Genomic DNA, 72089 nt, shown 5'->3' with positions numbered 1-72089 from the left:
CGCAGTCACGAAAAAAAATCGCTGATCGCCGCCATTAGTAGTAAAAAATAATTAATAAAAATACAATAAAACTATCCCCTATTTTGTAAACGCTATAAATTTTGCGCAAACCAAACGATAAACGCTTATTGCGATTTTTTTACCAAAAATAGGTAGAAGAATACGTATTGGCCTAAACTGAGGAAATTTTTTTTTTTTATATATTTTTGGAGGATATTTATTATAGCAAAAAATAAAAACTATTGCATTTTTTTCAAAATTGTCGCTCTATTTTTGTTTATAGCGCAAAAAATAAAAACCGCAGAGGTGATCAAATACCACCAAAAGAAAGCTCTAAAAAAAAGGACGCCAATTTTGTTTGGGAGCCATGTCGCACGACCGCATAATTGTCAGTTAAAGCGACGCAGTGCCGAATCGCAGAAAGGGGCAAGGTCCTTTAGCTGCATTTTGGTCCGGGTCTTAAGTGGTTAATGCCCCTTTAAGACCCTTCTACTGTTTGTGAAATCTGAACGGGGTCGTGGTTGAGTTCCTGCACCTATTTTCGGAGAGAAAAAGCTCTGCATACATGACTGCATTAGAATGAGTTTTTATTCCTGCGCCACATATCCTCTCTTTTCTTGCATATTGTTTTTATTCCTGCCTGGAGTTCTTCTTTAACCATTGTATTCTGGATCAATGTTTTTTAAAACCATGAACCCCCGTGAACAAGTCCCTGTTGAGACGAAACGTCGGGAGGAGGCGCTCTGACGTCACCGCGTTTGCACGTGTGAGGACCCGGAAGTTCGGGACGCACGCTTCTATACAGGCCGGCCGGCTGTGTGTTTTTATGCTCGATACATGCTCATTTTAATAGGATTGATGTAAGTACGCAATCTGCTGTTTTTTTTTACAATAAACCTACATACAGTATTACGCTATTGTGCTCTCCTTGGTTTCTTCATATGTTTTGGAGCTCTGCATCGGGCTACTACTAAGTGGGGATATTCACCATTGAGGCTTCAGTATGAGATGAAAGGATTGAATTTGGCCCTGCAGTGGAGATTGGATATCTGTGTTATGCTGATTTTAATTTGACTTGCGGTAAGAGTCAGTGTTACCCGTGGGTGGAGGTCTCCTGTCTGTACTGATCACTACGCCGTGGATGTAATTTGCACCTTGGGATCTACTGCTGTTTTCATCACTATATTTTGGGACTGTGTTCAAATCTTTTTGCTCTGCTTTTTTATTTTTTCATTTTTTTCCATTTTTTCTTCATTGCACTATGGTTAACCACTTGACACCCGCATGCCATCATATGACGTCCAAAACGGGGACCTGTTATCCTGGGTGGACGTCATATGACGTCCTGGGCTTTGCGGGGGGATATCTCAATGATGCCTGCACCCGGAGGCATCATTGAGATATAATTTTTTAGCGGCGGCGATCCTGCGCACCGTAAGAACGATCATAGCGGCGGTTCCGCCGCTAGATCGTTCTTACAGGCGGCGGGAGGGGACATCCCCCCCTCCCGCCGCCATCCGGTGCTTCTCCGGGCTCTCCTGTCCCACCGGGGGCCCGGAGAGATGATCGCCGTCCGCCGGATGTTTGCGATAGAGAAGACTGGTGACCAGATGGTCACCAGTCATCTCTATGACCGTCGGAGGCCCGGGCGCGATGTGATGACGTCACGCCCGGGTCCCCGTAAGTAAACAAACCGCAATTGCGGCTAGTTTGAATGAGATCTGTGAATTTTTTTTCACGATCTCATTCTTTCCAGCCTGGAGGAGAGATGTGAGGTCTTATTGACCCCGCATCTCTCCTTAAAGAGGACCTGTCACACACATTCCTATTACAAGGGATGTTTACATTCCTTGTAATAGGAATAAAAGCGATTGAAAAAAAAAAAGTGTAAAAAATAAAGAAATATGTAAAATAAAAAATAAAAAATAATAATAAAAAAATTAAAATGCCCCTGTCCCCGGTAGCTCGCGCTCAGAAGCGTACGCCCACGTAAGTCCCGCCCACGTATGTAAACGTCGTTCAAACCACACATGTGAGGTGTCGCCGCGTGCGTTAGAGCGTGTGCAACAATTCTAGCACTAGACCTCCTCTGTAACTCTAAACTGGCAACTTGTAAAAAATTTAAAGTGTAGCCTATGGAGATTTTTAAGTAACAAAGTTTGACGCCATTCCATGAGTGTACGCAATTTTAAAGCGTGACATGTTAGGTATCTAGTTACTCGGCGTAACATCATCTTTCATATTTTACCAAAAAATTGGGCTAACGTTACTGTTTTGTTATTTTTTAATTTATGAAACCATTTTTTTTACAAAAAAAAGCCGTTTGAAAAATGATTGCGCAAATACGGTGCAAGATAAAAAGTTGCAATGACCGCCATTTTATTCCCTAGGGTGTCTGCTAAAAAAACATATATAATGTTTGGGGGTTCTGAGTAATTTTCTAGCAAAAGAATGATGATTTGTACATGTAGGAAAGAAGTGCCAGAATAGGCCCGGGAAGGAGGTGGGTTTTAAAGCCCGGTATTGAAGTGGTTAATCATGTCGTATTGATATTGTCATGAACATTTATGTTATCACATAATCTCACTGAATAATTGCCATTTATTCTATTGACACCTATTTAGTGTCTTTTCACATTTTTAGAAGCGCGACTCCCTTTTGTTCTATTTTTAAAACCATGCCTAAAAAGTCAAATTATTATTGTCATTGCTATTTTTATTTTACTTTATTAAAAAGTATGTTTCGTTGGATCTGCAGAATCTGTGTATCAGGGGTACATGGAGCTGCTTCATGTAAATTTCTTCTGTAACAACCGAAGTGCTTGAGGCATTGGCTTTCAACTTCATGAAAGAAAAATTATCTGTGGCCTTGAGGTATAAACAGAAGCGATAAGTAGATTCAAAATGCTGGTAATGCTGAGCCTGAGGAGCTGTGCTATATAAGGAACTACATTATACATTTGTTCAAAGAACGCAGCCAAGGTCTCATTCCGCACGGTTTAATGGGACAAGTGTACTTTTGTTAGTGCACATTGACTCTTTACAGTCAATTGGTTCTTTTTCCAGTAAATATGGATTTTTTTTTTTTTTTTTCAAGGAAAGCTTAATGGATGATCAAGCCATTTCAGAAACAAATTACATATAACCAAATTCTTTGTTTCCCTCTTTTTTTCAGACCAGAAGATTTCTAGTGACGGATTCTTCCCTCTTTGCCTGAGGAAAAGCAATTATGATTGCTACACAATTTGCTCTTTTTTTCTGGCAACAACCACAGATTACTAATAAATAGACATGCGCATTCGTCTTCATCCAAATTCATCCACAGTACATAATAGGTTAGAGAAGAACTCTGATAAAGGCTCTTCTTTTTAACTGACTACATAACATCTGTCTGTGAAAAACACAATTTGAGTCTCCATACCTCATTGAGGGTGGTGACTTTAGAACCTCTTTAGCAGGTCATAGTATTTTATTTTAAAAAGGGCAGGAATATTTATCCTTTTGCTAACTCCCAATGATCAGGGGAGCAGTGAGCTATGTCATTGAGCAGGAGAGACCCTGACAACATATCCCAATAGACAGGTTCTCTGGATTAGGATATGGTCTTCTTTCCATGTATTGACCTTGCAGCTTCAGACAGGTGAAACAAAATTGTTACTGGGTTATATTTAGGTATTTTTATCTTAGGCTGGGTTCACACTACGGTTTTCCCGTCCGTCAGCCGCATACGATTTCAGTATTGAAAACGTACGGGCCCGGACGGGAAAACGTATAGATAGAGAATGCATTGCAAATCGTATGCACTCAGATGCATCCGGGTGCGTACGATTTGCTGGCAAAACGTTTTTTAAACGTCCGCAAAACCGTGTTCAACCACGGTTTTGCGGTCGTTTTTAAAACAGTATGGCAAACGCATACGTTTTCCTTTAACATTAATGTCAATGGAAAACGCACATGTGTGCGGTTCCATACGTTCCCGTCCGTTTCAGCCGCATACGGTTTTTCATATAAATCGTATGCGGCTGACGGACGGGAAAACCGTAGTGTGAACCCAGCCTTATCTGGTTCGCACGTGTGTGCATGCGTGTGGAGGTGTTATGGCTAAGGTCTATAAGATTATGAAATTTGCAAGGGCATGTCATCTGTAAAGATCTATGCAGTATGTTAGTGCTGTATAAATATAGGAAATGAATGTATAGTTACATGTTTAACCAGTTGTCGACCACCGCGCGACAAAATACGTCGACACAATGGCACGGGCAGGCACATGGGCGTACCTGTATGTCCCTGCCTCCCAGCGGGTGGGGGGCCCGATCAGTGATGAGGCGGTTGGAATCATTCAAGGAGCGATCCGTGATGAGTGGGCAGCCACCGATTCATGGCAAACCCCCTCACGATCGCTCCTGGCGAATTAGCTTCTTCCTCTGCCTGTGAATTGTAAACACAGGCAGAGGAAGTGATGTCATCTCTCCTCGTGTCGGTCTTTTGGTCCGGCGCCGAGGAGAGAATATATCTCACAGTGAGTTGCATTAACACTACACTGACACAGTACACATAGGCACACCCCCAATCACCCCCTGCTCCCCCAGTCACAGTGTCACCGATTGCAGTGTTCATTTATTTACTGTTCACTGCATTTGGTGTCATTTGTGACTGTAAAAAATGTCAGGGCAGTTAGTGGTAGGCCCCTTTATGTGTAGGGTAACCCCCCCTAATAAAGGTTTAACCCCTTGATCACCCCCCAGGTAACCCTTTTACACCCTGTCGCCAGTGTCACTAAGCAATCTTATTTCTGATCACCAAATTAGTTTCGCGGGTGACGCTAGTTAGCCATTTTTTTATAGCGTCAGGTTCCCCAATATAATACCTAATAAAGGACAAGAGAAAATGTGATACTGCGCTAACTAACTAAGTAAAACAGAAAATAAATGAGCTGCAACAAAAATTGTGATATACACACAATATACAATCAAAAACAAAACAAATAAGTTGCGCTAACCATAAGTGAGTATAAATTATCAATTTGATTAATATAGATATAAATAGTGTCCATAAGTGTCCAAAAAAACAAAAATAAGAAATAATGAAAGTTCAAATTAGGTGAATAAGTTGTTGAATAAAGTTGTAAACGTGACTGGCAAACAAAAATCCTCCACCGGTGCAATAGATGAATAAATGTCTATGCGCTTACCAGAAGGGCAAGCAAACAAGGCTTGCAGCTGGAATCCCCCAGCAAGGGTCTTTTAACAGAAACTGCCACTGATGATCCGGATGGTATTCCTCCAATTGTGTGGATAGATACGAGATCCAAGGAGCATGAAAATAAATATATATACAGCATACGGTGATGTACCGTAGATGAAACGAAAGTAAGCACACCGAGGGAAAGCCACCACCAATAGGAATCACCAAATAAGGGGGACTCTTACCAGATATAAAACATTATCTGGTAAGAGTCCCCCTTATTTGGTGATTCCTATTGGTGGTGGCTTTCCCTCGGTGTGCTTACTTTCGTTTCATCTACGGTACATCACCGTATGCTGTATATATATTTATTTTCATGCTCCTTGGATCTCGTATCTATCCACACAATTGGAGGAATACCATCCGGATCATCAGTGGCAGTTTCTGTTAAAAGACCCTTGCTGGGGGATTCCAGCTGCAAGCCTTGTTTGCTTGCCCTTCTGGTAAGCGCATAGACATTTATTCATCTATTGCACCGGTGGAGGATTTTTGTTTGCCAGTCACGTTTACAACTTTATTCAACAACTTATTCACCTAATTTGAACTTTCATTATTTCTTATTTTTGTTTTTTTGGACACTATTTATATCTATATTAATCAAATTGATAATTTATACTCACTTATGGTTAGCGCAACTTATTTGTTTTGTTTTTAATACCTAATAAAGGTTTTAACCCCCTGATTGCCCCCTAGTTAACCCTTCCACCAGTGATCACCGTATAATATGTATAATATGTCATTGGTGACGCTAGTTTGCCAGTTAGCTATTTAGGTTCACCATCAGGTTTTTACAGTGTCAGGAACCCCCATATACTACCTAATAAAGGTTTTAACCCCCTAATTGCCCCATAGTTAACCCTTTCACCAGTGATCACTGTATAAGTGTTACGGGTGACGCTGGTTAGTTTGTTTGCTTTTTATAGCGTCAGGGCACCTGCCATTTACTACCCAATAAATGTTTAACCCCCTGATTGCCCGGCGGGTGATATCAGTGTTAGTGTCAGATAGGGTCTGCATCGCCCCAGGCAGCATCAGATTAGTGCCAGTAGCGCTAACACCCGCGCACGCAGCATACACCTCCCTTAGTTGTATATAGTATCTGAACTGATCAATATCTGATCAGATCTATACTAGCCTCCCCAGCTGTTTAGGGTTCCCAAAAATGCAGTGTTAGCGGGATCAGCCCAGATACCTGCTAGCACCTGTGTTTTGCCCCTCCGCCCAGCCCAGACCAGCCCACCCAAGGGCAGTATCGATCACTGTCACTTCGAAAACACTAAACACACAACTGCAGCGTTTGCAGAGTCAGGCCTGATCCCTGCGATCGCTAACAGTTTTTTTGGTAGCGCTCGACTGCCTAGGTGCTTTTTGCCCTGTGAATCTTACTAGTGTACCAGTAAATTTAGAGCACAAAATGGCAAATCAAAGGTACACTAGTGAAGAGGCCTACACGTTTCTTAGCATGACAGATGGTGAAGAGGAAGTCACTCATCTGTCAGATTCAGGCTCAGAATACGATCCTATAGACAACAGCGGCTCCATGACAGATAGCAATGACGACAAAGTTGAGGTCCCTGCCAAGGTCAGGCGTACCGGACCCCATTCTGTTGTTGAGGTGCAAGAACCGCAGGGCTCTCATATGGAGCAGAGAAGTACTAGTGCCGCACATCCTTCTGGTGAACTGGCAAGCACCAGCACCTAGTACACCCTGTACATCCAGCATAGCAGTAACACTTGGTGACGTGGCGAGTCCCATAAGTGCAGTTTGAGGTGGCAAGCACAAGTAGTGTCCCGCTGCAACCAAGAAGAAGACAAAGACAGGCCCATCGTGCCCATGGTGTCCTTCCTGCAGAATTTGCCAATCCTTATTGGTAGCCCACCACTTCTGCAGCACCTGTACTTCACCCATTCACTGTCCAACACGGAATTTGCTGTTTTTCACAGAAGATCTCTATAGATCTATTGTGGACCAAAGTACTGGGATACCATATCTGTGAGACATTGTGGGAGCTTAGCCATGTACGGAACCCCGAAAACCAAGCACCGCCTTCAGGCTTTCTAAGGGTGTACATTTTTGATTTCACTCCTCACTGCCTATCACAGTTTTGGAGGCCATGGAATGCCCAGATGGCACAAACCCCCCACCCCCAAATTGCCTCATTTTGGAAAGTAGACACCCCAAGCTATTTGCTGAGAAGTATGGTGAGCATTTTGCAGATCTCGCTTTTTGTCACAAAGTTTTGAAAATTGAAAAAAGAAAAAAATAGATATTTTCTTTCTTCAGTTTCAAATATCTTTGGGTGTCTACTTTCCAAAATGGGGTCATTTGGGGGGGTTTGTGCTATGTTGGCATTTTATGGCCTTCGAAACTGTGATAGGTAGTGATAGATAGTGAGGAGTGAAATCAAAAATTTACGCTCTTAAAAATGCTGAAGGTGGTGCTTGGTTTTCAGGGCCCCGTACGCAGCTAGGCTCCCAAAAAGTCCCACACATGTGGTATCCCCATACTCAGGAGAAGCAGCATAATGTATTTGGGGTGTAATTCCACATATGCCCCATATATTGCTCATGTTTGAGCAATATATCATTCAGTGACAACTTTGTGCAAAAAAAAAGTTTGTAATTTTCCCACAACTTGTGGCAAAATATTAAATATTCCATGGACTCAAATGCCTCTCAGCAAAAAGCTTGGGGTGTCTACTTTCCAAAATGGGATCATTTGGGGGGGGGTTTGTGCCATCTTGGCATTTTTTTGGCCTTTAAAACTGTGATAGGTAGTAAGGAGTGAAATCAAAAATTTACACCCTTAGAAATGCTGAAGGTGGTGCTTGGTTTTCAGGGCCCCGTACACTGCTAGGCTCCAAAAAAGTCCCACACATGTGGTATCCCCGTACTCAGGAGAAGCAACAGAATGGACTCAACATGCCTCTCAGCAAATAGCTTTGGGTGTCTACTTTCCAAAATTGGGTCATTTGGGGGGGGGGGGGGGGTTGTACTGCCCTGCCATTTTAGCACCTCAAGAAATTAGATAGGCAGTCATAAAGCTGTGTAAATCCCAGAAAATGTACCCTAGTTTGTCGACGCTATAACTTTTGTACAAACCAATAACTTTACCCTTATTGACATTTTTTTTACCAAACAGATGTGGCTGAATACATTTTGGCCTAAATGTATGACTAAAATTGAGTTCATTCGATTTTTCGGTCTTTTTCTGTTTATATCTCAAACAATTTAAAGGCAATCAAATATCATCAAAAGAAAGCTCTATTTGTGGGTAAAAAAGGATGCAAATTTTGTTTGGGTACAACATTGCATGACCGCGCAATTACCAGTTAAAGCAGCACAGTGCCAAATTGTAAAAAAAACTCTGGTCTTTAGGCTGCCAAATGATCCAGGGTTTAAGTGGTTAATAAGTATTGCATAGGCAATTTTGATCCAGTTAAGAACTAAAAAAAACTTTGCCCAATTGCTACCAGTATTGCCCCATACACACATAAATTCTTCTTAGCTCCACACATAGTAGTAAAAGGAATTCCCTGGATCAATATAGCTACAATAATTATTACAGCTTTATATTATTTTACATTAGATATTCTATACTAGCTCAGCAATACATGTTTTTGTTTTATTGAGGGGATTGAACTTGGATAGGGTAAGGGAAATATGGGATGCCCAGTAGAATTGGTAGAACTTGCTTGGGACAACTATATACTTCCCTATATATTTCCCCTCCTGTACATCGCTTCCTGTCTAAGCTTCAGGTCTTTCTCCTCCAACACATCGCTTCCTCTCTAATTTTCAGACACAGAATGTAGTAAGAATGGGTGGAGGGAGTCTGGCTTTTTTAAGGCGGCAGAGAAAATATAGGCGCTGTTGTGCCTTCTTGGTTAGTGATGTGATGTTGGTTGTCCAGGTAAGATCCTCTGAGATGTGCACTCCCACGAATTTAATACTGCTTACTCTCTCCACAGTCAAGCTAAAGATGGTCAGTGGGGGGGTGATCAACAGAATTTCTCCTGAAATTCATCACAACCTCCTTTGTTTTTCTTACATTAAGGAACAGGTTTTTGTACTACACCATTTAACCAGTTGTGCCACCTCCTCTCTGTATAGTGTTTCATCATTGTTGCTGATGAGACCAACCAAAATTGTGTCATCCGCAAACTTGATGATATGGTTGGAGCTTAACTTGGCAGTTCCCCATCATCCTGGGAATCCCTTGGCTGCAGGCACATAACCCACAAATCCCTGGGAACTGGCCCACATGAAGGAGAACTCGTTTTATTCTGCATATTGCCTGCAACATTGCTTTGCCCCCTGCTCCAGTAGCCCTGCCAGTTGTTTGGCCGATTAATCAGTTCCCAGTACCCACCAGAACATTCCACCAGCTTATTAGGAGTTCATGGATGTCGGACAAGAAAAAGGCCGATGTCCTCCCACCTCACCAGCTTTATGATTGTCCAATAGAATTACTCCCTGGAGCCGAAATCCCATTTGGACAAATTTTCCCTCTATCTGAAGGCTAGCTGGAAAACTTACGTTTGTATATCAATGAAAATCTTGAAAAGGGGTTCATCCGTCCTTCCTCCTCTCCTGCTGAGGCCGGTAGATTCTTTGTTGAGAAGAACGATGGCACATTAAGGCCCTGTGTGGACTATAGGGAACTCAACAAAATCACCATAAAGAACCGGTACCCACTTCCTCTTGTTCCTGAACTTTTTCAAAGGTTCTGAACCACCCAGATCTTCACCAAATTAGATCTGAGGGGCTCCTATAACCTTGTCTGTATCTGCGAGGGTGACGAGTGGTAGACGACATTCAGAACTCGGTTTGGTCACTTTGAATATCTTGTTATGCTGTTCAGATTATGCAACAACCCAGCCATGTTCCAACACCTGGTAAACTACTGAAAATAGGCCTGGGTCTCATATTAATTTTGGCACCCAAAAACACACTAGGGATTATTTTTGGGGTAGGGCTAGGGCTTGCCATTTAATCTCCAGTGTGAACAGAGAGTAAAAGTGCTTGCAAACTGCTAGAATCCTCACCACCACAATAGAATATTATGTAAAAAGTATGGGCCAGATTCTCAAAAGAGATACGACGGCGTATCTCCAGATACGCCGTCGTATCTCTGAGTCTGGCCGGTCGTATCTATGCGCCTGAGTCTTAGAATCAGTTACGCATAGATTTCTATTAGATCCGACCGACGTAAGTCTCTTACGCCGTCGGATCGTAACTGCATATTTACGCTGGCCGCTAGGGGCGTGTACGCTGATTTACGTGTCGAAATATGTAAATCAGCTAGATACGCAAATTCACGAACGTACGCCCGGCCGACGCAGTACAGATACGCCGTTTACGTTAGGCTTTTTCCGGCGTAACGTTACCCCTGCTATATGAGGCGTACATGCGGCGTACCAATGTTAAGTATGGACATCGTTCCCGCGTCAAATTTTGAACATTTTACGTTGTTTGCGTAAGTCGTCTGTGAATGGGGCTGGACGTAATTTACGTTCACGTCAAAACCAATACGTCCTTGCGGCGTACTTTGGAGCAATGCACACTGGGATATGTCCACGGACGGCGCATGCGCCGTTCGTAAAAAGCGTCAATTACGTGGGGTCACATAACATTTACATAACACATGCCCACATATTCCACATTTGAATTAGGCGGGCTTACGCCGGCCTATTTACGCTACGCCGCCGCAACTTATGGAGCAAGTGCTTTGAGATAACTGCACTTGCCCGTCTAAGTTGCGGAGGCGTTACGTAAATAGGATACGTTACGCCCGCACAAAGATGCGCGCTCCTACGAGAATCTGGCCCTAATATTACAGTAGAAACATTTTAGACCAGGTCAGGTTCACTTTAAAGAATAAACCTGAATGCTGTAAGTAAAGTTGGTCATACATGGCCAGATAATGTTACATAATAAGGCTGCTTGTGCAATAATCACTGTGTGTATGGTGTACATATAACGCTATTGGATGACTGGTCTCTATAGTGATTGCCATTTGCTTCGCTAGTGATTGAAGGTCATTCTATTGCTTTTTATCTGTGCTAGTAAAACAGAGATAAATAATGAAAACCACTTTATAAACAATGACAGAGGGATGCACATATTAGAGAGACAAAGAATCAATCCAAGGTCTAATGATTGGGTTGCAGGAGATCAGAACCTTGTATATATAGTCACTTTAACTGCAAAACATTGATCTTTACATTATAATTACAGTATAGATTTTTAGTAGAGAAAACTCTCAGTCAACCATTGTTTCACCAATTTTAATACAAGGGATAGGGGGGTTACATAGATTTTCTGTAATAAATATTTCCAAACGAAATTATACATAAATTATACAACCATGACACATAAATATGATAAGCAGCAATATGAAAATGACATTCAATACTCCCAGCAATATTAATACATTTAAAGTGGAACTTAAGGTAAACATTTATTCTAGTATTAGATAAAATGGTCAAAAATTAGAACCTCAGACATACTAAAGCTTTTATAAATAAAAATAAAACTTTTGTGAATACAAACTATTGGCCTGCTTGTATTCCCATTGGCACTCTGCCCCTTCTGGTTAGAGTTAAAGTGGTATTTAACCAAAAATCAAACATTTATTATATTGCAGCTTACCATTTTATAGATGTGATGGTTTGCTGTAACTGCTTATAAAGTATTAGTTGGAGTTCAGCTTCAATTTGTTAGTGTATTTATATGTACTACTACATCCAGGCCTGCTTGTATTCCCATTGGCACTCTACGCCTCCCGCTCTCCCAAGGTGCCCCCTGTGCTCCTTCAATTAGAGTGTGGCACTCTAATACAGGAGGTGTGCTGCTGGCCAGATCACCAGATGAAAACAAAGGCAAAAAAGCACAAAAAAAATAATTTAGCCAATAAATGTAATGCCGCGTACACACCATCACTTTATGTGATGAAAAAAAATGACGTTTTTAAAAACGTCACTTTAATTGACCGTGTGTGGGGGAAAACGTCGTTTTATGTCTTCTAAAAAACGACCAAAAAAAATTGAAGCATGCTTCAATTTTATGTGTCGTTTTTCAAAAGTGCACTTTTTACTTCACAGAAATTGACCGTGTGTAGCAAAAAACGTCGTTTTCTAAGACGTTTTTTCATCCACGCATGCCCAGAAGCAAGCTTCAATGGTAAAACGTGGTGGAACGTAACCTCACTTTGCAAGATCATTGTGAGAAAAACGATGGTGTGTAGGCAACTTCGTCTTTGAAAATTGAAGTTTCAAAAATGTCGTTTTTTACTTCACAGAAAGTGTCGTTTTTTTTCATCACATAAAGTGATGGTGTGTACGCGGCATAAGGAGTGCTGAGCTGCAAATATGACATTTTGGGTTTTGGGTTTAATACCACTTTAAGGACACCAATGAAACTTTTTGTAACACTTGGTTTAATTGGATAGATAATAATAACCAATAAGGTTTAGAAATTTTGGCTAACGGTTTAATAAAGCTGTAAGTACCTAAAATCTACCTTCATTACTTTTTCCTTGTTTCTATTGCTTTTGAGGACAGAAAGTAAAGTAAGGTGTAACCCAAAATTTTGCACTGAGGGTGTCTTTTAATGCCGGTACCTCTAATAATGACATCTGTAAGAAATGATATCTTCCCTTACTTTGGGGAGATTTTTACTGACTTCCTGTAGTGTCTCCATGACAGAGAACTAAGGGAAGTCTTCCCAATGGGGATTCAGACAGCAATAAAAACCCAACAGAGGTTGTCATCCTTCCACTGTATTCAAAACTAAAAGAAAAACATTTAGGCAGAGTTCTACTTCAAAGTGACCATGTTACTATACAAATGTAACTGAGGCAAGGTTTACCTTTAAAGAAATATAGCCAGATTCAGAGAGACTTAGGCTGGCGTATCAGTAGATACGCCAGCCTAAGTCAGAATTTGCGTTGGCGCTAATTTAAGCGTATTCTGGTAACCAGATACGCTTAAATTAGGTTTAGATACGAGCGGCGTAAGTGTCTTACACCCTCGTATCCTAAAGTGTAATTTTTAGGCTGACCGCTAGGTGGCGCTTCCATTGCGGTCGGCGTAGAATATGTAAATCAGTAGATACGCCTATTCACGAACGTACACCCGGCCGACGCAGTACAGATATGCCGTTTACGTAACGCATTAGCAGGCCTAAAGTTATTCCATCAAATAGGTAGAATAGTAATGTTAAGTATGGCCGCCGTTCCCACGTCGAAATTCAAAAATTTTACGTCGTTTGCGTAAGTCGTCCGTGAATTGGGATTTACGTCGTTTATGTCCACGTCGAAATCAATAGGCCCGTGCGGCGGACTTAGCCGCAATGCACACTGGGAAATGTAGGCGTACGGCGCATGCGCAGTTAAAAAAAAACGTCAATCACGTCAGCCTCATTATCATAAAACACGCCCCCTCAGACAAATTTGAATTAGGCGCCCTTACGCCCGCCCGCTTTAGGCTACGCCGCCGTAACTTAGCAGGCAAGTACATTGTGAATCATGTACTTGCCTCGCTAACTTACGGCGGCGTAGCTTAAATAAGGAACAGAAAAGATGTTGCGCTATTAATAAAAATTAAACTAAACAAACAGTTGATATAAGAAAAATTGATGGAAATAATATGAATTTGCAAAGACCCCTAGTTTAAAGAGGAATGAAACAAATAGCTGACAAAAGAGTCTTTGTGTCAATCAAACATCATTGCAAGCAAGTTCTTCAGTGTTGAATAAATTGTTGATAACATATGTGATGACCGACACCACTAAATAGAAAGGTGGAGGGTTACCGGATGGCAAGCAATGACAAGCTTGCGGCTGCAAACCCCAGCCAGGGCCTTTTGATGATCCTCGCAGGGGGATGACAAGGGGATGGATGTTGAAGCTTCCCGCTCCCAGAGCCACAAGATCACAGCGTGTCACACAAAAAAAAAGGGAACTGAATGGTGAAGTACAGCAGGACCAGCGCATATAAGGTATTCGTGACTCAAGGGACCACCACCACCAAATCACCCTATATTTGAGAGGCTTACCAGAACGTAAGGCAGTATGAGCATGTGGCTAAACCCCTAGCCAGGGCCTTTAAGATCCCACGCGGTGATATATCTTACGGGTCCTCCGGTGTATTAAGGACAGTGGGTGCATAGAAAAAATGATAATGCCCACATGGTGAAGTATGTAAATTCAGAGGTTTAATAAAAAAAGTTATACACTTACAATTAAAAGTAGAAATAGATAGAAGCCGGCCGGCTCTAACAAACGCCCGTCCACACGGAACGAAGAAACGTCTTGCGTCAGCACGCTACCTTCCCGACGCACGTTTCGTCAAAAGTTGACGTCATCGGTGCCCCAGATGACGTCAACTTTTGACGAAACGTGCGTCGGGAAGGTAGCGTGCTGACGCAAGACGTTTCTTCGTTCCGTGTGGACGGGCGTTTGTTAGAGCCGGCCGGCTTCTATCTATTTCTACTTTTAATTGTAAGTGTATAACTTTTTTTATTAAACCTCTGAATTTACATACTTCACCATGTGGGCATTATCATTTTTTCTATGCACCCACTGTCCTTAATACACCGGAGGACCCGTAAGATATATCACCGCGTGGGATCTTAAAGGCCCTGGCTAGGGGTTTAGCCACATGCTCATACTGCCTTACGTTCTGGTAAGCCTCTCAAATATAGGGTGATTTGGTGGTGGTGGTCCCTTGAGTCACGAATACCTTATATGCGCTGGTCCTGCTGTACTTCACCATTCAGTTCCCTTTTTTTTTGTGTGACACGCTGTGATCTTGTGGCTCTGGGAGCGGGAAGCTTCAACATCCATCCCCTTGTCATCCCCCTGCGAGGATCATCAAAAGGCCCTGGCTGGGGTTTGCAGCCGCAAGCTTGTCATTGCTTGCCATCCGGTAAGCCTCCACCTTTCTATTTAGTGGTGTCGGTCATCACATATGTTATCAACAATTTATTCAACACTGAAGAACTTGCTTGCAATGATGTTTGATTGACACAAAGACTCTTTTGTCAGCTATTTGTTTCATTCCTCTTTAAACTAGGGGTCTTTGCAAATTCATATTATTTCCATCAATTTTTCTTATATCAACTGTTTGTTTAGTTTAATTTTTATTAATAGCGCAACATCTTTTCTGTTCCTTACTTGATTTGTGTTTGTATGACACTGCCGTGTTGCAGCTAAGTTAGTTATTTTAGTGTGTAAGCGCGGTATTTTCTCATTTTGGCGTAGCTTAAATGCCTTAAGCTACGCCGCCGCAAGTATGCGCTCGCCATCCTGAATCTGGCTATAAGTCTGTAGGGAAACCATCACTTCTGATGCCTCGTACACACGACCGTTTTTCTCGGCAGGAAAAACAACAAAGTTTTTCCTGACGTGATTCCTCTCCAGCCTAACTTGCATGCACACGTTCATGCAAAAAAACTTCTGACCAAAGTGCGGTGACGTACAACACGTACAACGGGACTATAAAGGGGAAATTCCTTTCCAATGGCGCCACCCTTTGGGCTGCATACTTAATTCTGAGCATGCATGTTTTTTTTCCCCTCGGAAAAGCATACACACAACTGTATTTCGCGACGAGGAAAAGACTGACGGGAAACACGACGAGAAAAAAAGAGAGCTGACTTAAATTTTTTTTTTTTTGCGGGCAGTTTTTTTGGCGAAAAAACTGCTAGGGAGCATACACACGACCGGTTTTCACGACCAATATAAAAAATGGCAGTTTTCTCTCGTCGTGAATACCGTGTACAAGGCATGAGAGTGCTGATCCGCTGGGACCATTGCAGCTCTCAATGGTTCCTCCTGCTGACTTCCACATCAGAACAAGACTTTGACGTGACGTGCAGGTCAGTAGGAAGAACCAGTGAGAGCTGCAGGGGAGCACTCTCTCACTCCCACAAGTGCTTGTATCCTTCTTTTCAGGTATTCATGTATAGTGACGTGGTCGCTTTAAACTTCATATATAATATATAATTGTGTAAGTAGTATGTGACACTTACAGGTTCATCCCGAAAATGATCTAAAGGGAGAACCCAAGCTCTATGACGCTATAGCTGCGAGTCAGGGAATCGGCAGTTACTTCTCATGTTCCTGGGAAGGTTCTTTCTGTGTGATGATCTGATAGATAGTTTCTCGGAAATGTTTATCCCTGCCTAAATTTCTGGCAGCCTCTTTTAGACTCTGGAAGTCATTCATCTCATCCGGAGACATCAAGAAGGAATGCGAGTGCCTCACTGAAAGAGAAAATGAGAATCCTAATAATAAAGATGCAATTGGGGTGCATCTAAATACTTGCGGCAATATATTAACAATGCAGCATCACTTCCATGCAATGATTGCTCTTTGACTGTACTGTGCCTTTACAGGGAATTGGTCTAATCAAATCTCTTTTTTGACTAAAGGCTTATAGTACATTTTAAATGTATGACTTGGTAGATAGCACTATACAGTACTGGCTACCTGGGTTCTATTCCCATCAGAGCAAGGATTGCATGGGCTTTGTGTACATGGTAATGAAAATAACACATGCATTATGTTTTGTGAGTTAAGCCATATGTGGTTTGTGCAAACAGTTGGGCATTCCTCCAGTTCATCTACTCATTATATTTTTTGTAATTTAGATGACTTGTTGGGCCTTCATTTCAGAGAAATATAATCCTGAAGATGATTTCCTTCTTTGACTTTTGGAACCTTATTTACATTCAACACCCATTTGCTTGACTAATCATGCAACGCAATGAACTAAAATAAAGGCTCATGCACAACAGAGAAAAGCTATATGAAGATATCTGAACTGTCCAGCTTGAAGTATCCAATAGTGCCAAAAAGAAAGAGAAAAGCTATATGAAGATATCTGAACTGTCCAGCTTGAAGTATCCAATAGTGCCAAAAAGAAACAAGGAACTGTTCAAATCAAAAAAATGTGTGTAATGCCGCGTACACACGACCGTTTTTTTTTTTTAATGTCATTAAAAACTATCATGTGTGGGCTCCAGAGCATTTTTCATGACATGAAAAATGGCCATTAAAATTTTTAGACTGCTTAACATCCTTTTGTTCTATGGACGGAAGGCCATTCTGTTAAAATGGCGCAAGCCGGAGGCACCTGATTTGCGCTTTTGGAACTTCCAACACTTCAGATAGTGGGTAGGGTCGGGTGATGTGGGGTGACATGTTTGAATCCTGGGGAGGAATGGGAGGCGGGGCATCTGGCGATTTTCCGGTGGTTTCATGGGAGGGAGAGTGGGAGCTGAGCAAAAGGGTGGGAGAGGAGGGAGGGTTAGGGTGTTTATTTTCATTACGGGTTGTATAATTAGGCCATGTTGGCCTCTCACCGGCCCAGTGTTTTGCTCGGTCGAGTGCCTTTTTCCTTTTTTTTGTTGTTGTTTTGTATATTGTCAAAATCAATAAAAATAATAAAAAAATTTTTTTTTAGAACATGTTCTATTTTTTCGCGTCGTTTTTCACGGTACCTTTTTTTCCTGTTCGCAAAAAATGGTCATGTGTAGGCTTTAACGACGTAAAAAAAACGTGCATGCTCAGAAGCAAGTTTTGAGACGGGAGCACTCGTTCTGGTAAAACTATCGTGATGGAGATAGCAAATTCATCACGCTGTAACAGACTGAAAAGCACGAAGACTAAAAAGCGCGAATCGTCTCTCACCAAACTTTTACTAACACAAAACCAGCAAAAGCAGCCCCAAGGGTGGCGCCATCCGAATGGAACTTTATAGTGCCGTTGTACGTGTTGTACATCACCGCGCTTTGCTCGAGCATTTTTTTTTTCACGATCATGTGTATGCAAGGCAGGCTTAGCAAGAATCGGGTTGAAAAAAATGTAGTGGCCGTGTGTACACGGCATAAGGCTCCAGAGAACTCCCTATAGACTGGTTAGGGTTCAGGATGCAAAGTCAAGTGCCAATTTCACTGCAAAGGACATCAAGGCAGGCTTAGCTGGTTTAAAAGTAGCGATGCACTGTTATATTGTTCAGCAATACTTCCCCAGACATGGTCTACAAGGAAGAATCATCACAAAGGAACATTGCTTGCAGTGTTTTAACAAAATTCCAACATCTGTAGTACGCAGCATAACACTCAGATAAGCCATAGGTGTTGTGGAACCAAAAGCTATGGTCTGTTGAAACTAAAAATGACTATTTTGGATAACAAGGTTCAAACTATAGTCACGGCAGACAATACAACTGCTGTTGGGCTTGAAAGCAGAGGGTGTCCGGAGCTGTCTGGCTGCATGGTGATTTATGATGACAGATTCATTTGGATGAATTGAATCTATATAAACTTTTGGGACATCTATAGTACATATACTTGCTATGTAAACTATTTGATTTTGTATCACTAGAAGAAATGTCTTTCAGATGGGATTGGGTGAGACTGAGGCCCCATACACACGGGAGGATTTATCCGCGGATACGGTCCAGTGGACCGTTTCCGCGGATAAATCCTCTCGAGGATTTCAGCAGATTTTAATGCGATGGAGTGTACTCACCATCGCATTGAAATCCGCGCCAAAATCCTCTGGCGATGACGTGTCGCGCCGTCGCCGCGATTATGACGCGACGACGGGCGCGACGCTGTCATATAAGGAATTCCACGCATGTGTTAAATCATTGCGAAGCAATGCGGGGGATCCCTTCGGACGGATGGATTCGGTGAGTCTGTACAGACCAGCGGATCCATCCGTTGGGATGGACTTCAGCAGATGGATATGTTGTGCATGTCAGCAAATATCCATCTGCTGGAAATCCATCCCAGGGGAGATTTATCCGCGGAAAAAGATCCGCTGGCGTGTACACACCATAGGATCTATCCGCTGAAACCCATTTGCTGAGATTTATCTGCGGATGGATTCTATGGTGTGTATGGGGCCTCAGGCTCCTTTCTTGGTTTACTATGGAGCCCCATCACACGTAGTTCAAGCTCTAACACCCAAATACCTATTTAGCATAGGGGGAACCTATTATTTTGTGAGGTTTTGAGACAGTCAGTGGTACACATAATAGTGCAAACGTAGAGGATAGTGTAGATTACCACCAATTATTAACAAATCCTACAGTTCACGAAGAAAGTGAACTTGAAATGAGGCTGGATGTTACCACAAGGCAATTAAATAGACACGTACCCCAAAATTAGTCAAGAACAACTTTGAAAATGAATAATTAAAGTGGACCTATGGTTAAAACCTCACATAAATAAAAATAGCACACGTCTGCATTACCAGATCACATCATTATTGATAAAAATAATTCCTTCTTACTTGCCACAAACAAAAAGTACCAATCAAGATCTCAAATATATGATCCAAAACCTTGGCAGTCTAGACCTAATGGCTTTTGGTCAGGAGTATATTATTGTTTCAAATCACAGAAGACTGACAAGACTCAGACAGACCATGTCAGATAGACTTAAAATATTATGAGGATTAGCAAAACCTGCATATGCAGCAAGCAACTATGGCTGCCCCTATGTACATACTGTATATGTTTACAAACTGTACATGGAAACAAGGTTTGCTTTACTACAATAGCACACATTGATAAAGAAATTTTTACATTGAAAAAAATGAAATAAAACACTACATTTCCTCCACAACTCCAACCAACAGAACAATAGGAAAGGGTTATTCTTGTTATTCTTTGTAGATTCGCTGGTGAGATTCTCCTCACTTTCTCTCTGGGTGACAACAGTGTCACTTGGATAGGAAGTGTCCAATAGGGACCCAGACAGCAATAAAATATGTTGGGGGCTCTAGCCTACCCTTATTCTACCTACAAATTGCTTTATTGCTGCCTATCTCTAAGGCCTCTTACACACAATAGGATAGCCAGAGGACAACGGTCTGAAGGACCGTTGTCTTAGGTTAACCGATGAAGGTGACTGATGGTCCGTCACGCCTACACACCATAGGTTAAATAACCGATCGCGTCAAAACGCGGTGACGTAAAACACAACGAGGTGCTTGAAAAAACGAAGTTCAATGCTTCCAAGCATACGTCGACTTGATTCTGAGCATGCGCTGGTTTTTAACCAATGCTTTTGCATACTAACAATCGGTTTTGACCTATCGGTTAGGCGTCCATCGGTTAAATTTTAAAGCAAGTTCCTATTTTTTTAACCAAAGTTGGGGCCCACACACGATCGGTTTTGACTGATGAAAACGGTCCTTCAGACCGTTGTCCTCTGGCTATCCTATCGTGTGTACGAGGCCTTACAGATTTTCTCTTACTTCTTTCCTGGTGACAAAAAAAAAAGATGAAAAGTGGCAAAATCTACAAATCTACAAATTTGATTTCCTTGGATTATTTCACATTCATTAACAAAAAAGCAAACTACTGATCTGATCATAAATAGAACCTCTAAACACCAACAAACAAAAAAAATAGAATTGATGTTTAAATTGTATGCTGTAATTCAATAATTATTCATCGAAGCTTTAATGCTAATGTTCTCCTTGCACTCTAACAATTTGTGCTGAATGAGTGTTTTTTTTTACTTGCTTAGCATACATATTAAGGAACGGCTGGGAAAGTAAAACAATAGAAGAGAAGGCATTTTGGTGACAAGTCTGACATGATATGTAGGTTGATACTATTGCTGATTTACATCACATATTCACTCTGTTCTACAAAAACAATCGATGACAGCAACGTTTTAAACTGAAGGATGGTACCAGTGGTGGAGTGAATGAAAGTACTGAAGCAAGCGCTGGCATGGAAAGGGTTACTCTTTCCTGCCTAAGGCCTGTTGTGCACCCACCTGTCAAGGTCACTGCCTGCTGCTGTCAAGCAAGAGAGAGAGAAGTCACAGCATATACTGTACCACGATTGAGCCCTGGTGCTCTAAATCCTATCAAATCTCCTAAAAGCCATGAATTCGTAAGGCTGCAAGCAGATATTATTGGAGGATAACCACCCTTTAATTCGCTTATCCTGTGCATGCATTGCTTCAAATCCCAGAACTGGTACAGTATTCACTGAAGGGGGGACTCATTGCTTCTGGCTAAATTGGGGTATGAGAATGTGAAGTTTAACTCCTGCTCGTAACCTGAAATCGAATTAGAATACATTGAGAGTAATACTGGTTATTTTTATTAGAATAATAAAAAACAGCCCATTACAGTGAGGGTAAGCTAATGGATATTGGAACTTAATAACTACATAATATAGTAATAGTTAAATATGTCCACGCTCAGGACGTGAATCAGCTGCTGCCTCCCCTCAAAGTCCCTGAGACCAGGGTCTAGGTATTTGTGGTATATAAAAGAATAAAAAAAAAGGGGGGTGAGTGGCGCTGCCAACCACTGGGATAGTGGTGTGGTACTCAAAGTGCTAGGTGCACTTTAAGTACCACACCACTATCCCAGTGGGCGGCAGCGCCACTCACCCCCTATTTTTTTCCTTTAAACTACATAATATAGTTAGGCAAAACGTGATCTATAACGTGCCATAGCTCTTTCTATTCCATCTAACAGAACCTATTCAAAAAACTGTTGTATAGTTTATTGAGCCCCCATATTGCACATGCATTTCCAGCAACATTATGCAGATGATGTGGCACAGATTCACCCCTCCCATCCTTCATTTATTAAATGTGTTACAGACTAAGGTGCCTTTCACACCTGCGGACCGTATGTCCGCTTTTTCATCCATCCGTTTGCGGATGAAAAAGGGACATACATTGGTCCCTATGAGATTGCGGGTGTCAGCAGATGAACATCCGTTGACACCCGATCTCGTCCGCCTCCGCAATGATCCGATTCTGCAGATGGAAGAAAACCCTATTTTTCCTTCCGTCTGCGGATCGGATGAACACTGACATATGGTCTGTGTTCATCCGATCCCCCCATAGGGGAGAGCGGAGAAAAGACAGGGTGGTCCTTGCACAGTGTGCGGGGACCTCCCTGTCATCTGCCGGCTCAGTGGGGATCAACGGAGCGATCCCCGCTAAGCATACGGAGGTGGATCATTACTGATCTGCCCCGTGTGAAAGGGGCCTAAGTGTATTGGCACATAAATAAGCCATCAGCTATGTCAGCAAATAAAACCCAATGATTGTCTACAGAAACTGCCAAGATTTATGTTTTGTAATGTACAGAGTCTATGAAGTTTTTCTGAATCAACTCCTGCAGTAATATTTTATCATGGAGGCACCTGAATCAGGGGTATTAAAGCTTTTTTGTTGATTACTGGCCAACAAATAAACCACTGTTGACACTTAAATTTCAGATAGATCTGCTTGAACATTAAACAGCCAGAATAGAAGGTGCAATTATCTACTAGTGGTATTGGAGTGTATTACATATATCTATCGGATTTGGCCTTACCACTGATAGTCACCTGCAGGGCCGATCCGCCCTATAGGCTCACTATGCAAGCCGCTTAGGGCCCCCCAAATTACTAGAAGCCCCCGCCTGGTGAGAAGTCATTTTATGCCCCTCACCCCGCTTCTCAACTCGCTTGCTGCATGGGAGAAGAGGTAAGAAGTCAGCACCCCCCGCTTCTCACTTTAATGTAAGATGTCATTTCCGACAGCGGAACACCCACTCCCCCCGCTTCTCAACTTTACAACTTTAATGTGACATGTCACTGTCGGCAGCCCCTCCCCAGCTTCTCAACTTTAATGTGACATGTAATTTTGCTTAGGGCCCCAGGGAGGTCAGGATCGGCACTGGTCACCTGAACTCTTAATGCATGGGCAGCTTTAAAATTGAATGTATGAACCAGTTCCAAATGATAACAACTAAAGTACAAGAAAACAATGGTTCTCAACCAGTTCTTTAGAAGCCACGCGTGCCTCTCAGCTTCCTTCGATGTGGCTCTCTGCATAATTTTAACAAGGATACAGTAATGTACATAACTGCTGTATTATATACTTATATATGCATACATCAAATGAAAGTATACTTGATTCAAATACATTTAACGAAATATTTAGATTATTAAAAAAAAATACAATATATAAGTGCTATATTCATACCTGGTGTGACCAGTATACTAGTTTGAAACTCTCTAATAAAGAGTCGAGGCACATTTACTATAAAAATCTAAATATAATGACAAGATCCAGAGCTGCATGATATAACATAACACATATTTTCTATAATAATTACAATTATTATTACCATCATCATCGTCTTGTTTGTAATATTATTTATTATTATTTTAGCAGTATTCCTCCTGTATTGAATTGTATACAGTCTGCCCTCATGTTGTAAAGCGCTGTGCAAACTGTTAGCACTATATAAATCCTGTATAATAATAATAAGGCCCCTTTCAGACGGACGGCTGTTTTGCCGAAGTAAAAAGCACTACCAATGTTTTGTGAAATTCAAGGCTCCAGGCACTGCGATTAGCTGCATTTGCACATTGCGATTACATGCGTTTACGTGCGTTTAGTTGCGGTCGCGTTTAGTTGCGGTCGCGTTTAGCTGCGGTATTCATTTCCATAGCAACCCTTTTTATTTTTTGGGATTATGATGTGCTTCCTGTTGTTCTTTTTTTTTCCAACGCTGCTATCCGCAGTTGACAAAAAAGACTGCGATTACCTGCGGTTATGTGCATATAGCTGCGCTACATTGCACCTGGACGCATTCAATTCTATTTTTTCTATTCGCACCAAACCGCATGTAACGAAATCGCACGCAAACGTTGTGTGTGAATGGGGCCATAGGAAAACATTGTGTGCTTTTAGCTGCGGTAGAAAAATAGAAAATCCGCAGCTAAAAGCACCATTCTATCCGTCCGTCTGAAAGGGGCCTAATAGTAATATCACCATTTTTTCCCTAAATATTTTGATGAACTATTTAAGAAACAAGGTTAAATTTTTCATGACATTTAAAAACTATAAGCGCCCATGCACACTATAGCACTGTGGTAATTTTTAGGCTAGCGAAATGTGCAGAAATGTGTGGTACATGCATTGGTGCGATTTGGTTCCATTCATTCTAAAAAGAACCCCAATGCTCTATGCATTGCAGTGAAATGCTACACGTGTCAATGTTCTAACTTGCATTGCGGTGTACTTGCCTTAATGCAATGCACATTACCATGAAGTATAAAACAAATAAGTTGACCCTGTAAAATAGTTATTGTTTATTTCAAATTCATTTCTGGGAGTGCTTACTAATAATCAAAGCAATCTGTTTTAGCAATTTAACTCTTGTTATTGAGTATAGTCATGAAATGTTAATAGGGCACCCTGGCTTGCAGAGCATGCTGAGATGTAATGTGTTTGCTCTGAATGGAAATATTGCTTTGGTTAGTTACACAGGACAGTCACTAGAGGGAAAACACATGTGACAAAGTTCTTAACTCACATCGAGAGAGACTGGGTCGTTGGTTGTGAAAACGACAACTTTTGATTCGCCTGGTGGCAGCTCGGGGCACATATACGGAGTTTTTCATAATCACAGGCTTCATTGCTTCAATCTCTGAATTTCTGATACAGTCTTCAAAGAATTCTAAAGGAAGGTTAAAAAAAACAGCAATTACATCAATTCCACCATCACCACCACCCCAATGCTTTATTCAGTAGACTGCCTATTAAAGATAAACTTGAGTCCAATCACAAGGCACCTTTAGCTGCATTACCTTATTAGTGGTCCTGCTGCATGCCCTCTAGTTCCCCACTTTAAAATTTGACACCTTCAGGTATGGAGGGAACGTGTGATGCCACGTACACAAGATCAGTCCATCCGATGAGAACGGACTGATGGACCGTTTTCATCGGTTAACCGATGAAGCTGACTGATGGTCCGTCGCGCCTACACACCATCGGTTAAAAAAACGATCGTGTCAGAACGCGGTGACGTAAAACACAACGACGTGCTGAAAAAAACGAAGTTCAATGCTTCCAAGCATGCGTTGACTTGATTCTGAGCATGCGTGGATTTTTAACTGATAGTTGTGTCTACTAACGATCGGTTTTGACCTATCGGTTAGGAATCCATCGGTTAAATTTAAAGCAAGTTTGCTTTTTTTAACTGATGGTTAAATAACCTATGGGGCCCACACACGATCGGTTTTGACCGATGAAAACGGTCCATCAGACCGTTGTCCTCTGTTTAACCGATCGTGTGTACGAGGCCTCACACTCCCCATGCAATCGCAAAATGCAGTACTCAGTATATGAGTAGCCAATCGCCATGTCTAAGTACACTGCACAGGGTGTGGGGTGTGCAATTATTGACTACACACTACAGGAAAGGTCAATAAAAGTAGGAAGAAGATGGTGAGATGTAAAGCTAGAGAGTGTGCATAATATAATATACTACAAAGTACAATAGTACCCTGTGCTGGTGGTGGGAGGAATTGGGATTTGTTCATTTTATTTCTATTTTTATTTTAACGTATTTGTATTATTCAAGGGTTGATCCACGTTTTTGCCACTCCCTGTTGCCGAGCTGCAAGTTGACACAGCCAGTAGCCTTGTTAGTACACATTGTCATGGTTTCAGCGTGGTAACATTAATACAAGTCTTTTTTGGCAGGCAAAAGCACCACCAAATAGGACCCATCCAAATAATGGGGACCACGCTGCAACCGTGTGTAATACGGGCTATCAACGGTTCAAACAGACACTCAGGACGCTACATACGTATCTCCTCCAAGCCGCACATCAACTACCTCTGAAAAATTATCCACTGCAGATTGTATTCAGAGGGAAAGTAAACTCTACCACACATGTAAATGAGGCTTGTCATTAACCACTTAAGGACCGTCTCCTGCACATATACGTTGGCAGAATGGCACGGCTGGGCACATGTACGTACAGGTACGTCCTGTACTAGTACTCAGCCGTGGGTCGCAAGCACGCGCCCGTGGCGCGCTCCCGCGACCCGGTCCGAAGCTCCGTGACCGGGACCGCGGGACGCGTGGACCCGATTGCCGCTGGAGTCCCGCGATCGGTCCCCGGAGCTGAAGAACGGGGAGAGCCGTGTGTAAACATGGCTTCCCCGTTCTTCAGTGTGGCGGCTGCATCGATCGTGTCATCCTTTTTATAGGGGGACACAATCGATGACATCACACCTACAGCCACACCCCCCTACAGTTGTAAACACACTTCAGGGAACACATGACCCCATCAGCGCCCCCTTGTGGTTAACTCCCAAACTGCAACTATCATTTTCACAATAAACAATGCAATTTAAATGCATTTTTTGCTGTGAAAATGACAATGGTCCCCAAAAATGTGTCAAAATTGTCCGAAGTGTCCGCCATAATGTCGCAGTCACGAAAAAAAAAGCTGATCGCCGCCATTAGTAGTAAAAAATAAATAATTAATAAAAATGCAATAAAACTATCCCCTATAAATTTTGCGCAAACCAACCGATAAACGCTTATTGAGATTTTTTTTTACCAAAAATAGGTAGAAGAATACGTATCGGCCTAAACTGAGTAAAAAAATGTTTTTGAATATATTTTTGGGGGATATTTATTATAGCAAAAAGTAAAAAATATTGAATTTTTTTCAAAATTGTCGCTCTATTTTTGTTTATAGCGCAAAAAATAAAAACCGCAGAGGTGATCAAATACCACCAAAAGAAAGCTCTATTTGTGGAAAAAAAAAGACCGACAACTTTGTTTGGGAGCCACGTTGCACGACCGCGCACTTGTCAGTTAAAGCGACGCAGTGCCGAATCGCAAAAAGGGGCAAGGTCCTTTAGCTGCATTTTGGTCCGGATCTTAAGTGGTCAATGGGATAAATAAAAAAATAAATGTAGTACTTTGTAGCCACAGTAACACGAGTTGTTTTAAAGTGACTATTGGTTCAACTAAATTAAAGTGTTTTTTTTTTTTTTTATGAAAATAGAAAATTAATTTTTGAATGACAATCCCATCAACAGAGTCTTGTTTGTCCCAAAGAAAAAGTAATATTTAAATGACTGTGGTATCATATGTCAGGAGAAATGTATTTCTGAATTATTATGCTAACAGATGAAATGTAAAAATAGCTGTAGACATTGCTAGAAGCTGCATTTTATTTCTTTAGCCAGTGTTTGATTTGTTCCTGTACTCTGGGGCTATCTTCTGGAAGATCGGGTGCATTACAGCTTATAGAATGACTACATCTCTGTACTGAATTCAGCAACCTCCCTAAATAATAATGTCATTTCTCAGATGATGGTGAATCCCAGCTGCCCACAGTATAACACAAGTTGGTCATTTACATTTGGCATACTTTCTCACTTTCTGAAATGATAAAGATGGACACCTTTTAGCACACAGGATATAGGCAAAAGACACATCCTTGCCATGGCCCCACAAATATCTAATATGCAGAAAATAATTGGCTAAACCACAGAAGTAAGTTTTTTACCAAAATGTTGCCTTTATATTGGTATTTCAAAACAGTAAATACGGTGATATAGAAGTTAGATAAAAAAGTTTAGAGTGGCATTATACTTTTGGTAGTAAAATAGTATATTCTGTATAGAGATGTACACATCACACCAAAAAGAGCGACAGAGGTTGCTCAAGGGACAGTGGACTCTGGTCTCAAATAAGGGACAGTGCCTCCGAATAGAGAGCATATGGGAGCTTTGTATTTGCTGCAAATATTGGGTCATATTCTCAAAGAATTTACGCCGGCGTATCAGCAGATACGCTGACGTAAGTCTGATTCTAAGGCCGTCCTATGTTTAAGTGTATTCTCAAACTGAGATACACTTAAACATGCCTAAGATACGACGGCCTGCGCCGTTGTATCTTAGGCTGCAATATCTACGCTGACCGATAGGTGGCGTTTCCTTTGCGGTCAGCGTAGAATATGCAAATGACTAGTCACGCCGATTCTCTAACGTACGCTTGCCCGTCGTAGTGATTTTACGTAGTTTCCGTAAGCGATACGCGGCGTAAAGATAAACATGCCCCCTAGGTGGCGTACTCAATGTTAAGTATGGCCGTCGTTCCCGCGTCAAAATTTGAAAATTTAACGTCGTTTGCGTAAGTCGTCCGTGAATGGCGATGGACGCCATTTACGTTACCGTCAAAACAAATGACGTCCGTGAGACGTCATTTAGCGCAATGCACGTCAGGTAATTTACCCGACGGAGCATGCGCATTACGATCGGCGCGGGAGCGCGCCTAATTTAAATGGTCCACGCCCCCTACCAGGATCATTTGAATTAGGAGTGCTTGCGCGGGTGGACTTTACGCTACGCCGCCGCAAGTTTACAGGTAAGTGGTTTGGGAATCAGGCACTTGCCACTTAAACTTGCGGCGGAGTAACGTAAAGGACATACGTTACGCCGCCGGAGATCTCTAAGAATATGGCCCATTATGTAGCACAGTGGTGCAGTGAGTAGCACTTTCGCCTAGCAGCAAAAGGTTCGCTGGTTCGAATCCCGACACCATCTGCCTGGAGTTTGCATGTTCTCCCTGTGTCTGCGTGGGTTTCCTCCGGGTACTCCGGTTTCCTCCCACACTCCAAAGACATGCTGGTAGGTAAATTGGATCTCGTCCAAATTGGCCCAGTATATATATGTATGACTGTGTGTCCCTGGCGTGTCATGATCCTACGGGGTAAAAATGACCGCACCAGCCAAGCATATACTGGCTGGAAAAAGCGCCCAGAGGCGATTCAGTTCGCATGCGTTGCGCTATACAAGTCATTCATTCATTTATTCATTCATGTAGCAAAAGTCACTTATTACAATAGACATAAATGAAGTGAAATTGGGCTGTGTTACTGTCCTCTGAAGAGTATTTGCTGCCACATAAGCCTGGAATCATTCTTTGTAGTTTTTCTTTAGGCACAACTCTGGTGGACAAATAAAACAGTGACCCTTATGCCTCGTACACACGACCGGCTTTCCTGTCAGGAAAAAAAACCAAAGTTTTTCCCAACGTGATTCCTCTCCAGCCTGCCTTGCATACAGACGTTCATGCCAAATCCCGCCCGACCAAAGCGCGGTGCCGTACAACATGTACGACAGGACTATAAAGGGGAAGTTCCATTCAAATTGTGCCACCCTTGGGGCTGCTTTTGCTGATCCTCGTTAATAAAAGTTTGGTGAGAGACAATTTGCGCTTTTCAGTCTTCGCGCTTTTCAGTCCGTTACAGTGTGACAAATGTGCCATCTCCATTATGAACGCTAGTTTTACCAGAAAGAGTGCTCCCTTCTAATTCTTGATTCTGAGCATGCACGTTTTTTTTTCCCCTCGTAAAAGCATACACATGAGCGGTTTTTGTGACGGGAAAAAGACCGACGGGAATCACAACGGGAAAAAAGAGAGCAGGTTCTAATTTTTTGCAACAGTTTTCTCATCTGCAAAACTGTTATGGAGCATACACACGCCCGGTTTTCCCGACAAAAAGCAAACATGGCAGTTTTCCCGTCGGGAAAACCGGTCGTGTGTACGAGACATTGCAGTGGAACTGTGCCTGCATTGCAAGGGTTATTTGCTCATTTATGCCTAGGGAATAAATAAAAAAGTCGTTTTATCGCTCCCCTAGACAAAATGCGCTATTAACCTTTGCAGTGTAGGGCAGCCCCACTGCAAGGGATAATTTTTCAGTTTAAAATATGCAAAGTAGATGCAGTGCTAATAAAAAATTATTTTCAAATTATCAAGTGAAAATAGAGAATAAAGAAAAATAACTAAAGCAGCATCTCATTGAAATTTAAGAGGATAACACCTATCTGTGTAGGTATAGATAATAGACCGCAGAGGAGGAAATCGTGAAAAAGTCCTTCATATAAAGTGCATCCAACTCCACACCCAGATAAGTAGCCTGCTTACCGGATAACGCTGACCACTAAATAGTAGTCTCACCCAGCTCAGGGAAATCGGTCTCCCCAGGATCCTTAGTATTGTCTGGAACTGCGGCTAAAACTGGTAGTACTCAAAGACATAAAAACAAATGCTCCCATAGTGCAGAATGTTGAACAGGATGAATTTAACCACTTAAGCCCTGGACCATTATGCAGCTTAAAGACCAGGCCACGTTTTACATATCGGCACTGCGTCGCTTTAGCTGACAGTTGTGCGACGTGGCTCCCAAACAAAATTGAAGACCTTTTTTTCCCACAAATAGAGCTTTCTTTTGGTGGTATTTGATCACCTCTGAGGTTTTTATTTTTTGCGCTATAAACAAAAATAGAGCGACAATTTTGAAAATATATCAATTTACTTTTTGCTATAATAAATATCCCCCCCAAAAAATATAAAAAAGACATATTTTTTTTCCCTCAGTTTAGGCCGATACGTATTCTTTTACATATTTTTGGTAAAAAAAATAGCAATAAGCGTTTATTAATTGGTTTGCGCCAAATTTATAGCGTCTACCAAATAGGGGATAGTTTTATTGCATTTTTTTATTAATAATTTTTTTTTTCTAGTAATGGCGGTGATCAGCGATTTTTATCGTGACTGCGACATTATGGTGGACACTTTTGACATTATTTTGGGACTATTGTCATTTTTACAGCGATCAGTGCTTTGAAAATGCACTGGTTACTGTAAAAATGACACTGGCAGTAAAGGGGTTAACCAGGAGGGGGCGCTGTAGGGGTTAAGTGTGCCCTAATGTGTGATTCTTACTGTGGGGGGCGTGGCTTTGCGTGTGACATCACTGATCGTCGTTCCCTATGACAGGGAACAGACGATCAGTGTCAGTTTCACTAGGAAGCACGGGGAGAGGTTCGTTTACACTTACCTCTCCCCATTCTTCCTCTCTGTGACCCGATTGCGGGACACCGGCGGCGATCGGGTCCGCTGTTCCCGCGGGGACAGTCACGGAGAAGAGGACCGGGTCGCGAGTGTGCCGGGGGCAGCGCGCTCGCGACCCATGGCTGGGATCTTAAAGGGGACATACATGTATGCCCTTGTGTCCAGCCGTGCCATTTTGTCGACGTATATCGTCATGCGGCGGTCCTCAAGCGGTTAATAAAAGCAAATAGATTGCACTTCTTACAAAATAGAAGCCGTTAGATAGCGATAAAGCAGCATGTCTTTAAAATCAAAACTGCGGCGTCTCCATCAGCTTCACTTCACATATTGTTTGCCCATCCACCTCCTGTTTATCTTCAGTCTTCTCTTCAACAGGAGGCGGATGGGCAAACAATATAGGAAGTGAAGTGATTCTTGAAGCTGATGAAGACGCCGTGGATTTCATTTTAAAGACTTGCTGCTTTATCGCCATCGAACGGCTTCTATTTTGTAAGTGCAATCTATTTGTTTTTATTAAATTCATCCTGTTCAACATACTGCACTATGGGAGCATTTCTTTTTATGTCTTTGAGTACTACCAGTTTTTACCGCAGTTGCAGACAATACTAAGGGTCCTGGGGAGACCGATTTTCCTGAGCTGGGTGAGACTACTGTTTAGTGGTCACCGTTACCCGGTAAGCAGGCTACTTACTCAGTGTGGAGTCGGACTCACTTTATATGAAAGACTTTTTCACTTTCTATTTCTGAAAGCATTCTTAATTTACAGCATGTTTCAATGTCTGCCTTAAACAGTGTGGCCCAGATCCATGAAGAAGTTACGTTGGCGTACCTATTGATACGCCGCGTAACTTCTAGGATGCTCCGGCGTATCTTTGTTTTGTATCCACAAAACAAGATACGCCTGAAGCTGGGCTAGATCCGACTGACGTACGTCTTAGTACGCCGTGCATATTTACGCTGGCCGCTAGGTGGCGCTTCCGTTGATTTCCGCGTCGAGTATGCAAATGAGCTAGATACGCCAATCCACCAACGTACGTCTGCCCGATGCATTTTTTTAAGTCGTTTACGTAAGGCTTTTTTCGGCGTAACGTTACCCCTGCTCTATGAGGCGTACGCAATGTTAAGTACCGTATTTATCGGCGTATACCGCGCACTTTTTTGCCCTAAAAATCAGGGCAAAATCGTGGGTGCGCGGTATACGCCGAAACCCGATTTCCCGCGCCGAGTTTTGAATACTGCGCCGACATATACCGAGCGCAGTACACGGGTATAGTCGGGCAGTCTCGGCTCCTTCCGCGGCTCACGTCCTGGATGTACAGGACGTCAGCGCGGGTAGCCGAGCATTGCCGACAATACACGAGTGTACTGCGCTCTGTATATGTCGGCGCAGTATTCAAACTCGGCGCGGGAAACGAGCGGGGAGGACGCGAGGACGCCGCAGAAGGACGCCGGACCCGACGAAGAGGACACCCGAAGCCGCAAACGGACGCCGGACCCGACGAAGAGAACATCCGAAGCCGCAGAAGGACACCGGACCCGACGAAGAGGACATCCGAAGCCGCGGAAGGACGCCAGACCCGACGATGGACGCCGCGCAAGACACCAAAACTGTAAGTACAAAAAAAAGTCAATTACGTGGGGTCAATAGGAATTACCATAAAACACACCCCCATCTTATCCATTTGAATTGCGCGCCCTTACGCCGACACAGTTACACTACGCCGCCGAAACTTACGGCGCAAATTCTTTGTGGATGCGTAAAATACGATGTAAGTTACGGCGGCGTAGTGTACCTGAGCTACGCTACGCCGGACTTACAGATGCGCCGAGGTACGTGGGTCTGGGCCTATTTTTACACAGTAGTGTAAATCTCACAAATAGGTTAACAGAATAGTAATCTGACCTCGGTATATTAATTAGAGATCTTAAATGACCACAATGAGCAATTAAGCAAATTCCTATACTAGCAACCCACATTTCCCAGAATGCTTCTTTGCATTACACTCATGTTTGCAGGCCTTTACACATCTTCCACTAGCTGTCAGCCACAGATCTTTACTTTTTATTCTGCTACTTAAACCAAAGCTTTCTCCACTTTTTTCAAATAGAATTGGTTATTGGATTCATGTATAATTAAGCCTGGTATGGGTGATGGAAGTTACATCTTCTCAGAAATTGATGTCTCCCTGAAGATTTCATGTTTTCTGATCTATATAAATCCTGTTTCTGAATCTTGTAAAAAAATATATATATATTTATTCAACAGAATTCCAGAGTAAAGGGCGAAACAGCAAAAGCCCATTTCCGGACCATATGACTATACTGTACTTACTTTTAAGATGACTGACATCTGCCCTCATTTTCTCCCCCTTGTCCTGGTTTAGGATAGTAGAATTCAGGCCTGCTTCCAGCCTTCGTAGAGCTTCCTCTGCCTCTCGCAGCCTTCTTTCCAGGTCTAACTGCACCTTTAACTGCACCTATGTACGACAAAGCAGTATGGGAAGTGTGAAACATCTTATTGTACTGAGATCACTAAAGACCTATACTGTGCTTGTACCGGTAATTCTATTATAGGAACCAGTGGCGGCTGGTGCTCAAAGTTTTTTGGGGGGACGCAAAAAAACTGAAAAATTCTGGAAAAAAAACCCTATCAATTGCAGCCTGTGCCCATCAAATGCAGCCACTTTGCCCATCAAATGCAGCCACTGTGCCCATCAAACGCAGCCACTGTGCCCATCAAACGCAGCCACTGTGCCCATCAAACGCAGCCACTGTGCCCATCAAACGCAGCCACTGGGACCATCAAACGCTGCCACTGGGACCATCAAACGCTGCCAGTGGGACCATCAAACGTTGCCACTGTGATCATCAAACGCTGCCACTGGGACCATCAAACGCTGCCACTGTGCCCATCAATTGCTGCCACTGTGCCATCAAACGCAACCACTGTGCCATCAAATGCAGCCACTGTGCCATCAAACGCAGCCACTTTGCCCATCAAACGCAGCCACTGTCATTAGGAGGAATTGTGCCCCATTGTTGGTGTAATTGGGAGAAATTATGTCCCATTGTTGGTGTCATTGGGAGAAAGTTTACCCATTCATTGGTATCAGTGTGAGGGCATTATACCCCATTGTTGGTAATGGTATATATATATATATATATATATATATATATATATATATATATATATATATATATATATATATATAAACAGGGCTTTTTTTCAGGGGGAACTTGGTGGAACTCAGTTCCACCACTTCTGGCTCAGACCCTTGGTGGGGGCCTGCTCACCACAATCACTTATAAACAGAGACGTCCGGTTTCTGTGATTACAAGTGACAGCTCTGCACTCTGTGTGTAACCCCCCTGAACTCTGCACTCTGTGAGTATGAACTCTCTCTTATATAGTATGTCATGATTTTTTTTTATAGTCCGTATTTAAAGCGGAGTTCCGGCCACAATTTCACTTTTTAAATATAAATACCCCTGTAATACACAAGCTTAATGTATTCTAGTAAAGTTAGTCTGTAAACTAAGGTCCCTTTTGTTAGGTTGTTACAGCATTTAGACACTTTATAAAATAGAAATTGACTGGGGCCATCTTAAGTGTGGGCATCATGAAGCCAGACTGTATGACTTCCTGGATTTCAGCCTTGCAAATCTCGCACATGCTCAGTGCTGCACAAGCAGTGTCAGATCAGGTTTCAGCACCTTTGCTGTCCAAGTCACATGATTCTTTGAGACTGGGGAGTGCACAGACTCCTGGAAAGTTACACCCACTACATTCCCAGGAGTCTGTGCGGTGTAGGTTAGGAAGCATTAAGCACCTAGGTGCAGGAAGTGGGAAGATTAACTATTCTGCCTAGCAACAACACTTTGAAGGCATCTAAAAAAAAAAAAAAAAAAAATTCGTAAAGGACTAATGACTTTTTTTTTTAAATACTGATGCAATGTTATATTTATGGGTGGAACTCCACTTTAATGCCATTCATTTAGTAATTTATGTATTGTATTATAAATATACAATGTACCAGCAGAGTTTTTACCTTAAGCTCTCGCTCTGTTTGCTCCTTTTCAGCAGAAAGTTCAACTAGAGAGGTCTGCAGGGCCTGAGACTCAGACACGTAGAACGCCCGTTCGTTTTCCAGAATTCTAAACCGCTCTTCATTTTCCTTCATCCTGGGGGTGGAAAAGAGGATCAAGATATATTTTACAGGCACATGTACATCTATCAATGTAAGGACTTTCTATGAGATTCGATTCTCATCGGGCAAAGAGATTGCAGGTTGGTATATTCCATCTTCGCCATGCACCTGACTAGCAGTATACAGTATAGCCCTGTACACACGATCGGATATCTGATGGAATCTAAGCCGATGGATTTTTTCGTCGGATATTCGATGAAGCTAACTTTCATCAGTCTTGCCTACACACCATCAGTCAAAAATTTGATCGTGTCCAAACGCGGTGACGTAAAACACAACGACGAGCGGAAAAAAAATGAGGTTCAATGCTTCCAAGCATGCGTCGACTTGATTCTGAGCATGCATGGATGCATCCATGCATGCTGAGCATGCATGGATGCATCCATGCATGCTCAGAATCAAGTCGACTGATGGAGTTCCATACAGACGATCGTATTTTTCTATAGGTTTTTTATCCATAGGAAAAATTTAAAACATGTTCTATTTTTTTACACCGATGGGGCCCACACAGGATCGGTTTGTCCGATGAAAACAGTCCATCGGTCGGGTTTTCAGCGGACAAATCGATCGTGTGTACAGGGCTTTAACGTTATAAGATTTTTTTCCCATGGGTAACGTGCCTGCTAACGCACAGATTTCATACATTTTTCTTTGGTAATCACCATGTAAACTGGATTACAGTGGCCAGGCTTCCCATAAAAGTTTATATGTTGGTGAATTTCCTCCAGTCAGATGATCTTATCAAGACAGGTGGATGAATGATGAAACATTTTTATGAATAAACAGCAAGAGTTTTCACCCAAGATTCACACAACTTTCACCCAAGATTCACACCTTTTTCAATTAGCTCCATTTCAGAAATGTTTGGATCTTGGGTAAATATGAGCATTTATTGATTTCCTTTTAATAAATATATAGCTGTGTTCATTGGTATTTTTTTAATGTGCATGTGATAATTCAGCTTTAATGATGAATGCGTTCAAATTATATGATGCACAGAATACTCTGCTGTTAAATTACATTGCGTATGCCAATAGTGATGTCAGTGTGTAATATCTCCATGGGTTTGTTTCTGCATGCATTCCACTTCATAACTGTGTTAATGCATGTATTAGAGGTTTTTGTATTTACACAGGCTTACATATGTAGCACCTACCCTACAATTCCAGGGGCTTGGTGGTGACCCCCAGAAGCAGGGAGAGCCGACATAACTCCTCAGGGTGCAGGTTACTAGGCATTGTGGTTGATGAACAATATAGAAATTGGGTGCCAGTCACTTTTATGTTTAAAGAAACAGAAGTTTATCTCTCACAATAGGAAAAATATGGGAGAGAGGGGATAGGGCACAGGACAGCCTTAGTCAAAAATAGTAACGATCAGCAGATAGGCAGACTCCTTAGACAAAAATTGTGAGAAAAAGTAGACAGTAGTACCGGAAAGGAGCCTTTAAGCTGAACCAGCACATCTGTACTTCGTAGAATAGGTTGTCTCCTAGGGTAACTGAGCGTAACTCATTGAAGGTGTAGGAATTCTATGGATGATTCCATCTTGATGCTTTCCCAGGCTCTCCATGGGTCCCCAGTCCATGCAAGAGTCACCTCTGGTACTTCATCTCAGGTCTCCATCCCTCTTAGAATTGTTTCCGAATGTTTAGCAGGCTTTTCTCAGCATAATCTCAAACACCCAGATAGGCTTAGCAGACAGGAGAGCACCTGGATAGGCTTTAGACTTCAGGTCTAGCAGCCAGAAGCTGTTTAACACACTGTCATGGATATGCAATAAAGTCAGGCCGTTTACCTGTCTCCATGTGTTCATTAGAGGCCTGACTCTGTTCTGGCTGCCTTTTTATCATCTCTCCTTTCTGTATGGTCCCACCCCAGGCCATCCCAGGAAGTCTATATTAACTGTTGCACTGCAGGTCTGCAGTGCTGTTCAACTTTGTTTGTAGCTTGAGTTTCTGTCTGCCGTGTGCTAAGTTAACCTTTCTGTGTACCGATTTTGGCTCGTCTCTGACTACTCCTGTTTGCTTGTTTCCCTGACTTTTGGCCTGTTCGTGGTTACCCTTGTCTGCCTGTTGTCCCGACCTCGGCTTACCCATCACTATCCCTTGTGTTCTCGGTGGCTGCTTCCCCTCTCTCCCTACGGAGTGTGACCTGGGGGACCCCAGGGGTCGCGACCTGGGTTCAGCTGCAGCGAAGGCCATCCTCACCACTAGAGGCTCTGGTGAAAACCTGCTGGACCTTAGACTCTGTGCTCTGGGGAATCTTGGGTTCACGTTTCCTGTCCATCTGCAGCAGTCGGCTATTAGGTTCACTACTTTGCGGTGCACTCCTGTCTCCAACGGGGTGCATTTGTCACCTGGCCACAGGTGACCTCACACACACATCCACCCAGACTGCAGCCTGGGCAGAAAGACCTTGATCACCTGGCCTCGATCACCTGACTCGCTCCAAATAAATACCTCTTCCCAGAATTCATAGCGGTGAATCTGATTGGCTGAGAAGGGGATGTTTATTCATAACCTGAATGAATGCACTGTAGCTCATCACACTAATGTCAAAGGCAACAGTGTCACATACTGACAAAAAGGGAGAAGCCACAGCTAAACAGGATTTGGAGAAAAGTAATTTGACCAACAAAACACTACAAATTAGCCAGGGTGGCTACCACCCAGCACAACTAAATTTACCCGTACCCCTACACATACATTCAGGGTCTATTTATAACAGATTTATTGTTGGAATGTCTTAAGCATTTGCACAGCTGTTACTGAGTAATTGCCGTATTGTATCTAATGTTTATTTCCTATAATCGTCAGCTCCATCTAGGGGCCATAATGAGATATTCAACCTCCATCAGAAAAATGCTTCATTATGGATACCAAATGGAGCTATCAATCATAAGAAATAAACATATTAAACACAATATGGCAATTATTCCTGATGCCTGTGCGAATGCTTGAGGTATTCGCACAGTGAATATTTTATACATAGACCTCATTTTAAATGACTCTATTTAATCCTGAATTAAAGGCACAAGACAAAAGCAATACACCAAACACAGAATATTGGATGTTTTTAATGTGGTTTAATATAAGCACACTTAGGTTTCTGTTCAAGGTTCACGCAAGGTCGGCATCCCAAGCCAATTCGTTCATTGGTTTCGGGTTCAGGCGCCGCCATTTCAAGTAAGGGGAAGCAGCAGTGAAGCCTTCGGGCTTCACAGCCGGTTTTCTACTGTGCATATGTGAGTCCCGTCGGCTTTATTGTTCAGGACCTATTTGGATTTTAGCCTAGAACTCTGCTTTAAAGCGGTAGTTCACCCCCCCCCCCGACACATTTTACCATCGAGACAGGCATTGTAGCGCGAGCTACAGTATGCCTGTCCCGATTTTTTTAACCCCGTACTCACCTTGTAGTCGTCCATCGTAGATTCCGGCTCCCGCGGGGAATGGGCGTGCCTATGGAGAGGGAGGATGATTGACGGCCGGCCCTGGCACGTCACTCTCCCCGAAGACAGCCGGAGTAGGTCTCGGCTCTTCACGGCGCCTGCGCACAGGCTATGCGCACGCGTCGTGAAGACCGAGCCTATTTCGGCTATTTCCGGAGAAGCGTGACGCGCCAGAGCCGGCCGTCAATCATCCTCCGTCTCCATAGGCACGCCCATTCCCCGGAATCTTCGATGGACGACTACAAGGTGAGTACGGCGGTAAAAAATTCGTGACAGGCATACTGTAGCTCGCGCTACAATGCCTGATTTTAAGGTAAAATAAAAAAAAAATATTTTTTCCCGTCGATAGGGTGAACCCCCGCTTTAAGCTGACTATAGAGTCAGGCAATGGTGTGGCAATTTCAACAGGAAATCAAGATAACCTTCTACCAACAGTTTATAACAACGCTATGAAACAATCAAAGCTGTTGATGGTAGAAAGTTGGTGGTTGTGTTAAAAGCATCAGGCACTCAAGTAAATAGGGCCATTCTGCTACCATGCCCCAGGCACCTCCTTACCAAGTTCAGATTACTTTTCAAAGGAGCTGTAGTCCTTGCAGCCAGTGTAAATGAGCCCTAAGAGCTGCATTTGACCTGCGGTTGACCACCTTCTGACCTGCATTTGACCTGCTTGAAGTGAGTTTTGCACCTCTACCGACTTGTATGAGAATGACAGGAAAAGGGGCAATTTTAGCACCCTTTTCCTCATGGAAGAGCGACGGGTGACAGTAGTTTTCTCCTGGGAAGGGGGGGGTTTCTTCCCCCCTTCTCCCCTGTGTGTAAAAAATGGATTAGTAGCCTTTGGGTGACCTTTCCTGGGCCTGAATAGAATGCCCGGGAAAGGTCAGTTCAAATTTAATCATTTGTCTTTTGGGGTTGCCCCCAGATCCAATTGTTTTGGACTGGGGTCACGGCCTGTATAGAAAGGGGTTTTGGGGGTACCTGTCCCACGGGAAATTAGTGTATGTTTACTTGGCCTGGTGGAGGAGGTGGTCCCATCTAGGGCTCACAGAACATTATTGAGTATCTTGTTGTTCTATGGGAAGAAAACTATTTTGCTTAAATGGAGGAGTCCAGGGGAGGAGGTTGCTTTTTGGAAAGGTTTGGTAAACGCAATGCTACCATATTATAAGGCAACGTACCTATCTTGGGGATGTGTTGGGAAATTCGAGAAGGTGTGGAGGGCCTGGTATGAATCTGACCAAACGGTTGGGTAAGGGGAAGGATAATTGAATCTGGTTGATACATGTGTAAGTTGTAGGGGGAACTCATTTCAGGTGCATCGGGGATAATGTTTGTGACGTACCACTGAGGGGAAGTGCTACTGCTAAATATGTCCTCAGTTATGGTTTGGTGGGGAAGGGGAACTGAGTAGGGGGGGACGGGGGGGGGTGGGATTGGTTTGTTGGGGAATATGCCATCTGCGATATATGTTCCCGGTCATGTTGACCGATAGGTAAGCTTGGCGGTGTGCCAAGGAATGTTTTTGTTGTATGTGTATAAAACCTTCAATAAACAGAAATTTTCAAAAAAAAAATAAATTTAGTCATTTGTCCCCCAGGTGACCTTTCTGGGGGAATTTTGGCGGGCTCTTTGAACTTTGGGTGACCCTTCCTGGGCTTCTGGACAGAAAGCCCGGGAAGGGTCAGTTCTAGTCAGAACCAGTGGGTTTTTAGCCCGTTTCTGGGCTATTTAAAGCGGGTTCCGTCCAGCCCAGGCTCATTCGCCTCAGAAGACTTGGAGCTGTGGTGTTCTTCGCCTCCCACCCTCCCCCCCCCCCCTATTTTCAGATGATACCTTGTCGCGGTTATTTTTTATGTGGTAGTGTCACCTTTGCTTTATATAAAAAAAAAAAAAGAGAAGAGAGAAAAGAAGGTTTTTTAACAGCAAAGGGGGACTAGCTATGCTCATATTTATTTGATTATTTATTATGAAAATGATCTGTTGTGAAGTTGGGTACTAGTGTGCTAGCTGGGTAATTGTGTTGGCAGCCTGAGCCGTAGTGTCTAGGTTAGCTTTAATGCTTTACATTTATGCTTATTTATTTTGAAACCAATATTAAATAACCGCGGCCTTTAAAATCCAACAGTGGTCTGTTGTCTTTTATTTATTTACTCATTTATTTATTAAAGTGTTAAGGTTATTCCCGTCTGCTATCCCATGCAAAACCTGTTTATAACAAACAAGTCAGTCAACACAAGCGCTTGAACTGCTTCATAATTTTTGTGATTGAACGTAATTATACGTGCCACAAACATTGCCTGGATATAGGGTTGCCACCTCATCCCTTTAAAACTGAACACATATTAATTACACAGGTTCTGTGGCTGATTAAGGTGGTAATTAAACTCACTGGGTGCCTTATTTGCATTAAATTAGCCTCAGAACCTGTGTAATTAAAATGTGTTTTGGTTTAAAGGGATGAGGTGGCAACCCTACCTGGATATGGCCAGCACTTGGGTTCGTTGGAACACGTGTCACAAGTCTTGAAGCACAGTATAGTTTCCCCACCTGGTTTCAGCCTGAAGCTTCTCCTCCAGTAACACTTGCATCTTGCTTTCAATCTGCTGCAGGCTGCTATGGAGACCTTTTCTAGGATGCTCACTGCAATTGGCTGAAGACTGGCGGGGATCCTGGCTGGCTTCCATGATGGCGAGGGTCCTCTGCTTTTCCACAGACAGCTCCTGTCAATGATTACATAGATGGGTCTCACCTTGCAATAAAAGCAGTCTTCATAAAGCAGCCATTTACATTGGCTTCACACATGTGAGATTTTTAGGACGAAAGGTAGAAATATTAAAATATCTTAGTAACAAAGCGCAAGAAAAAAGAGTAATATAAGATATTATGGCTGGTGATATAACGGATGTTTAGTAAGTGCACGTTGTGATTTAGGATATTTAATTTATTGCATTTGAGTATCCGGTCGTGTTTTAAAGGAATTTAAAATGGTGGCAGCTGAAGTGTTGAAAGCCAGAGGCAGCTGCAGCACTGGAATGGAGGGATAGTGGGGTCAGAGGCCTATTACCTCTTCAGTAAGCTGATATTTTAATTTCTATAGAGAACAGACAGGGTTTTTTTAAAGCCTAGCTCCAGCCAAAAGTGTTTTCTTCTGTTTTGGATAAAGTGGGGAAGAGTTAAGATTTCTCTCAGGTTTTTATGCCTGTCTGTGACACCAATGGTGATATTTCACCTCATGTCCTGTTCCCGTGATGCCTGTGTAAGAAATGGACGACATGAGAATCACCAGCACCGATATGAGGGCAGAGACAGCATGGAAAACATTGTCAGGGGATCTAACATATCTTCATTTTACTAAAACTTTTTTTTTTTGCCCATACCTCTGTTGGAGATTTCCTATCACTTTCTTTCCTGACACGAAGTGAGGGGAAATTACCCAATAATGTTTTTAATGACATTGTATGATGTCTTTTTTATCAGATGTGTAATTTGATTATATCTCGTTTCAGACAGTGAGACTCGTTCTCTTTCTTTTTGTTACTTCTTTTACACCTAGACTGTATCCTGAAGAAGCTCAACAGTGAAACGTGTTGATGCACAAGGGCTCACTGTACAAATATTATAATTTTATATGATTTTTATCAAATTTGAACATGTACATTTTTCAATACATTTTTATTTTTCTAAACTTCCACATTGTTTTCCATGCCTCTAAAGCCCGGCCCGAAGGTAACTCTTTGAGCACCGTCCCCCCCCCCCCCTTCAAAGTTTACGGATGTGGCAATATGAGTGCTTATCTTTTGTAACCTTGTAACACTAATGAGTCACATGACACCGGGGAGGAAAATGGCTAATTGGGCCCAATTTGGACATTTTCACTTAGGGGTGTACTCACTTTTGTTTCCAGTGGTTTAGACATTAATGGCTGTGTGTTGAGTTATTTTGAGGGGACAGCAAATTTACACTGTTATACAAGCTGTACACTCACTACTTTACATTGTAGAAAAGTGTCATTTATGCAGTGTTGTCACATGAAAAGATATAATAAAATATTTACAAAAATGTGAGGGGTGTACTCACTTTTGCGAGATACTGCATATCTGCTCCCTTGTATATACTGTATATATGTAGCGCTACCCCTAAAGGAGCCACTGTAGATTGGACAGTTTCTATCCCCAACAGTGCAGAGGCAACCAGGTACACAGCAACAGCACTCCATTCACTCTAGCTCACTCCAAGGTATTTGGGGTGATACAGGATACTCCAAAATGAAACGTATTGCTAGCAGAGGATACTTTTTGCTTAGCAACTGTACCACTAGTATAGATAGACTGGAACAGTCCATGATTCACGACAGGGGACCATGAAGTAGAATGAGCACGAATAATATCAAACTGGAACAGTCTACAGTTCACGGCTAGGGACCATGAAGTAGCATGAGCACAAGTAATGGCAGACTGGAACAGTCCACAGTTCATGACTGGGGACCATAAAGTAGCATGAGCACAAATAAAGGCTTTACTCACTGGATCCTGGGACACAGATAGTCCATAGGTGCAGCCCAGGGTTGGTGCAAGGATGTTTGACACCCTAGGCCAGGGATGTCCAAAGTTTTTTCAAAGAGGGCCAGATTTGATGAAGTGAACATGTGTGAGGGCCGACCATTAAAACTAAATGCAAATTAACAAATACTCTGCCCAACAAGAATTCTCTTGCCTTTGTGGCTGTGTGTGGTAAAATAAAATAAACTGTGAAGCAAAATAAGGGTCACTGCCCATAAATGCAGCCTCACCAGTGCCCAGAGTGCAGCCTCATCAGTGCCATGAGTGCAGCCTCACCAGTGCCATGAGTGCAGCCTCACCAGTGCCATGAGTGCAGCCTCACCAGTGCAGCCTCAACATTGCCAACAGTGCAGCCTCACCAGTGCCATGAGTGCAGCCTCAACATTGCCATCAGTGCAGCCAGATCCAAGTCCATCTGCAGCCTTGGAAGGGACAGGGAGGGCGGGCGGTACAAGTGCAAACAGATTATACAGGAGAATCTCCTGTTCGCTCAGCAGCCTCTTTAATACAAAGTCCCGCCTCCTATGATAGACAGAACAGTCGTCCAATGCCAGCCCAGGAGACAGGACTTCCTATTACAAATGCCGCAGAGTAAACAGGAGATTCTCCTGTATGTAATCTGACAGGACTCGTCCGGCCCCCCTCCCTGTCCCCTCCGAAACCTGCCAGAATGATAAATACGGTATATCACCTGCGGTGCTCAGGGATTCATTGGGGGCCACAAAAGATATATATCCAAATTACCAGTGGGGCCGCATTAAACTGGAACGAGGGCCGCAATTGGCCCACGGGCCGGACTTTGGACATGCCTGCCCTAGGCGAAACCTCATTTTCTGCCCCCCTTGGCTCCACCCCCTTTGCCCTGCCCATGTATACCCCCACCTTTTTAATGAAGCGCCCATCGAATGCAGCCCCACCAGCATCCATCAATGCAGCCTTAACCAGCACCCATCAATGCAGCCTTAACCAGTGCCCATCAAATGCAGCCTCACCAGCTCCCATCAAATGCAGCCTATCAGTGCCCATCAAATGCAGCCTACCAGCGCCCATCAAATGCAGCCTACCAGCGCCCATCAATGAATGTTTGCTTGCTTCCATTCACTCGGGAGTCGGGACACAGTCTTCCGCCATTACTGCGCCTCTGACACTATGTGTGAACGGTGCGGCAGCTGCCTGCTGATGCTGAGACGTGGTTGCTTGCTGCAGAGAGAAGAGAGTAGGAATACCAGTGGCCGGGCGCCTTAGGCAACAGGGTGCTTAGGCGGCTGCCTAGTTTGCCTAGTGGTAACACCGACCCTGGTGCAGCCTCTTGCAAAGTGGTCCAGCATTCAATTCATAGGCTTCCAGAGACTGACAGTCCCTCTCCTCTCAGCTCACAAATCCATCCCCACGGGGGGGGGGGGGGGGGGTCGGGGCAACAAAATCCTGGAGACTCCAGACTATATAAAAGTAACCTAGCACCATCTGGGTACACCTTGGCTAGGGCTTGGCTACGTCCAGCAGAATATTCAGATTGGACATTTGAATCCACCCACCCTAAGCTCTAGAAACTACTTCTAAAGGCAGGGAAAAATAATCAAACTCTCAGTCTGTGAAGCTCTGAGCAGATCAAACCAAACAATCTCCGCTCCTGTGATTACAGCAGAAGCCAAAACTAATAATTATATGTATATGTATAGTACCGGCCTAAATAGGAGGGTGCTACATATAAACAAAAATTATACATGGAAAATTGCAGTTTAGAACTTTAAAATAACTTGATAAATTGCTTTATGCCGAGCTGATCTCTTTTGCATTTTACATGCTGTACATTCCCTTTAAGAGTTGCACGTGCCACACTTATTTATTATCATGATAATAATCTAGACATTGATCCAGTGCAGGGCTCACCTCTATTGTCCTATGCAGGTGCTGGGTGAGGCTGCATAGCTCTTGTTTCTCCTCTCCTACCCCCTTTATACAGTGGACGGTCAGCTCCAGCTCACTAAAGCAAAAATGAGAAAATAGGAATGAATAGCTGCAATTCACTAACAATCAGCACAATTTACAAATTATTAAAAGCACTAAACTATAGACAATGGCGCAGGTGCACTGAGTGTGGCGTTAGTAAATGGGATCGGGCTTACACAGATGCTACATGTTTCAGTTGCAGGACCAACGTCGGGTTTAATATTTCTATTTTATGAGGATTTTTTTTATAATGCGAGGAACAAGTTGTTATACGATGTTTATGGTTTTTGCATCATGCTTTTTATATGCTCATTGCCATGTATGTTTACTACTATGTATACATTTGAAATCGCATGCTCTTCTATGTGTTTTAGATAAATAAACGCATCCATATTACACTGTCCTCTCATGCATACCTCATTTAAAGTCCCAATCCCTCGCCTTTTTTTCTACATATAACAGGAATGGAGATATATGGAGATACCGTATTTATCGGCGTATACCGCGCACTATTTTGCCCTGAAAATCAGGGCAAAATCGTGGGTGCGCGGTATACGCCGATACCCGCTTTCCCGCCACGAGTTTGAATACTGCGCCGGCATATACCGAGCGCAGTACACTCGTGTATCTTCGGGCAGTCTCGGCGCCTCTCGCACTGACGTCCTGAGCGTACAGGACGTCAGCGCGAGAGTTGCCAAGCCTGCCCGACGATACACGAGTGTACTGCGCTCGGTATATGTCGGCGCAGTATTCAAACTCGGCGCGGGAAACGAGCGGGGAGGACGCCGCAGAAGGACGCCGGACCTGACGAAGAGGACACACGAAGCCGCAGACGGACGCCGGACCCGACAATGGACGCCGCGCAAGACACCAAAACTGTAAGTACAAAACATATTTTTTCCACAGGAATTCGGGCAACTTTAGGGGTGCGCGCTATATGCGGGAGCGCGCTATACCCCGATAAATACGGTATATGTTTACATATTTCTCATTCAAAGTCCCAAAACCCCCCTTTTTTTTTATCGATACCCAGAAGTCACTCTGGGAGAGATGGCGGCGATGGAGGAGGCGAACGTGGACCACTGCGGGGGCTTTGATCTCAGGTAAGTAATTCATAATGAGCTAGTATGCTATGCATACTAGCTCATTATGCCTTTGTCTTGCAGGGTGTATTTATTTTTATTTTTACGGAGGCTTTACTTCCTCTTTAAGTACTTTTCTGAAACCAATATACACACCATGGCCCAGATTCACAAAGGACTTACGTAAGTCCGAATGTGCGCCGTCGTATCTATGCGCCTGATTCTTAGAATCAGATTCACGTTGAATTTTGCCTAGATACGAGCGGCGTAAGTCTCCTACGCCGTCGTATCTTGGGGTGCATATTTACGCTGGCCACTAGGGGCGCTTCCGTATATTTCCGCGTTGAATATGCCAATGAGCTAGATACGCCGATTCACGAACGTACGTGCGCCCGGCGTATCAAGATACGTCGTTTATGTAAGGCGTCTGACCGGCGTAAAGTTACCCCTTATAAAGCAGGGGTAAGTCATGTTAGGTATGGACGTCGGAAATGTCCGAACAGCGTCGTATTTTACTTGTTTGCATAAGTCGTCCGTAAATGAGGCTGGGCGTAGGTTATTGTTACGTCGACTAAGCATTGAGCGGGCGTAATTTACTTTGAAAATTCAACGTGATACTGAGCATGCGCCGTTCGTTAACGTGGGGTCACGAATCATTTACATACAACACGCCCCCAACCAGCCTAGTTTAAATTAGGCGGGCTTACGCCGGCCCATTTACACTACGCCGCCGTAACTTAGAGCGCAAGTTCTTTCTGAATATGGGACCTGCCGCTCTAAGTTACGGCGGCATAGTGTATCTGAGATACGCTACGCCCGCCTAAAGATAGGCGCTTCTTTGTGAATCTGGCCCCATGACTATCTACTTGTGAAAGAGAGACCTGCACATGGATTTCACTCATAATAAAATGGGGGCGCACTGACCACCAGTGTAGTAAGGGGGCACACTGACTACCAATATAAGGAGACACACTGAGAACTCATGTAAGAGGACACATTGAGGACTGACCACTAACATAAAGAAAAAAATATCCAGCTCAGACTTACTGCTTTATTTTTTCTTGTTCAACCCTGAGCTCTTGCACAAGGTCTTCAAAGTGGCTCTTTTCAGTCTCCAAGACCTGATTTATTTTCTCTAGCTCCTAAAGAAAGATTATCCACAAAATGTATCAATAAAACCTAAGTGATTCCATTCAGACTTAACTTATAATGCAAAAAATCTATGTACAAAGTGCAGTAAACCATAGGACACAATTGACAATGGCACAGCTAACTCTATTGACTGGACTGGGAGCATTTGTGTTGCTTTTGTAAACCAGTCCTTTAAATGCCTAAAAACAATTCTTTTTATTTTTTTTTTGTAAATAATTTGTGCAACCAGATAATGTCTCTAATGTAACAACTCAAATTTTACAGACTAAAGAAATCAAGGCGTTCATTGATTTGTGGGTTACGTCACCTCTTTCTGCTCGCGCTCTGAGCACAGCTCCTCTGTCTCCGTCATCAGTTTATCTGTAGAACAAGCAGCAGAAATGTGAGCAGGTTCTAATGACACCAGTCTATACAAATATTATCGTACTGGTGGTAAAATAACACTCTTGCTATGTGTCACTAGATGACTTTGCAGTTATACATGTTCTTTATTCTAATTAGGATTCCAATTACTTTCCAAGTCAAAATGCTGCTGTATGCAAATCTGATATAGTGTGTGTGTTGTCACATTATACACTATACCAGTGGTCCCCAAACTGCAGCCCGAGGGCCAGATGTGGCCCTTTACTTGCTTTGATCCGGCCCTTGGAGCAGTGGTTCTCAACCCTGGGCCAGATTCTCCAATATTCTGCGGCGGCCTCGCGTAAGCCATTTACACTACGCCGCCGCAACTTACTGGAGCAAGTGCCGTATTCCTCAAGCACTTGCTCCGTAGTTTGCGGAGGCGTAGTGTAAAAGGCCCGGCGTATCCCCGCGTATTTCAAAGGGGGCGGCTTATATTTAAATTAAGCGCGCCCCCGTTTCGATCGAACTGCGCATGCGCCGGGCAAAAAATAGCCCAGTGCCCATGCTCCAGTTCTCAGCGGAAAACGTCAATGACGCCGACGTGTGCGTCATTGAAGTAAAGTCGTATTCAAGAACGACTTAGGAAAACGACGTACCCAACGGGAAAAGACGACGCGGACCCGACGCCATACTTAACATGGCATACGTGGGACTGGCGTAAGGTTACCCCTCATATAGCAGGGGTAACCTTACGCTTACGCACACGACGTAAGCGACGGTTACGCAACGCGAATTCGTTCGGGAATCGGCGTATCAGGCTCATTTGCATAAACAAATGAGACCTGAACGTAAACGCCACCTAGCGGCCGGCGGCGAATTACATTTAAGATCCGACAGTGTAAGTGACTTACACATGTCGGATCTTCAGCGTATCTATGCGAAAATGATTCTAGGAATCACTCGCATAGATACGCGGGTCAAAAAAGAGAGATACGACGGAGTTTCCTGAGATACTCCGTCGTAACTCTACTCAGAATATGGCCCCCTGTCCTCAAGTACCCCCAACAGGCCATGTTTTGGGAATTTCTCTTAGATAAAATAGCTGTCCAAAATACCAAGCCATAGACATTGACCTGTGCAAGATAAAGGAAATACTGCAAACATGGCCTGTTGGGGGTACTTGAGGGCTGGTTTGAGAATCGCTGCCTTGGAGCACTATTTTCATCCACTGATACCAACGATGAGACATAATTCCCCCCACTAACACCAGCTAAGGGACAGAATTCCTCCCAATGACACCAGGGAAGGGACAGAATTCCTCCCAATGACACCAGGGAAGGGACAGAATTCCTCCCAATGACACCAGGGAAGGGACAGAATTCCTCCCAATGACACCAGGGAAGGGACAGAATTCCTCCCAATGACACCAGGGAAGGGACAGAATTCCTCCCAATGACACCAGGGAAGGGACAGAATTCCTCCCAATGACACCAGGGAAGGGACAGAATTCCTCCTAATGACACCAGGGAAGGGACAGAATTCCTCCCAATGACACCAGGGAAGGGACAGAATTCCTCCCAATGACACCAGGGAAGGGACAGAATTCCTCCCAATGACACCAGGGAAGGGACAGAATTCCTCCCAATGACACCAACAATGGGGCACAATGACACCAATGATAGGCCACAATTTCTCCCAATGATGCAAACGGTGGCAATTCCTCCCACTAACACCAGCGATAGGACATTGTTTATTCACAATGGCATTGGGACCTCTTCCTTTCTCAATGGCCACAGTCCAGTCCCCGTTTCAGTGAAAATATTGACTGGAATCTATCCTCTCAGCAATTAAAGGGGAACTGCAGTCTGCTCACATAATTTGTAATAAAAACATCTTTGCCATTCCGAAGCATAGTATTTTATATACACTGTGATTCTGTACTTGCTAAATATACTGTGGAAATCTCCCTCCACTAAGTCTGGCTGCATCCATTTTAACTGTGGGCAGCTGAAGCTGCTGCCTGTTCACTTCCTGGATTTACACAGACACACACCTCCATCTCTGCAGCTGTCATTGGCCCTCTTATGACTCACCCCCCCTCCTTTCTGGCAAACTCACAAGAGTGAGAGCTACGCATGATGTTGTCATAAGCTTAGGTTTTTTACCTGACAAGAAACAGGAAGTGGACTGTATTTACGGGCAGAAAGTTCTTAACCACTTCCCGCCCGGCCTATAGCCGATTTACGTCCGGGAAGTGGTTCTGAAATCCTGACAGGACGTTCCAGAACGTCCTGCAGGATTTCATGCCGCGCGCGCCCGTGGGGGCGCGCAGCGCGGCGATCGGTGATGCGGGGTGTCAGTCTGACACCCTGCATCTCCGTTCTCGGTAAAGAGCCTCCGGCGGAGACTCTTTACCACGTGATCAGCCGTGTCCAATGACGGCTGATCACGATGTAAACAGGAAGAGCCGTTGATGGCTCTTCCTCACTCGCGTCTGACAGACGCGAGTAGAGGAGAGCCGATCGGGCGCTCTCCTGACAGGGGGGGTTCGCGCTGATTGTTTATCAGCGCAGCCCCCCCTCGGATCGCCACACTGGACCACCAGGAATGCCCACCCTGGACCACCAGGGTGGGCAAAAAAAATAAAAAAGCCTGCAAAAAAATAAAAAGTCTGAAAAAAAATAAAAAAAGCATTCAAAAAAATAAAAAAGATGCCAATCAGTGCCCACAAATGGGCACTGACTGGCAACCTGGGAAAATCAGTGCTGCCCCACAGTGTCCATCAGTGCCACCCCACAGTGTCCATCAGTGCCACCCCACAGTGTCCATCAGTGCCACCCCACAGTGCCCATCCATACCCAGTGCCCACATATCAGTGCCCATCTGTGCCACCCATAAGTATCCATCAGTGCCACCCATAAGTGCCGCCCATGAGTGCCCAGTGCCGCCTATGAGTGCCCAGTGCCGCCTGTGTGCCCATCAGTGCCGCCTATGTGTGCCCATCAGTGCAGCCTATGTGTGCCCATCAGTGCCGCCTATGAGTGCCCATCAGTGCCGCATACCAGCGCCGCCAATCAGTGCCACCTCATCTGTGCCCGTTAGTACTACCTCATCGATGTCCATCAGTGCCATCTCATTGGTGCCCATCAGTGCCGCCATATCAGTGCCCGTAATTGAAAGAGAAAAACGTATTTACAAAAAAATTAACAGAAAAAAATAAAAACTTATTTTTTTTTCAAAATTTTCAGTCTTTTTTTAGTTGTTGCGCAAACAGAAAAAAAAATCGCAGAGGTGATCGAATACCACCAAAAGAAAGCTCTATTTGTGGGGAAAAAAGGACGCCAATTTTGTTTGGGTACAGTGTAGCATGACCGTGCAATTGCCATTCAAAGTGCGACAGTGCTGAAAGCTGAAAATTGGCTTGGGCGGGAAGGTGCGTAAGTGCCTGGTATGGAAGTGGTTAAACACACAGGGCATACTAAAGCGTTCACCCTTGAAAGAACCATGTTTACCCACACAGGTGTGCATTCAGGGACACAGAACCACACGCACCCTCTCCCAGACATATGTCAAATTGGGAGCAATGGTTGTGTCCGTGCATCTCAGTTGACATCAATGGGTCTGCCTGCGCAGAGATACAGGCAACACCTGTTTATCCTTGTGCATGTAAACACAGCCCTTCACAGGCATACGCTTTGGTACGCCCAATGTGAATGAGGCCTACATCTCCAAGAGCATACGTATATAAAAAGGCTGCTTTTTGTAGGAGAAGGCTGGAACTCCTGTCAGCTTTGTATTGCTGTCTTTTGTCCCTGTTTCCCCTCATCTGGTAAAAGCATTGTCACCAGGACAGAAAATGAGGAATGAGGACTTGAATAGCAGTAAAAAGCCCAGCAGGAGTTATAACTCCATCACTGTATCCAAAATAAAAAATAAAAATGTTTTGACTGTACTTAAAGTCAAGGAAAATATTTCACTTCCCTATGTAATTTAGTAATTAACATTATGGCAATAATTATAATTTATAACATTTATTCCAGAGAAATGAGCCATAAAACATTGCCTGTAGTATTGTGTTTCAAATTTATGTAAGGAAGTATAAACGTCATTACACGGAGAACAGCTGGTTGGCTTAAAGCTGAAATCAGAACTAAAAAAAGTATTGTTTTACCACTAGCCAACCAGCTCACGCAGATATACTGCTGCAGGTCAGCTCTCGTGCGCGAATCGCTGTGCCTGTATGGCGACTCACGCAGGTGCAGTTGCAGGTAGGCAAGCACATTCTGCGGTCCTGCTGCACCCTGCGGGAGCGTGCCCACAGGTCGGTTGGACTCGATATCCCCCGGCGACCCACGATCGCCTAATACCGAGCAAAAACGGACATCTGCCTTTGCAAACAGGGCTAATCCCTGTTCTGACAGTGAGCCCACTCCCCCTACAGTTAGTACACACCTAGGGAACACATTCAACCGGTTGATCGCCCCCTGGTGTTAACCCCTTCCCTGCCAGTGTCATTTTATAATTGATCAGTGCATTTTTATAGCACTGATCAATGTTATAATGTCACTGGTCCCCAAAAAGTGTCATTTGGGGTCAGGTTTGTCAGCCACTATGTCGCAGTCCCGCTAAAAATCGCTATTAATTAAAGATGCATTGTTTACTGTGAAAATGACAATTGCAGTTTGGGAGTTAACCACAAGGAGACGCTGAAGGGGTAAAGTGTGACCTCATCTGTGTTTCTAACTGTGGGGGGGTGTGGCTGTAGGTGTGACGTCATTGATTGTGTGTCCCTATATTAGGGAACACACGATCGATGACGGCACCACAGTGAAGAACGGGGAAGCTGTATTTACACACAGCTCTCCCCGTTCTTCAGCTCCGGGGACCGATCGCGGGACTCCAGCGGCGATCGGGTCCGCGAGTCCCGCGGCCGAGGTCACGGAGCTTCGAACCACGACCGGGCTTTAAACAATCACGTACAGGTACGTGATTGTGCCCAGCCGTGCCATTCTGCCGACGTATATCGGCGTTAGGCGGTCCTTAAGTGGTTAAAAGCAAAATCAAAGCATGAGGTAAGTGAAGGAGGACTGCACTAAGGTAAAGGAAGCTATTTAGGGAAAAAAATTGTACCTTTAGAACTCCTTTAATTACCAGTGTGGAAGTTTGCCCACAGATAAAGTGTTGACTGTGCAAGTTGCCCTGTTCGCTTCTAAGTCAGGAGTGCCTCTTCTTTAATGCTGAATACACATGACTGGGTTTTCCACCTGCAGTATAGGCATTAGCGAGTGCTTTTTTTAGAATGTGCCCACTAGGTGGGCCTGCTAGATGCCATCCACAGATCTGCTCTCTATACAGGCAATTTGCAGCACAGCGATGATATCACTGTTACTTTTACTAGGTGGTAACTGCAGTTCACCAAGCACCAGTTTGACCTGTTTAGAGTAAATATCATCATCTATCTTGTACATCGAGTTGAACCAGAATACTGCATCCTTAATGTAACATACCAAAATATTCTTGTCTCTCCTTAGCTAGCTGCAGACCCTGAGCTTCCAGGCTTCCAATCATCGCTTCTCCCAGCTGGGCGTTCTGCCAGGTCCTGTTTGAGCAATGGAAGTATGCATTAGTACAATTAGAACATTGTCTCTGCCATGCTCCACCCACCTTTAAAAGGCAGCCTTCAGTCATAGAGAGTAATGGCTAAGTACTGACAACGTAAGTGACTGTTCCCTCTGCAGTCTTGATTTGCCTATAGGTTCATTTCTATTCAGAATCCGAGTGAGTTTTAAAGAGAAACTGAAAAAAATGCCTTTAAATGTAGCAGTTTACCATTTAGAATACATGGCACATTAAAACGCAGCTTCTGACAGTTCTAGTTTGGTTATGTCGTGTTTACCTATCAGCTGCTGCGTTCCCCTACCAGCTACCAGTACCTAGACACAGCCATAGCAGCTGGTCACATGGGTTCTGCCAAAGAGGAAGGGGCTTAGACGGAGACAACCAATCAGCATACCTCCCAACTTCGAAACATGAATAAGGACACATTGAGGTAGAGAAGACATGCATTGTGCACCATGCCAAAAATTGGCATGGCTATATTGAGCTGACTATTGGGTGTGCCCTAGGAGGAGTCTGGGCCTACATCCTGCAGTTTTTGTACCACAAGACACTCCATAATAACTGTTCTATAAATGTGAGCCTCACTTACGTAAACCTGTGGTCATTTGGGGGCAAGATTCATCAAGGTTTGTAGGGAGCATAAGGGCTTAACAAGGGGAACAATAGTGCCCAGTGGGTTGTAGAGGAACAATAGTGTTTAGCGAGATAGGGGGGTTCCCAGTGTGAGGAACAATATTGCCTAGTAGGTAGTGGGGAGAAATATTAGTGCCCAGAGGGGGGGAATTACAACAATTGTGCCCAGTGGGGGGTGGGAAGGAACAATAGTGCCCAGGGGGTAGCAGATAGTGCCCAGGGGGTAGCAGATGGTGCCCAGTGTGCATGGCCGGCCCTACCATGGGACCCGATGGTACCATTGTACCAGGCAGCACTTTCAGAGGGGCAGCAAATTGCCTCCCGCACGCCATCCCATTCCGCCAGCTCCGCTCTCCACTCCACTGTGGGGCTAATTTTCCGCCCGACCGCTCCTCCCGTTCCGCTCTACGCTCCACTGTGGGGTTAATTGCATGTATAGAGCCATAACAGGTCCTTTTTATACTCCTATATACATGTATAGAGCCATGATAGGTCCACTTTAGTTATCATGATATAAAATAATGGATGTGGGGGCATTTTGGTGGGCGTAATTTTCTTTTTGGGGGGGGGCAGCATTTCATTCTTGGTACCAGGCAGCACAATGTCTTGGGCCAGCACTGCCAGTGTGGGATGGGCAACAGTGCTCAGAAGGAGGTGGGGGAACAGGTAAAGGTGGCACACAACCCAGGCCCACGCTATGCCGGAATGTGTTAAAATCCCAGGAAAATCCTGCAGAATCTGGGATGGTTGGGGGGTATGAATTAGTGTTTCAGCCTTAACACAGCTCTTGCTTTTGTCAGCAGCCATGTGATCTGCTGCTACGGCTGTCCTTTGATACCAGAGCAGCTGATAGTTAAGTCTGGCCCAACCTAGCAGTTTAGTATGTAGAGAACAGGAGTTGGGGAACTTTAATATACGTTAGCTTTTTTTTAACACAGCTTAAAGCTGGTCATACACATAATCTGATGGGACAATCCTTGTATAATCTCTTTTAGATTTACCTAAACTATGTCAAGTGAGGGCCTACTTAAACATGCCATTCAATTTGTATCCAATGATGCACCTCTACATTATTGTTTGGAGGCCTAAAGAAGATTAAAACTTTAGAGGTTGTCTTTAACGCTGGGCAAAAGGGTCAGTTGCCCTGGGCCCAGTCATTGTTGTGGGAGCAAACCAGTTGCCCCTTGAGCTCGTGTTGCCCGCATAGTTGCCACGATTTTCATTAAGCTGTCCCGAGATGGCTGTGTCCCATGCTGAGTCACGGAAAGAGCTGCCGGTACAGAAGCAGTCCTGTCTGCTTTCTCTTTGAGCTTCTTGAAAATTTCCCCACCTCTCTGTCTCTCTACCATCTACCTACCCCCCCACAATTCTCCACCCCTGCAGCAGCCTGTCCAATCACAGCTGTGTGGTGTGCCATCTGGACCTGCCCTCTGTGATATGTCGGGCCAATCGCAGCTGTGTGTAAACACACAGATCCACGTCCTGTCAGGGAGAGAGGAGACCGATCTGTGTCCCTTGTACATAGGGACACAGATCGGTCACCTCCCTCAATCAGTCCCCTTCCCCCACAGTTAGAAACACTATGCAGGGCACACATTTAACCCCTTCCTCAACCACCTAGTGTTAACCCCTTCAATGCCAGTCACATTTATACAGTAATCAGTGCATATTTATAGCACTGATCGCAGTATAAATGTGAATGGTGCCAAAAATGTGTCAAAAGTGTCCGTCATAATGTCGCAGTGCCGATAAAAATCGCAGATCGCCGCCATTACTAGTAAAAAAAAAATAATAAAAAATAATAATTCTGTCCCCTATTTTGTAGGCGCTATAACTTTTTTTTTTTTTTACCAAAAATATGTAGAAGAATACATATCGGCCTAGACTGAGAAAAAAATAGCTTTTTTAAAAAAAGATTGGGCTATTTATTATAGCAACAAGTAAAAAATATAGATTTTTTTTTCAAAATTTACTTTTTTTTGTTTATAGCGCAAAAAATAAAAACCGCAGAGGTGATCAAATACCACCAAAAGAAAGCTCTACTTGTGGGGGGAAAAAGGACGTCAATTTTGTTTGGGAGCCACGTCGCACAACCGCACAATTGTCAGTTAAAGCGACGCAGTGCCGGAAGCTGAAATTTCACCTGGGCAGGAGGGGGGTATATGTGCCCAGTAAGCAAGTGGTTAAAAGAAACATAGACTGTGAAAATTATAGTGTCCCTTTACACTGGTAGTCAGTGGAAAACTGTTTGTCGACTCCCTTATAATGGTGGTCATTGTAGGTGAGAAAAATAATCTGCCACTGCTGAAGGGACCTCTTAGCAACATCTGCAGATCCAACTTAGATCAATGTAACTGTGCATACACCATACCTGTGGGGTCTCTCTAGAATCTGGAAATCACTGTAATAGACAACGCTACCAAAGTGATCTCCACTTGCTTCTGGGCCCTGTGCCAAGCGGCTGCTCTGCTGCATTTTGAACACAATGGCATGGTGCCATTCAGAGACTAATCCTGCATTCAGAATGCAGTAGGGCAGGTGCTCGTCACAGAATCCGGAAGCTAGTGGAGATCCCTGTATCAGCGCTGCGTACTACAGTGGTTTTCACCTTGTAGAGGGATCCCAGGGGTACGGATTATGCATAGTTGGACCAATGGACCTGTGTAAAAATATCCATCTTTAAAGCTGTATTCTAAAGATTTAAAAGAAACAAATAAATGCAGTTGTGTAATTATCAATACATCATTACATTTTGTTTTTAATGCAAGCAGTGAAAGTTTTTAAATTTGCCCTGGTGTCTGCTATTCTAGCCCCTGTACAGCAGGTCTGGAGTGTGAGAGGAAGAATCAGTACAAGGGCCCAATCAGTTCATATGCTGACAATAGACATGCTGATAGGGGAAAAAAGCAGAGTGACAAAGAGATGAACTTATCACTGTGCTGCTTCTCTTTTTAACCACTTCCAGCCCAAGGACGTCATATGACGTCCTGGAATTTCAGTGGGGATATCTGAAAGATGCTTGCAGCCACAGGCATCATTCAGATATCCATCTCTTTAGCCGGCGAATCCCTGCACCATAAGAATGATCATAGCGGCGGTTCCACAGCTTGATCGTTCTTATAGGCGGCGGGAGGGACGCCCCCCCTCCCGCCGCCATCCGGTGCTTCTCCGGGCTCTCCTTTCCATCGGAGACCCGGAGAAACGATCCGCCGGCGTCCGATGGAAATCATAGAGTAGACTGGTGACCAGATGGTCACCAGTCATCTCTACGATCGTCGGAGTCCCGGGCGCGATGTTATGACATCACGCCCGGGTCCTGGAATGTAAACACAGCCGCAATCGCGGCTGAAAGCATTAGATCGGTGAATTTTTTTTCACAATCTAATGCTTTCCAGCCTGGAGGAGAGATGCGGGGTCTTATTGACCCTGCATCTCTCCATAAAGAGTACCTGTCACAAACCATTCCTATTACAAGGGATGTTTACATTCCTTGTAATAGGAAAAAAAGTGATAAAAAAAAAATGTCAAAAAAAGTGTAAAAATAAAAGAAATTGAGTAAAATAAAAAAAAAATTTTAAACGCCCCTATCCCCGGTAGCTCGCGCTTAGAAGCGAACACACACGTAAGTCCCGCCCACATATGTAAACGCCGTTCAAACCACACATGTGAGGTATCGCCGCGTGCGTTAGAGCGCCAGCAACAATTATAGCACTAGACCTCCTCTGTAACTCTAAATTTGTAACTTGTAAAAAAAAGTGACGCCTATGGAGATTTTTAAGTACTGACCTTTGGCGCCATTCCATGAGTGTGCGCAATTTTAAAGCGTGACATGTTAGGTATCTATTTACTCGGCGTAACTTCATCTTTCACATTATACAAAGAAATTGGGCTAACTTTACTGTTTTGTTATTTTTTAATTCACAAAAACTTTTTTTCCCCAAAAAAAGGCGTTTGAAAAATTATTGCGCAAATACTGTGCGAGATAAAAAGTTGCAATGGCCGGCATTTTATTCCATAGGGTGTCTGCTAAAAAAAACTATATATAGTGTTTGGGGGTTCTGAGTAATTTTCTAACAAAAAAATAATGATTTATGCATGTAGGAGAGAAGTGCCAAAATAGGCCCGGTATGGAAGTGGTTAAGGACAGCCCTAGGCTCAGAGAAAGTGGGTTGAATGATGCCGGCCATTAGACCAAGGACTGAAAAAAGTACTGTGGGGAAACCTCTGAATTGAAATTAAATATATCAGCAAAAGCTGGTTTTATTATTTTATCTTTTATGGGTTAATCATTTTTACCTTGCCATTTTTGGCTGGGGCTCTGCTTTGATGTGTAGTGATCATTGTATGTCTATATTTGCAATATTAAATCTCTTACAGGTCAGTCCTTCCGGCATCCTTAGCAACAAGAAAAAATAATTAATAAGATGTGTCATCGTAGATCAGTCTGTTTTTTATCTACTTGTGTGTGTGTCATAAATTCATTTCACTTTGGCATTTTCAGAAAGCATAAAAACGAATGCACTTACACTTTGCCAGATTCATGCAGCATTTCCAGCCACTGGCTTTGCTCAATCTCAGTCTCTGCAGCCAGCAGGATGTTTCCCTGCAGGGTAGAATGAAAAGCTGCAGTCCCATTGAGGTGTATATATATATATATATATATATATATATATAGCGTGATGAAAAGCTGTCCCAGAATACGTCCAGGAATCATTTGCACCTGGGCTCAAGATTCACACATAATGGCAATACTGTCATTTCAAAGATCTCTGCCTGTTCACTCCTAGATAGCTGGGTCCCACATATCCAAGTGTCAGAACTCTCTTAATTTCCCCATAGACTTCAATCAGATTCAAACCAGCCTGGAAAGTGACAGCTGGAACCTGAAAGCTTGAAGCTGATTGCTCACATTGGGAAAAATAATGTTTTTTCTAAGTACAAACACTATTGACACATACAGTATACCAAGGCTTTTTTTTCTCAAACAATAGGTGCTGGAACTCAACCACGTCCCCCCAAAACCCCTCCACCCACACACACCCTTTCAAATCACATCAAATAGTGGGTGTGGTCAGTCAAATTTCACGAACAGTAGGTGGGTCTTAAAGGGGCATTAACCTCTTCCTGACGGCCGTACGACTTTATACGGCCGCAGGGTGGATCTAAATTTCCGGGAGGCTGTCTATATACGGCCTCCGGCCACTGGGGGGCGCATGCGTGCCCGCCGCATCACTGAGATGCCGATGCACGTGCCTGGCGGCCGCGATGTCCGCCAGGCTCCCGCGATCGGCGGTTACAGAGACCCCTCCACACCAGACACATCCACAGACACTCCTCCACACCAGACAAATCCACAGACACCCCTTACTTCTGTAATAGAAGCAGCCATGTCCAGACTTGTACCACAAACTAGTTCCAGGGCAAAATCTGAGTAGATAGATCTAACTGCCAAGAAATAGTATGTGAATTGTGACTATATTAGATGGACGAGCTGCATGATTTAAAGTAGTAGTGCTTATTCAATACCCCTTCTCTGATTATTCATAGCCTACTTTGCTTATAGGCTTGTGGGTGTTATATCAATTACATGTTTATACACATACTGTACACAGCTTATGACTTTTTCTTTAAGTTTTCATACTTCCTATACTAAAGCCTTAAACAATACGCAATCAAATAGAAATAGGAAATCCCATTTCCGGGGGTTTACAAACAAATACCTACATGAAAATCTTCATGTGAGATTTTAATGGCATATGGCATGCTGGGTTCCTCTTTAGCTTCCACCTGACAGCCACCAAGTGGTATCACTCCCTGATAAACAAAATCCCAAAGATAAATACGGTTTTAAAAAGTAGAAAGGTAATACAAAACATAGAATAAATCTAGAAAGTAAAATGTTTTAAAAACAGTTAATCAATAACTCAAAATTTGGTGATTATTGTAGCCTAATGCAATGCATAAATCTATGTTATTTCAGTGGCGGTGCGAGAGCCAGAGGGGGCGGCGCTCCAGCGCCCTCTATAGACGCACCGCCACTGAAATAACATAGATTTATGCATTGCATGAATCTATGTTATTCTTGCCGGCCGCTGGTCTATTCAGATGGCCAAACCTTGAGCGCCGGCCACCTGAATAACAGCAGCTGGTTAGCTGTGCGGAAGTGCCTATCAGAGCCAGCGGCTCTGATAGGCTTTCCGAGTACAGCCCTCAGCCTTCCAGATGCTTTTCCAGGGAACGTAGGGGGGGTGTGTTCCTTGGATAAGACTGACAGGCATCTCAGCCAATCAGGTTCACCGGTTCTGGTTATCGGTAACCTGATTGGCTGAAGCATCATCGTGGGCGGGAGAAGACACGTGGAAGGACTAGGAGGATGATTGACTTCCAGAAAGGTAAGTGCCGGGCGGGGGGAGGAGCATTTTACAGGGCACATCGGGCACAGTGATAACAATGGGCACAGTGGTGACAATCAGGGCCGCCATCAGGGGGGTAAAGGCAGTACACCTGTAAGAGGCCCCAGATGGCAATAATATAATTTTATTTAATTTTTTATTAAAGGGATAGTTTTTTTTTTTTTTTAGAGGTCCAGAGGTTCCCAGGGGATCGGAGGCCCCCAGGGCCCCGGATGGCAACCCCCCCTTTTTTTTATTTATTTTTTTATAGAAAAAATATATTTGGTTAATATATTTTTATTTTATTTTTTATTAAAGGGACAATTTTTTTTTGTTAGGGGTCCGGAGGTCCCCAGGGGCCCGGAAATCCCCAGGGTCCCGGATGACAACCCCCCTTTTTTTAATAAAAATTTTTTTTTTTCTTATTTATTAAATTTTTTATATATAGGTATATATATATATATATATATATATATATATATATATATATATATATATATATATATATATTTATAATAATAATTATTATTATTATTATTAAAGGGCTCAGAGGTCCCCAGGGCCCCGGATGGCAACCCCCTTTTTTTATAAATTAATTAATTAATTAATTAATAAATTAAATTAAATTAAATTTCTTTTTTTATAAATGTTTATTTTTTTATTTTTGTTTATATATGTAACGGAATGACCCGTGACACCCAAAGACTTTGTAAGGATGGAGGATACTTCTGTGTCAGCGTCACTGATAACTCTTGGGTCTGAGTCCACTCTGTGCCCTTTGGGCATGGGGTGGCAAGTGAATCATAATTCATGTATTACATGAGATGGGACATCACTGATAGTTCGTATTGCAGGATTTTGAGACACTGCAAGATGTTGGTTAATTGTGACCCCAACCAGTCAATAGTGACTCATCTCTCTGTGAAGACTGTTAATATGTTAAATAAGGCTAGCTTTTGAAAGGCCTTTAATTGTGTGATAACACTGTCTAAAACCTATTGATGCTCAGAGGTGTGAATAGGTGTCAAGCTGCATGCGGAGACGAAACGTCTGCCTAGGGAACTCAGTGTGTGATGGGTTTGTTTGTTATGCTGTTAATTAAGGAATGTGCAGTGATTAGACATGATAATTATAGGCCGGTGCTGACCTGTCTAGAATGTTTAAGTAATTAGCCTTAGGCCCCATACACACCATAGAATCTATCCGCAGATAAATCCCATCAAATGGGTTTCTGCGGATAGATTCTATGGTGTGTACACTCCGTCGGATATTTATCCGCGGATAAATCTCCCCTGGGATGGATTTCCAGCAGATGGATATTTGCTGACATGCTCAACAAATCCATCTGCTGGAATCCATTCCAACGGATGGATCCGCTCGTCTGTACAGACTCACCGGATCCATCCGTCCAAAGGGATTCCCCGCACGCGTCGTAATGATTTGACGCATGCGTGGAATTCCTTATATGACAGCGTCGCGCCAGTCGCCGCGTCATAATCGCGGCGACGGCGCGACGCGTCATCGCCAGAGGATTTCCGCGCGGATTTCAATGCGATGGTGTGTACACGCCATCGCATAGAAATCTTCTGAAATCCTCGAGAGGATTTATCCGCGGATACGGTCCGCTGGACCGTATCTGCGGATAAATCCTCTCGTGTGTATGGGGCCTCAGTGTGTGATTAGGGGGGTGGAGATCTCATTGTCCCTTTGAATACTGTCACATGGTTGTACTGTATATAAGACTGAGAAGAAACCATTAAAATTGTCATTACATTTGAAACCAGAAGCACAGAGCTGTGTGTCTCGTGTCTGGGGGGAATTCTTATGGATCGGGTCCTGTCGGTTGGAGTGTCGATAAGCTGTCGTGGAGGGGATGGAAGGTCGTAAACGGTGGTGACCGTTACAGTGGTGGCACAGCAGTGGGATAATTCCATCGCTTAAAGGACGGCTACAAGGACACAGGACGATGGAGACGCTGTATGAATGGCTGAAGCTCTCTTCCCTCAAGGACTTACTGGAGAGCCGGGGCAGATCGGCCAGCAACCGTAAGAGAAGGGACATTATCGCACAACTTGTCGAAATGGATAGAGCTGAGAGGCCCAGCGTAACAGACAGGACACCCGATGAAGAGTTTTTTGACCGGGCTGTTAGACGTGGACTGGCACAGTATGGACCTAATCCTCCACCGGAGATCATAGACCAGGTTATAGCGGCTGTGGATGCCACTTGGCTAGAGCAAAGAGGTGCTGCAGCAGCAGACGTCACAGCAGCACCAACTGTAGAGAGGGGAGAGGTACAGATGCCAGTCACCATGGAAGTGGAGTTCCAGGGAGCCGGGGCAATTGGCCCCTCTCCCCAGCAACAAGCTGTGGTGGTAAAGCATTTACCCCCAGCTGAATCCCTGGCAGCAGGGCAGGATGCGACTGGCTGCGGCACACAACTGCAGCTTGAGCTCACATCGGGGGATGGGACTGTGGTCTCCCCTCAAAGCGACCCAGCAGAAGGGCTGGCAACGGAGCAGAGTGCCACAAGTCTCTGCTCTCAACTAGCAGGAGAGGGAGTTCCTGTGGGAGTGGATGGGACTGTGGTCTCCACTCAAAGCGACCCAGCAAAAGAGCTGGCAACAGAGCAGAGTGCCACAAGCCTCTGCTCTCACCTAGCAGGAGAGGGAGTTCCTGGACCAGTGGATGGGACTTCAGTCTCCACTGGTATACCCCAGGGATGGGGGCCAGTTGGCCCAGATCCCCAACCACATGATGGACTGAGCCCAGTCACCCTGTCTTCTCTCCAGCGGCTGAAAGGACTCCAGGGAGAAGGGCCAGTCCAGGCCTCTCCCCAGCGGCAGGCAGGTTCTCTGAGAGAGACAGAGGTTGGCGGGGTGAGTAATGCTCTGTTTGGAGCAATTTATTTGGGGTACGGTATGGATACCAGCATTGGAGGACTGGATCTACTGACTGACTTTGGAGTCAACCCGTTCGGGGTCTCCTCCTGTGTCAGTCTCCCACCGAAAGGGGAGAGATGTAATGGAATGACCCGTGACACCCAAAGACTTTGTGAGGATGGAGGATACTCCTGTGTCAGCGTCACTGATAACTCTTGGGTCTGAGTCCACTCTGTGCCCTTTGGGCATGGGGTGGCAAGTGAATCATAATTCATGTATTACATGAGATGGGACATCACTGATAGTTCGTATTGCAGGATTTTGAGACACTGCAAGATGTTGGTTAATTGTGACCCCAACCAGTCAATAGTGACTCATCTCTCTGTGAAGACTGTTAATATGTTAAATAAGGCTAGCTTTTGAAAGGCCTTTAATTGTGTGATAACACTGTCTAAAACCTATTGATGCTCAGAGGTGTGAATAGGTGTCAAGCTGCATGCAGAGACGAAACGTCTGCCTAGGGAACTCAGTGTGTGATGGGTTTGTTTGTTATGCTGTTAATTAAGGAATGTGCAGTGATTAGACATGATAATTATAGGCCGGTGCCGACCTGTCTAGAATGTTTTTTTTTTTTTTATAAATCTTTTTTATAGAATGTTTAAGTAATTAGCCTTAGTGTGTGATTAGGGGGGTGGAGATCTCATTGTCCCTTTGAATACTGTCACATGGTTGTACTGTATATAAGACTGAGAAGAAACCATTAAAATTGTCATTACAATTGAAACCAGAAGCACAGAGCTGTGTGTCTCGTGTCTGGGGGGAATTCTTATGGATCGGGTCCTGTCGGTTGGAGTGTCGATAAGCTGTCGTGACTGTGATGGAAGGTCGTAAACGGTGGTGACCGTTACAATATATATATATATATATATATATATATTTTTTTTTTATTAAAGGCCCAGAGGTCCCCAGGGCCCTGGATGGCAACCCCCACCCCTTTTTTTTATATTTTATAAATGTTTATTTTTATTTATTTATATATTTTTTGTATTCATTTTTTATTAAAGGGCCCAGAGGTTTCTCTTTTTATTGTTTTTAAAGGGCCCAGAGGTCCCAGGTGGGAACCCCCCCTTTTTTTTGTAATTTCTTACAGATGGCAACCCCCCCTTTTAAAAATAAATAAATATATATATTTTTTATATATTTCTTATTTCTTTTTATTAAAGGGCCCAGAGGTCCCCAGGGCCCCGGATGGCTACCCCCCCCTTTTTTTTATATATATTTTTCTTTATTTCTTATTTTTTTGGTAAAGGCCCCCCCCCCCTTCTCAATTCGTGGCAGCACCCCCCCCTGGTTCTCTGCTCCAGGGGGCCCATGCCTGAAGCTGTGCAAGGGGCCCCATAATTCCTGATGGCGGCCCTGGTGACAATGGGCACAGTGGGGACAATTAAAGGGCACAGTGACATCATGCGTTTGATGGCATGGCACAGTGACTGCATTTGATGGCATGACACAGTGGTGACAATTGATGGCACAGTGGCTGCATTTGATGGGCACAGTGAGGCTGCAATTTTTTTTCTTTTTCGTTTGCGCCCCCCCAAAAACTTTGAGCACCAGCCGCCACTGGCCTAATGCCCCATACACTCTGACTTTTTCCATCTGATTTTCCGATCGTGTGTAGCCTCATCCAAGTTTTTTTATCCGAAATTCTGGTGAATTCCATCATGTTCTATATAACATGTTCTATATTTTTCTGATGGAATTCCGATGTGATTTGGCCGGGCAAAAGCCTGATAGTGTGTACGCGGCATTAGTCTTTCAGCATTTACCGACTATTCCAATAACATTTAAAGGACCTTCATAGAAAATGTCAATCTACACTATACATGGACATAAATAATAGCCATACATTTCTATACATAACCAAGATATGAGAAACCACTAGAGTAATAAAACAGCAAGCATTACTACGCATGAATAATTCTTATACATAAGAACATCTCTATTATTCATAAAACTATTGCCATAGCAGCTAAAACTTGCAATCTGTAGAAAGGTAAAAATCTGTCATTGTGTACACAGATGCGGAACTATAATAGTACAGCTTCTGGGATTCAGTTGATGAGGATATTGGGATGTGCAGTCAAGCTATATAGCTTTAGAAGGCTGTGTTGTTATACTAATGATCGCACACTGGTAATCTCTGTAGAGGGATATAGATGTGTCAATGGTAATAAGGATTAGCGGTGCACATGCAAACCTCACCTTGGGGTGAATATTAAAATATCTGTTGCTTTCAAAGTTCCTCCTTTCACTCTCAGAATAGTAAAGCAAAAAGCTGTCCTTTATAATAAAGAACCTGTAAAAAAAAAAAAAGTAAGACGATGCCTAGTACATGTAAAAGCTCTATAAAGCATAGTAAACATTGTTGGGGAACCACTGATAAAAATGAACAATATAACATAGTTTGTATGGACTGCAAACTTGGCTTGCTCTTACCTTTTGGACCATTTAGCAGACTGCCTCCCAAAGGGTCTTTTCCATAGCACCCCCAGAAGCTGCACCTTGGTTCTGATGTCCAGATTGTCCGCGTCTGTGTGATCCATGGATGGAGAGGGGGAAACTGAGCTTGATTTGGAGTTAAACATCCTAATCCAGGCGTGGTCCTTGCTGATGCTGCCAGAGGACAGTCGAATGTTATGGCCTGGCAGAGAGAGGGAGGAGGGGATGCAGAGAGGAATGAAGAGTAAAGTGAAGAAAGCAAGAAGAGAGAGTTAGAAAATACATTGACGAGAAGGGAGACAGGGAAAATAATAAAAGGTTTCAGCAGATTAGTAACAGAGGCGATCAGTGTGGCATTGTAAGACAAATGTTTGAATGAGCTGAAGGGACGAGAGCTGGGATAGAGGAGAGTGATGGGAACATTCCACTTTCAATCAATAGCTTCTCTGCTGAGTCAATACATGCCTCAGTAAATGAAAGTTCATGGCCATCTCTGATCATTTGTCTAATGACACAAGAAGGCTGGAGAGAGCCATCAGCCGGGAAAGAGCTATCAGCCAGGAAAGAGCTATCAGCCAGAATAGAGCTATCAGCCAGGAAAAAGAGCTATCAGCCAGGAAAGAGCTATCAGCCAGGAAAGAGCTATCAGCCAGGAAAGAGCTATCAGCCAGGAAAGAGCTATCAGCCAGGAAAGAGCTATCAGCCAGGAAAGAGCTATCAGCCAGGAAAGAGCTATCAGCCAGGAGAGAGCTATCAGCCAGGAGAAAGAGATGATGGCTGAGCTTTAGCAGTTCTAAAGCACTATAGTTGCTACCTTTTTATTGCTGTGCAGACGAGGGGCTAGATTCAGGTATCTGCGCCTGATCTTACGGCGGTGCAGCGTATCGTATTTACGCTACGCCGCCGCAATTTACAGGAGCAAGTGCAGTATTCACAAAGCACTTGCTCCGTAAGTTGCGGCGGCGTAGCGTAAATGGGGCCGACGTAAGCGCGTGTAATTCAAATGTGTAAGGGGGGGTGTGTTTTATGTTAATGTGTGTTGACCTGACCTGATTGACGTTTTGTACGAACGGCGCATGCGCCGTCCGTGTACATATCCCAGTGTGCATTGCTCCAAATGAGGTCGCAAGGACGTCATTGGTTTCGACTTGAACGTAAATTACGTCCAGCCCTATTCGTGAACGACTCACGCAAACGACATAAAAAATTCAAAAATCGAAGCGGGAATGACGTCCATATCTAACATTGAGTGCGCCTCATAGAAGCAGGCACAACGTTACGCCGAAAAAGCTTTACACAAACGACGTAAAAAACGAACGACAGGCGCACGTACGTTTTTGAATCGACGTAACTAGGTAATTTGCATATTCTATGCCGAAAACAACGGAAGCGACACCTAGCGGCCAGCGTGAGAATGCACCCTAATATACGACGGCGTAAAAGAATTACGCCAGTCGGATCATAGGCTAATGTCGGCGTATCTAGCTTTCTGAATACAGAAAGTAGATACGCCGGCGCAGCTTTGAATTTACGCAGCGTATCTATGGATACGCCGGCGTAATTCTTTGCTGAATCTAGCCCAGAGTTTATTATAACTTTTTCACCTTTCTACATTCCCCATCCAATTATTGTTGCTGCTCTAGTATCCACAAAATGGTACATAATTGTGAAGTTGAAGGAAAATGATAAATGGTTTTCAAAATTTGTTACAAATAAATATGTGAAAAGTGTAGAACCACCTTTGGCTGCAATTACAGCTGCAAGGCCTTTTGGGAATGTCTCTGTGATGGAAGTTACTAAAATTAATATTTTATGATATGCTACTTTGTGCTAAAATCACTCAAATGTTGCCTTTCTTTCATTATATTGTTTTATTTATTTTTATTTCTTGATAAAATGTATATGTGTACGGGTATTGCAACAAATGTTATTATCCTTAAAATGAAGCAACAGATTAAAGAGTTAAAAATCTCGGCTCAGGAAATGATTGAGTAGACAGATGCACTCTCACTCCTTTGACCCCCTCCTTCCTTCTTCCACCGAAGAAGCAAATATGGCTCTGAGTGAAGCCCCTGTGAGCTTGAGTGAAGAAAGCCCCTATGAATTTGAGTGGAGGACCCTGTGCGTCTGAGTGTGCCTCGTGGCAAAAAGAACATGTAACAGGAAAAGACCCTTATATGGACTAAGCCAATCAGTTGTGCTCATGTGAATGATGTCATTTTGTCTATAAAAAGCCAATAAAGGTTCCGCCTCTCTCTCTCTGACGCTGGAACACCGAAAGAAGCAGATCTCCCTCTCAGTTTTCTGCATGCTTTCATAATTTGGGTCAACGGCAGAATGGGTTTTGCCCTGAAGTTGTGTCAGGGGTTAACAATCCTTATCTCTACCAGCTTTGCACATCTAAAGAGCGACATTTTTGCCCATTATTTGCAAAATAGCTCAGCTCTGTCAGATTGGATGAAGAGCGTCTGTGAACAGCAATTTTCAAGTCTTGCCACAAATTCTCAATTGGATTTAGGTCTGGACTTTGACTGGGCCATTCTAACACATGAATAGACTTTGATCTAAACCATTCCATTGTAGCTCTGGCTTTATGTTTAGGGTCATTCTCCTGCTGGAAGGTGAACCTCCGCCTCAGTCTGAAGTCTTTTGCAGACTCTAATGCCGCGTACAGAAGATCGGACATTCCGACAACAAAACCGTGGATTTTTTTTTTTCGACGGATGTTGGCTCAAACTTGTCTTGCATACACACGGTCACACGCACTCACGTACAACACGTACGACGGCACAATTAAGCCTCGTACACACACGATCAGTCCATCCGATGAGAACGGTCTCAAGGACCGTTGTCATCGGTTAACCGATGAAGCTGACCGATGGTCCGTCGCGCCTACACACCATCGGTTAAAAAAACAATCGTGTCAGAACGCGGTAACGTAAAACACAACGATGTGCTGAAAAAAAAAACCAAAGTTCAATGCTTCCAAGCATGCGTCGACTTTATTCTGAGCATGCGTGGATTTTTAACCGATGGTTGTGCCTACTAACCGATGGTTAAATAACCTATGGGGCCCACACACGATCGGTTTTGACCGATGAAAATGGTCCATCAGACCGTTGTCCTCTGGTTAACCTATCGTGTGTACAAGGCCTGAAAGGGAGGTTCACAACCAGTCGTGTTAGTAGAAGTTTGGTGAGAGACGATTCGTGCTTTTTAGCCTTGTGCTTTTCAGTCCGTTACAGCGTGACGAATGTGCTATCTCCATTACGAACGCTAGTTTTACCAGACCGAGCGATTCTGTCTTGTACTTGATTCAGAGTATGAGTGGATTTTTGTTGTCGGAAATTTTAGGAACCAGCACTCAATTTTTGTTGTCGGAATTTCCGACAGCAAATGTCCGATGGAGCCTCCACATGGTCGGAATTTCCAACAACAAGCTCCCATTGAACATTTGTTGTCGTACATTCCAAACGTGTGTATGCGGCATAACAGGTTTTCTTCTAAGATTCCCTATATAGTATTTGGCTCCATCCATCTTCCATTCAACTCTGACCAGCTTCCCTGTCCCTGCTGAAGAAAAGCATCAGCACAACATGATGCTGCCGCCAACATGTTTCACAGTGGGGGTGGTGTGTTCAGGGTGATGTGCAGTGTTAGTTTTCTGCCACACAGTGTTTTGCTTTTAGGCCAAAAAGTTCAATTTTGGTCTCATCTGACCAGAGCACCTTCTTCCACATGTTTGCCATGTCCCCCACATGGCTTCTCGCAAACTGCAAACAGGGCTTCTTATAGCTTTGGTCTTGCCACTCTTCCATAAAAGGCCAGATTTGTGGCGTGCACAACTAATAGTTGCCCTTTGGACAGATTCTCCCACCTGAGCTGTGGATCTCTGCAGCTCCTCCAGAGTTACCATGGGCCTCTTGGCTGCTTCTCTGATTAAAGGGGTTGTAAAGGTAAATGTTTTTTCACCTTAATGCATCCTATGCATTAAGGTGAAAAAACATCCGACGGTACCGGCCCCCCCGAACCCCCGTTTTACTTACCTGACCCCTCGAAAGTCCCGTGCGCGTCCACGTGATCCTCTTCGGTTCCCAGCCTGTCCGTTGATTGGCTAGGCTGGACGGATTGATAGCAGCGCAGCCATTGGCTGGCGCTGCTGTCAATCACAGCGGATGATGCGGCGCGCCAGGGCCGCCGCTGTATCACGAGAGCGCGCTCGCAAAAGCTTTTCACCATGCTCGCTCGTTCGCATGAAGGTGGAAAGCTTTTGCGAGGAGGTGCCGAGACAGCCACCGAGGGACCCCAGAAGACAGCGTTCGGGGACACTCTGTGCAAAACGAGCTGCACAGTGGAGGTAAGTATAACATGCTTGTTATTTAAAAAAAAATTTTTTTTGCCTTTAGTGACCCTTTAATGCTCTCCTTGCCCAGCCTGTCAGTTTAGGTGGACAGCCATGTCTTGGTAGATTTGCAGTTGTGCCATACTCTTATAATTTTCAGATGATAAATTGAACAGTGCTCTGTGACATGTTCAAAGCTTGGGATATTATTTTATAACCTAAACCTGCTTTAAACTTCTCCACAACTTTATCTCTAACCTGTCTGGTGTGTTCCTTGGCCTTCATGATGCGGTTTGTTCACTAAGGTTCTCTAACAAACCTCTGAGGGCTTCACAGAACAGCTGTATTTATACCGAGATTAAATTACTCACAGGTGGACTTTATTTACTACTTAGGTGACTTCTGAAGACAATTGGTTCCACTAGCCTTTATTTAGGGGGTAATAGAATAAAGGGGGCTGAATACAAATGCACACCACACTTTTCACATATTTATTTGTAAAACATTTTGAAAACCATTTATCATTTTCCTTCCACTTCACAATTAAGTTCCACTTTCTGGTGGTCTATCACATAAAATCCCAATAAAAGACATTTACGTTTTTGGTTGTAACGTGACAAAATGTGCAACATTTCAAGGGGTATGAATACCTTTTCAAGGCACTGTATGTATAAAATTGACAGTGCTATATAAGTATTTGTAATATTTAAAAATACAAAACATTCTCTCACTGGATGAGGTGGTGATGTCATGATCTTCATCTTGTTCAATCAGAGAACGCCATGTATTTCAACACCCGGAAGACTGACGCTATCACTGTAGCAGTGGCAACTACTAAAGTAGCTCACAGCCAGGTACGAGATATGGATACTTGGTCCAAGCTAACTATGTTACAAAAATCTTACATAAACTTCAGCTTTAAAAAATACATTTACTAATTTATTATTACAAATTTAGTTTTTAATAGAGGTGCACCGAAATGGAAATTTCAGAACCGAAACAAAACCGAAATAAAAAAAAATGTCAGGCCGAAACCAAAAATGACTGAACCATGCTGCATATTAAGAAAATATTAAGAAAATCAAAATGACAGTCACAGTTCATAATCTGCATACATCAAACTGCACTGTAGTCAGATGGCTGCATAACATTCCCTATGCATCTCAGCCTAATATGCTTTAGTAGTGTTTGTGTCTTAGGTGTGAATGCAGCCTAGGCGTATATACGCCTGAAGCGCGACGCTCGTGCCGCTGGAGGGGCGAATTTCCATTGATGTCTATGAGATGATTCACATCTCACGCCAAAACACCGTACGCCTGCCGCCTGAAAACAAGTCCCGGACCCTTTTTTTCAGGCGGCGTTCGGCATAGACATCAATGCAAATGATTTGTAAAAAAAATAAAAAAAAGTTAACAAATCGTGGCAAAATACGCCGCGTTACAGTGTGAATGCAGCCTTAAACTTACTTGTTGAACTTGCTGGCAATGGTGGTGGCACTGACTATATCGTCGTTCTTGTTCCTCCTCGGCGGCGCTGGCTCCGCCTCCTCTTGGAACTTGAACAGCCGCTCTCCTCGGCTCCTCTCATGCTCCTCCTCCCATCCCCTCCCGCCTACGGCCATGACCCCTAAGATACGTCACGCTGCTGGGAGGGGAGCAGGGCCGCTCTAAACATAGGAGGAGCCGGAGGGAAGTGTTGGTGGCACTGGCAGCCGCAGCGTGATGGCTATTGGCTGACGCCGCCGCCGGGTACGTGCAGATAAATAAATACTGAACCCAGAGAAACACCGACATTGACAGTGATTGAGAGCCGGCCGGCCCACTGCCGATCAACCCACCGGGAATCTCCCGGTACTCCCGATGGCCAGTCCATCGCTGGCCCTGAGTGGAGGTGGGTCATTATTGGCAATTCTTTAGTTGTTTCGGCATTTCCCCAAAACAGCTATTTTCGGCCGATATGTATCGGTCGCCGATATATCGGTGCATCCCTAGTTTTTGATGATAGTG

The 72089-nt window shown here is 43.7% G+C and overlaps 1 protein-coding gene across 1 annotated transcript; it reads right to left on the bottom strand.

Moving 5' to 3' along the window:
• Positions 1-15966: 15966 nt before the first annotated feature.
• PLEKHD1 (pleckstrin homology and coiled-coil domain containing D1) lies at positions 15967-66503 on the bottom strand. The gene is made up of 13 exons (XM_040332629.1): positions 65739-66503; positions 65505-65598; positions 59694-59783; positions 58496-58572; positions 53225-53316; positions 47680-47732; positions 47268-47362; positions 45079-45172; positions 41177-41349; positions 35018-35150; positions 33301-33445; positions 24612-24755; positions 15967-16513 (listed from the first exon to the last, which is right to left on the bottom strand). Exons 1-13 carry the CDS (start codon positions 65885-65887, stop codon positions 16356-16358), a joined length of 1497 nt encoding a protein of 498 aa, XP_040188563.1. The 5' UTR covers positions 65888-66503; the 3' UTR covers positions 15967-16355.
• Between the last annotated feature and the right edge of the window lie 5586 nt (positions 66504-72089).

Source organism: Rana temporaria, chromosome 13, assembly GCF_905171775.1.
Source record: "Rana temporaria chromosome 13, aRanTem1.1, whole genome shotgun sequence".
In the NCBI taxonomy this organism is placed as follows: domain Eukaryota; kingdom Metazoa; phylum Chordata; class Amphibia; order Anura; family Ranidae; genus Rana; species Rana temporaria.
The sequence above is the reverse complement of the archived record's forward strand: the minus strand, read 5'-3'. Positions and strand labels throughout refer to the sequence as shown.

Excerpts from the sequence above, each read along its gene's own strand:
- PLEKHD1 (XM_040332629.1), bottom strand. The coding sequence starts at position 65,887 with ATGTTTAACTCCAAATCAAGCTCAGTTTCCCCCTCTCCATCCATGGAT. Across the intron at positions 47,363-47,679 it reads CAGAGCGCGAGCAGAAAGAG|GAGCTAGAGAAAATAAATCA; the intron begins GTGACGTAACCC and ends ATCTTTCTTTAG. Across the intron at positions 24,756-33,300 it reads AGATGTCAGTCATCTTAAAA|AATTCTTTGAAGACTGTATC; the intron begins GTAAGTACAGTA and ends ACCTTCCTTTAG.